This window comes from Schistocerca cancellata, chromosome 5 (genome assembly GCF_023864275.1).
Source record: "Schistocerca cancellata isolate TAMUIC-IGC-003103 chromosome 5, iqSchCanc2.1, whole genome shotgun sequence".
Lineage (NCBI taxonomy): Eukaryota > Metazoa > Arthropoda > Insecta > Orthoptera > Acrididae > Schistocerca > Schistocerca cancellata.
In genome coordinates, this window is record NC_064630.1 from 699,095,116 (window position 1) to 699,163,312 (window position 68,197).

General features: G+C 45.8%; 38 non-coding genes across 38 annotated transcripts; 18 read left to right on the plus strand and 20 right to left on the minus strand.

Annotated features, from left to right (window-relative positions):
* Positions 1-30,862: 30,862 nt before the first annotated feature.
* On the minus strand, positions 30,863-30,937 carry Trnas-cga (transfer RNA serine (anticodon CGA)). The gene has a single exon. It is a non-coding gene; the product is annotated as a tRNA-Ser (tRNA).
* A 226-nt stretch (positions 30,938-31,163) lies between these two features.
* On the minus strand, positions 31,164-31,238 carry Trnas-cga (transfer RNA serine (anticodon CGA)). Its single transcript has one exon. It is a non-coding gene; the product is annotated as a tRNA-Ser (tRNA).
* A 226-nt stretch (positions 31,239-31,464) lies between these two features.
* On the minus strand, positions 31,465-31,539 carry Trnas-cga (transfer RNA serine (anticodon CGA)). The gene has a single exon. It is a non-coding gene; the product is annotated as a tRNA-Ser (tRNA).
* Positions 31,540-31,765: 226 nt separating this feature from the next.
* On the minus strand, positions 31,766-31,840 carry Trnas-cga (transfer RNA serine (anticodon CGA)). Its single transcript has one exon. It is a non-coding gene; the product is annotated as a tRNA-Ser (tRNA).
* A 226-nt stretch (positions 31,841-32,066) lies between these two features.
* Trnas-cga (transfer RNA serine (anticodon CGA)) lies at positions 32,067-32,141 on the minus strand. Its single transcript has one exon. It is a non-coding gene; the product is annotated as a tRNA-Ser (tRNA).
* A 226-nt stretch (positions 32,142-32,367) lies between these two features.
* Positions 32,368-32,442, minus strand: Trnas-cga (transfer RNA serine (anticodon CGA)). The gene has a single exon. It is a non-coding gene; the product is annotated as a tRNA-Ser (tRNA).
* Positions 32,443-32,668: 226 nt separating this feature from the next.
* Positions 32,669-32,743, minus strand: Trnas-cga (transfer RNA serine (anticodon CGA)). The gene has a single exon. It is a non-coding gene; the product is annotated as a tRNA-Ser (tRNA).
* A 226-nt stretch (positions 32,744-32,969) lies between these two features.
* On the minus strand, positions 32,970-33,044 carry Trnas-cga (transfer RNA serine (anticodon CGA)). The gene has a single exon. It is a non-coding gene; the product is annotated as a tRNA-Ser (tRNA).
* Positions 33,045-33,270: 226 nt separating this feature from the next.
* Positions 33,271-33,345, minus strand: Trnas-cga (transfer RNA serine (anticodon CGA)). The gene has a single exon. It is a non-coding gene; the product is annotated as a tRNA-Ser (tRNA).
* A 226-nt stretch (positions 33,346-33,571) lies between these two features.
* Trnas-cga (transfer RNA serine (anticodon CGA)) lies at positions 33,572-33,646 on the minus strand. Its single transcript has one exon. It is a non-coding gene; the product is annotated as a tRNA-Ser (tRNA).
* Positions 33,647-33,872: 226 nt separating this feature from the next.
* Positions 33,873-33,947, minus strand: Trnas-cga (transfer RNA serine (anticodon CGA)). The gene has a single exon. It is a non-coding gene; the product is annotated as a tRNA-Ser (tRNA).
* Positions 33,948-34,173: 226 nt separating this feature from the next.
* Positions 34,174-34,248, minus strand: Trnas-cga (transfer RNA serine (anticodon CGA)). Its single transcript has one exon. It is a non-coding gene; the product is annotated as a tRNA-Ser (tRNA).
* A 226-nt stretch (positions 34,249-34,474) lies between these two features.
* Trnas-cga (transfer RNA serine (anticodon CGA)) lies at positions 34,475-34,549 on the minus strand. Its single transcript has one exon. It is a non-coding gene; the product is annotated as a tRNA-Ser (tRNA).
* A 226-nt stretch (positions 34,550-34,775) lies between these two features.
* On the minus strand, positions 34,776-34,850 carry Trnas-cga (transfer RNA serine (anticodon CGA)). The gene has a single exon. It is a non-coding gene; the product is annotated as a tRNA-Ser (tRNA).
* A 226-nt stretch (positions 34,851-35,076) lies between these two features.
* On the minus strand, positions 35,077-35,151 carry Trnas-cga (transfer RNA serine (anticodon CGA)). Its single transcript has one exon. It is a non-coding gene; the product is annotated as a tRNA-Ser (tRNA).
* Positions 35,152-35,377: 226 nt separating this feature from the next.
* Positions 35,378-35,452, minus strand: Trnas-cga (transfer RNA serine (anticodon CGA)). The gene has a single exon. It is a non-coding gene; the product is annotated as a tRNA-Ser (tRNA).
* Positions 35,453-35,678: 226 nt separating this feature from the next.
* Trnas-cga (transfer RNA serine (anticodon CGA)) lies at positions 35,679-35,753 on the minus strand. Its single transcript has one exon. It is a non-coding gene; the product is annotated as a tRNA-Ser (tRNA).
* Positions 35,754-35,979: 226 nt separating this feature from the next.
* Positions 35,980-36,054, minus strand: Trnas-cga (transfer RNA serine (anticodon CGA)). Its single transcript has one exon. It is a non-coding gene; the product is annotated as a tRNA-Ser (tRNA).
* Positions 36,055-36,280: 226 nt separating this feature from the next.
* Trnas-cga (transfer RNA serine (anticodon CGA)) lies at positions 36,281-36,355 on the minus strand. Its single transcript has one exon. It is a non-coding gene; the product is annotated as a tRNA-Ser (tRNA).
* A 226-nt stretch (positions 36,356-36,581) lies between these two features.
* On the minus strand, positions 36,582-36,656 carry Trnas-cga (transfer RNA serine (anticodon CGA)). Its single transcript has one exon. It is a non-coding gene; the product is annotated as a tRNA-Ser (tRNA).
* A 331-nt stretch (positions 36,657-36,987) lies between these two features.
* Positions 36,988-37,062, plus strand: Trnas-cga (transfer RNA serine (anticodon CGA)). The gene has a single exon. It is a non-coding gene; the product is annotated as a tRNA-Ser (tRNA).
* A 226-nt stretch (positions 37,063-37,288) lies between these two features.
* Trnas-cga (transfer RNA serine (anticodon CGA)) lies at positions 37,289-37,363 on the plus strand. The gene has a single exon. It is a non-coding gene; the product is annotated as a tRNA-Ser (tRNA).
* Positions 37,364-37,590: 227 nt separating this feature from the next.
* Positions 37,591-37,665, plus strand: Trnas-cga (transfer RNA serine (anticodon CGA)). Its single transcript has one exon. It is a non-coding gene; the product is annotated as a tRNA-Ser (tRNA).
* Positions 37,666-37,890: 225 nt separating this feature from the next.
* Trnas-cga (transfer RNA serine (anticodon CGA)) lies at positions 37,891-37,965 on the plus strand. Its single transcript has one exon. It is a non-coding gene; the product is annotated as a tRNA-Ser (tRNA).
* Positions 37,966-38,191: 226 nt separating this feature from the next.
* On the plus strand, positions 38,192-38,266 carry Trnas-cga (transfer RNA serine (anticodon CGA)). Its single transcript has one exon. It is a non-coding gene; the product is annotated as a tRNA-Ser (tRNA).
* Positions 38,267-38,492: 226 nt separating this feature from the next.
* Positions 38,493-38,567, plus strand: Trnas-cga (transfer RNA serine (anticodon CGA)). Its single transcript has one exon. It is a non-coding gene; the product is annotated as a tRNA-Ser (tRNA).
* Positions 38,568-38,793: 226 nt separating this feature from the next.
* On the plus strand, positions 38,794-38,868 carry Trnas-cga (transfer RNA serine (anticodon CGA)). The gene has a single exon. It is a non-coding gene; the product is annotated as a tRNA-Ser (tRNA).
* A 527-nt stretch (positions 38,869-39,395) lies between these two features.
* On the plus strand, positions 39,396-39,470 carry Trnas-cga (transfer RNA serine (anticodon CGA)). The gene has a single exon. It is a non-coding gene; the product is annotated as a tRNA-Ser (tRNA).
* Positions 39,471-39,697: 227 nt separating this feature from the next.
* Trnas-cga (transfer RNA serine (anticodon CGA)) lies at positions 39,698-39,772 on the plus strand. Its single transcript has one exon. It is a non-coding gene; the product is annotated as a tRNA-Ser (tRNA).
* Positions 39,773-39,997: 225 nt separating this feature from the next.
* On the plus strand, positions 39,998-40,072 carry Trnas-cga (transfer RNA serine (anticodon CGA)). Its single transcript has one exon. It is a non-coding gene; the product is annotated as a tRNA-Ser (tRNA).
* Positions 40,073-40,298: 226 nt separating this feature from the next.
* Positions 40,299-40,373, plus strand: Trnas-cga (transfer RNA serine (anticodon CGA)). Its single transcript has one exon. It is a non-coding gene; the product is annotated as a tRNA-Ser (tRNA).
* A 226-nt stretch (positions 40,374-40,599) lies between these two features.
* On the plus strand, positions 40,600-40,674 carry Trnas-cga (transfer RNA serine (anticodon CGA)). Its single transcript has one exon. It is a non-coding gene; the product is annotated as a tRNA-Ser (tRNA).
* Positions 40,675-40,900: 226 nt separating this feature from the next.
* Trnas-cga (transfer RNA serine (anticodon CGA)) lies at positions 40,901-40,975 on the plus strand. The gene has a single exon. It is a non-coding gene; the product is annotated as a tRNA-Ser (tRNA).
* Positions 40,976-41,201: 226 nt separating this feature from the next.
* Positions 41,202-41,276, plus strand: Trnas-cga (transfer RNA serine (anticodon CGA)). The gene has a single exon. It is a non-coding gene; the product is annotated as a tRNA-Ser (tRNA).
* Positions 41,277-41,502: 226 nt separating this feature from the next.
* On the plus strand, positions 41,503-41,577 carry Trnas-cga (transfer RNA serine (anticodon CGA)). Its single transcript has one exon. It is a non-coding gene; the product is annotated as a tRNA-Ser (tRNA).
* A 226-nt stretch (positions 41,578-41,803) lies between these two features.
* Trnas-cga (transfer RNA serine (anticodon CGA)) lies at positions 41,804-41,878 on the plus strand. The gene has a single exon. It is a non-coding gene; the product is annotated as a tRNA-Ser (tRNA).
* A 226-nt stretch (positions 41,879-42,104) lies between these two features.
* Positions 42,105-42,179, plus strand: Trnas-cga (transfer RNA serine (anticodon CGA)). The gene has a single exon. It is a non-coding gene; the product is annotated as a tRNA-Ser (tRNA).
* Positions 42,180-42,405: 226 nt separating this feature from the next.
* Trnas-cga (transfer RNA serine (anticodon CGA)) lies at positions 42,406-42,480 on the plus strand. The gene has a single exon. It is a non-coding gene; the product is annotated as a tRNA-Ser (tRNA).
* Positions 42,481-68,197: the final 25,717 nt, after the last annotated feature.

Below are 68,197 nucleotides of genomic sequence, written 5' to 3' on the forward strand. Positions count from 1 at the left end.
CTGCTGGAATGTATGGTTTCGCAGGGATCGAATGAAGGGTAGAGCCACGGGTCGTAACACATCTGAAATGCAACGTCCACTGCTCAAAGTGCTGTCAGTTCGAACAAGAGATGACCGAGATGTGTGACCAATGGCACCCCATACCATCACGCTGGGTGATACTCTAGTATGGTGATGACGAATACACGCTTCCAATGTACGTTCACCGAGATGTCGCCAAATGCGGATGCGACCATCATGATACTGCAAACAGAACCTGGATTCATCCGAAAAAATAACGTTTTGCCATTCCTGCACCCAGGTTCGTCGTTGAGTACACCATCGCAAGCTCTCCTGTCTGTGATGCAGCGTCAACGGTAACTGCAGCCATGGTCTCCGAGCTGATAGTCCATGCTGCTGCAAAAGTCGTCGAACTGTTCGTGCAGATGGTTGTTGTCTTGCAATCGTCCCCATCTGTTGACACAGGGACCGACGCGTGGCTGCACGGTCCGTTACAGTCATGTGGATAAGATGCGTGTCATCTCGAGTGCTGGTGATACGAGGCCGTTGGGATCCAGCACGGCGTTCCGTATTACCCTCCTGAACCCACCGATTCCATATTTTGCTAACAGTCATTGGATCTCGACCAACGCGAACAGCAATGTCACGATGCGATAAACCGCAATCGCGATAGGCTACAATCCGACCTTTATCAAAGTCGGAAACGTGATGGTACGCATTTCTGCTCCTTACAGGAGGCATCACCACAACGTTTTACCAGGAAACGGCGGTCAACTGCTGTTTGTGTATGAGAAATCGGTTGGAAACTTTTCTCTTGTCAGCACGTTGTAGGTGTCTCAACCGGCGCCAACCTTGTGTGTATGGTCTGAAAAGCTTATCATTTGCATATCATAGCATCTTCTTCCTGTCAGTTAAATTTCGCATCTGTAGCACGTCATCTTCGTGGTGTAGCAATTTTAATGGTCAGTAGCGTAGGTTGAGAAAAGTGGAAAACAGTGAGTTATTTGCCACTCACGTCTGTCTTTATGTTTTCATCGAATGCATTTTCTTGACATAATACCGCTTTAGAACTCAAATGTTTTATTTGTTGATTAGTGTCATCTGTCATGCACTGATAAAAGTCTTACATACAAAAGTTACGTATTCTACCTATAGAAGCCGAATCCATGATTAAAATGACATGTCCTATCTAAGATTCAAATGTCCCCTTCCCTCCTTTGGGGATCGCTGAAGAGCATTTTGAAAAATACTGAACACATATTTTTCAATTTTTTAAAAATCAGATGCATAGGTTTTTTGTTTTGTCGTTGTATCAAGATAAAAAACTAACTCTGTGTAATTGACGTCGATGTACTGTCTCACCGCAATTTCATTTAATTCCCTTTCCCAGAGAATGATACCGACTCTGATATTTATTTGTCCTACCAACTTTAACTATTCTCCCACATATCTCACAGCAAATTAGGGCTCCTCTCTTTTTTTTCTGTCTCTATCTATCCCCAACCCTTTCCTCTTGCAACCACACTACTCCACACCCTCTGTCTTTCCTTCAGACTGTATTGCCCACTATCCATCTCAACTCCTACCTATCATCTCCATAACTTTTCAGGCAAACAGGCCCATATCTCTTAACCCACACCCCTCATCGTTGTTTAAGTTACTCTCTCCTCTGATAATACTACTTATTCTCTGCAGGTCCTTCAGATTTTAAATTAAAGTGCAAACCTTCAGAGTTCTTTTTCCTTTTAACAGAAGAATTTCATTTTCCTGTGTTGTGTTTTTAAAATGTATGTAAATCGTTGCACGATCGAAAGCTTGCGCAACATATCCTGGAACATGTCTTTGGTGTGAAAAGGGCATGGCACGATTGCAGCGAGTGATGTCCTAGTGGTTTTCTTGGTGAGGCAGAGACTGAAGCAGCACGGATAGCACAGGTCTGCGGGGCAGCGAGCTGGCTATTTGTTCTACCACCCATGTAACCTCCAAGTTTCTCTGGTTGAGCATCTTCCATACACGAGGGACGTGCACTAGAAATGGTAGTAGAACCAATTGTTTTTGGCCGACCAGATTTGGAGGCGCGCGGTGGTCATCATCCTCCACGCACCTCCTGGAAGCTCCAAGCTTTCCCACTGTTTGTCACTGCACATTGGCTTTTGATGCTCGGTCAGCTACTTTTACTTCATTGCTTTGGTGCAGACACCACGCGACATTCGTAAAGACTGATCTTGCCATCTACTTGAGCGTGATGAATGTGACTGGTGCAGTTCATGCATGGCTTTGTGTCTTGCTGCTTCTGTATCTAACTCAGTTCAGCCTCCTGTTGTTCTTGTTGTTGTTGTTCCTTGTTCCCGTGTCTGGGCAGGCGATTGCAGAAGCTTGCACTCATATGAAAACATAAGTGGTAACTGTCGTAGAGTTGTGATTTAATTGTGTGTTTTAAATTATAAGGTATCTGGACTGCTTGGGGTCATGTAAATTTTTTTATGTTCGATGTGTCATTACTCGTGACATTTAAAATATATTTTTATTTATTTATTTTTATTTGGCTGGTACTGTGTGCGCTAAATCGTCAAATTGCTTCCTTTAGTTATTTGGAGCCGGCCAGCTTATGCGCCTTGCGGGGGCAAATCTTGTTGCATGTATTCTGGTGGGCTGTACTTCCAAACAAAGCTTGTGTTTAACGTAGGTGAGGTTCACCAGCCAACAATTTGTTGTCCCTTCTACCAATGTTTCCTGTCCAGCGCGTCGGTTAAGTATTTACCGTTTCCGCCTCGTGGCGTGTTTTGAAGCTGAATCTCGGTTGGACGCTGAACTTCTTTACAGTCATGTGTAAGGAGGGGGGTGGTCGCCTTGGTTAGTTACATTATTATCTTTCAGCAACTTATCACAACTGTTTTGTTTACGCTGGCAATGTGTAATCTGATGACTTAAGTTTTTACTCGTTTTCCTTAAAAGTTACTTCTCTGTTCATTAGGCTATCATTGTAAGTTTGTGCCCTTTGGGCGTGGTCCCACTGGCTGCCTAGAAAAGGAGGAGCATGGTGAGTAGTGTATCGGGCGTGCCCTAAGTAATGTCACGGTCGTTCTTCCGGACCACATTGCCTGATGCACGATGATTTCATATCAAGCAGCTATAATTGTATTTCTTTGTTTTTAATGACTCCTTTTAGGTAAACCGGAATTATTTGTTGTATCTTAATCAAATACATTCTAAAGAAATTTATTGCCTATCTGTTTTGAAGACTATCATGTTATACTTTTTATAAAACACTGGTATTTGGCGCAGTCTTGAGTTTTGCACTAAATCGTTTAAGAACCTTTGAAGAGACTGTTTTATCGGTCATCAGTAGTTATTCTTAAATTGTTTTATCTAATTGGATGGTTTTGTCTAAGTATGTCAGGATCCTGGTGAACTAATTGGTAAAGTTACTTTTCCTTAGGTGTGTTAATAAAAGTCTTAATACGAAAGATGTTCAGTACTTTTTTGCCTGGCTCCTCCACTCCCAGGTAACCTTGAACCAATAGTGCGTGCCTTTTTCACCTGTCCATCTCTGATTTTGAATTTAAAGTAGAAAAATAGCTCCATATTTTGATTGTAATAGTCACTATAAATTTTTCAAATCATTTCGCTGAAGAGTGGAATATTGTATTGCTAACAGCCCACAGCCCACCCATATAGAGTGTGTGGATGAAATAACCATGAAGGAAAGAAAAGAGTGTTGGTATGGGTATTTTGTATGTATGGAGGGCGGATGTAGGGCACGGGCGACAGATCGATTACAATTACGCGGCTAAGTGCTTGGATGGAACTTTCAAATCCTGGGAATAATATCATGGGAAGGTAACCGAAAGTACTCTGAAATGCGCATAACGTGTGAAGATAAGTAAGGAATTTGGAATTTGGTTGTGGCTCAGTAATAGAAACACAGCAGCAAGGTAGCATTTTTGAGGATGGGGGTTAGAGTCAGCTGTAGGTATCCGATTCTGAGTGAGTCACGGCCTGGAGAAGGTATTCCAGGTATTTGATATGTATAGGAGAGGACTTAAAGACCGCCATTTAGAAAGAGCGCCTTTCTTATATCGCAGGATCTCTCAATACCCCACGTAACTTGTTTTGATCACTGATGTTTAGTCGCTTGTAACCTCTTTCTGCTAGTACAGGGCGGGGCAAATCAAAGTGGCCTGGAAAACAGAGTTGGCTCTCTGGACATAAATGTACTGCATTATGAGTGGTTTGCATGTCTGTATGCTGTGCAATGCCCTTATTTTTGTCAGTTTACAATTAGCAAATGCATATGTAGAGCATTATACAATACTTATGTAGGAGTAGTTTGCAGATCTGTATACTGCAGACCATGTCAGAGCTTGTATTCTGTATCACTGTGATAAATATACTCCATCCCTAAATAAATTTCTCCAAAATAAATAAAGTACACTCCTTCCTGTTTCCACCAGCTTAGTGCAGGCTGAGTCCTTTTTCCCACAAATCCCTAGGAAAAGGTGGCAGCTGGGTGACTTATCTTTGTTTCACACAATTTTTGTAGGTTGGTAGCGAAAGCCGAAGTGACCTTTCTTTACTGCCAAAATTCAAACTTGACGCCAGTTCCAAGGAAGAGGTGGCAGTCGGGTGACTGAGGTTAGTCCAAGTGTCCTTTCTTTCACGCCATTTTCTTAGATTAGTAGAGATACACGAATTGGCCTTCCTTTACCACCAAAATTCAAACTTGGCGCCAGTTCATAGGAAGAAGTGGGAGTCATGTGACTTAGGTTAGTGCAGCCCAAGTGACCTATATTCCTGTGATTTTCATAGGTTAGTAGAGATAACTGTTGGAATTTGAACTTCCTGCCATTTTTCTGGGGTAGGGGAGTGGGGGGGGGGGGTGAATGATTACATCGCCGCCATCTTGGTTGATGTCATGCGCTGTTGCCTAGTTTAGACGCCGCCATCTTGGATGACGCCATCGCCGCCATATTGGATACATCTGGCAACAATGCAGAGTGTGCCAGAAGAGGCTTTGTTCCAATACTCTCTGAGTATAGGTAAATATAATACAAAGCTCGTAAACAGGTTAAAACAGCCAATAACATATGCTACTATTCTACAGTATCTGTCATAATGCTCAAGTAACGAGGTATAGCTCTAAGGATCGACTTATGAAGTAGCGGTCGTGTATATCTAGCTGTCCTGAGATTTATAGTATAAGTATGAATCCTAGGAAAGTATACCTGGCTCACGAAGGAGGTCTCTGACAAAATCTTCGTTTTAGCACTTACTGGGCGCTGTTCTCCAGTGTTGGCTGGTTTCGAACTTGGATAAACAGTAAGATACAGAATATTATTTTGGACACTATGTACAAGGAACAGCAATGATTAATTATTATAAATGAAGTTAAAACAATCTGACAGATAGTTCCCTTGCTGTTTATGATTGATACCTGCATGCTTCGTTTTCTCAACAGAGCTGACGCTGCCACCTCGCGGTACGAGTATGACTGTATAATTTAAATCGGTAAAATGTCGATATATTTGTAATTTGCTGGTTCATCTCTGATGTGATATCACTCGACCTGAGGCAGGCTGCTCACACCATCCACAGAAGTATATTATCTACAAGGGTTGCCCAGAAAGTAAAGCACAACATTTATTTTTCTCAGCAGAAAACAACACTAAGAATGCGAAACGTTACGTATGTATTTATTTGAGCTCTCCTGAGTGAGCGCTCCAAGTTTCCATCACTTCCGACAGATAGTGTAGCTGCAGGACAGTATAAAAATGGCGTCTGTAGGTGATGTAAGTTACAAGCAACGTGCCAACATTGGAATTCTCGCTGCAGAGAAAGAAACAGCAGGGAATATTTACAAATGCTTGTGCAAAGTTTATGGAGCATCTGCTGTCGAAAGAAGTTCAGTCGCTGGACACGGAGGTGAGGTCATCAGAAGGTAGTTGGCGGAGCTACACTATTTGCAGCGGTTGGGGAGGCCATCCACGGCTGTCACACCTGACATGTTCCAGGGAGCTGATGTGTGGGCCATTAAAGGATGCCATTCGTGGACGACACTTTGAGGATGATGATGAGGTGATTCACTCAGTGAAGCACTGGCTCCTCCACCAGAACAAGGGTTGGCACCGGCGGGGCATACACGCCCTTGTTTCGCGCGAAGGAAGGCCATAAAACGTAATGGAGATTACGTGATATACAAAGCATTGACGCGGCCTGGTCGATACTAGGCAGTTAGTAAACAATGCTACGCTGTAGTCGAAGCTCAGTCTCCTATTCGCCGATTTCCAACAATGGCGAGCAGGAAAGGAAACTTCAATGAAAGACGCCCATTTCCTCCAATGACAACACGCAATGCAAAGAGCAATAAAATGAACTCCTAATACCCTTCCTCCTCACCCTCACATCCAATGACAGCACTCCTCCATAGTATATAATTATTCCAAAGTAGTGCTCATTCAGCAGTTAGCAATACACCCTGAAGAAGGCGCCTTGCAACAGTCGCCGAAACGTCGGAATTTTACAGATGACAATGCGGCCTCAAACCCAGATAATTTTACTGACTGTGACAACGGCCGCGGAAGCCTATGTTAGCATTTAACGAACCTTTATGGGCAGGAGATCTACGCAAACATCAGGCAGCTAGAATTACTGAGACTGAAAAGAGGTAAATTGCTGAATGATCTTGCGCTCCTGAAGAGAGGTAGGGATGCCAATGTAGTACCAACATTTTTACGGCTGAAGTCCCACACGAAATCGTACAAGGTCAGGAATATCTGTGCACAGGCTAGGAAAGCTTTGTTGTGGGGCCGGCCGCGGTGGTCCAGCGGTTCTAGGCGCTCAGTCCCGAACCGCGGAACTGCTACGGTCGCAGGTTCGAATCTTGCCTCGGGCATGGATGTGTGTGATGTCCTTAGGTTAGTTAAGTTTAAGTAGTTCTAAGTTCTAGGGGACTGATGACCTCAGATATTAAGTCCCATAGTGCTCAGAGCCATTTGAACCATTTTTTTATTTTTATTTATTTATTTATTTATTTATTTTTTGTTGTCGGAAAGGATCCGCCACATTCGTGGTAGTGGCTTCGCGAACAACATAAAACTATGTGAATTGCACCTCTTTCTGAGCGGGAAACTGAATGAGGATGACTGGCAGACGGTCGACAGGTTAACCTTCCAGCAAGTCACTAGGTCAAGTGAAAGTACCACTAGTCGTCAGGTGACGAAGTTCGACAAATTGCGACGGAAAACAACAGATGAAGGACCGATTCTGGACACACGACGAACAGTGGTGAACCTCTCCAGCGACACCTTGAGCGGTGCAGCCACAAATATTTTGGCCGTAGGGATGAACTGTGCAATCGCACCAAAACTAGTACCGAAAGAAGATATTATCGAATCAGTGGAGGCCTCGATTCGTCATCTACCACAACCAGAAGCAGAGAAGTTCCGACAAAAAACAGTACGAGTCTTGGCTCACCAAAAGCCTCCGAAGCAAATCATCAGTAAGGAGGAACGCCATGCCATGAAGGCGCTGAAGTACAAGTGTCAGATAGTGGTAATACAGGTGGACAAGGGAAATGCCACCGTAGTGTTGGACATATTAGATTACGACAAGCCGATGGAGGATCTTTTGAATGAACCCATTTACCATAAACTTAAGGGAGATCCGACGGACAAGATAATGAAATCGACGCAAGCGCTGCTAAAGCGAACCAGGATGAATTTTGACACGACCGGAAGACTCATTCCACAAGTGCCACAGGCACCAAGAATATATGGTGTACCAAAGGTCCACAAAGAAGCCTTTCCTTTACGGCCGACCTACAAATTACCGAAAGAATTGGCTCCGAAGCTTAGACGTTTAGTGAGCCATACAGATTTATACGTCAAGGACTCCACCCATTTTACAGCTCTTTTGAAAGAAAAGCGCGTATCGGATACGGATCTGATGGTCAGTTTTGACGTGAAGTCTTTGTTCACGAATGTACCAATGACTGACACCATGAACATCTTAGAGGAGCGCATGGCACCTGATATCTACGAAACCACTGTTTGAAGACCACCTATTTCAGGTGGAAAGTGGATTTTTATGAGCAGACGGACGTTGTAGCTATGGGTTCCCCTCTTTCGCCGGCCGTAGCAGACATTTTTTATGCAAGAATTCGAAGAAACAGCGGCCGGCCGGTGTGACCGAACGGTTCTAGGCGCTTCAGTCTGGAACCGCGCGACCGCTATGGTCGCAGGTTCGAATCCTGCCTCGGGTATGGATGTGTGTGATGTCCTTAGGTTACTTAGGTTTAAGTAGTTCTGAGTTCTAGGGGACTGATGACTTCAGATGTTAAGTCCCATAGTGCTCGGAGCCATTTGAACCATTTTTTTTTAAAGAAACAGCACTCCAGTCCACACCCATTCCGCCCAGAATGCTGGCTACGATATGTTGATGACACATTTGTTACCTGGCCACACGGAGAAGAAGAGCTTCAGAACTTTCACGAACATCTCAACCAGCAGCACAGCAAAACTCACTTTGCCATGGAGGTAGAAAAGAACGGGGTATTGCTTTTTCTTGACGTGGAAGTTTACCGTAAACCAGAGAGGAAGCTTGGACACAGAGTTTATAGGAAGCCCACCAACACCTGCCTGCATCCCCCCACCACCATCCTACGCAAAAGAATTCGGCCCTGCAAGATGAACTACAGAACCCCAGGACCATTTTTGAAACTAATGGCTACGACATGAGGATGCTACACAAAACCATGGCGCCGAAGGAGGGCAATAGGGAAATGCAGAATGAAGCACAGGACACCGTCATGCTTCCATATGTACAAGGAGTCACTGAACGTATGGGCAAAATCCTCCGTCGAGCAGGCATTAAGCCGAGTTTTCGTAGCATCAACAAAATAAAAGACATTCTAGGCTCGACGAAAGATACAATTGACAAGTTTCATGCCGCCGGAGTTTATGAAATCGGCTGCGAATGTGGACTGGTGTATGTACGTGAGACTGGGCGTCCAGTAAGCACAAGGTTAGCTGAACACGATAGATATATCCGCGTCAAACAATACAAATGGTGCTCTGAGCACTGTGGGACTTAACTTCTGAGGTCAGTCCCCTAGAACTTAGAACTACTTCAACCTAACCTATAGCGGTTCTAGGCGCGCAGTCCGGAACCGCGCGGCTGCTACGGTCGCAGGTTCGAATCCTGCCTCGGGCATGGATGTGTGTGATGTCCTTAGGTTAGTTAGGTTTAAGTAGTTCTAAGTTCTAGGGGACTGATGACCACAGCTGTTAAGTCCCATAGTGCTCAGAGCCATTTTGAACCTAACCTAAGGACATCACACACATCCATGCCCGAGGCAGGATTCGAACCTGCGACCGTAGCGGTCGCTAGGTTCCAGACTGTAGCACCTAGATTCACTCGGCCACATCGGCCGGCCAAACAGTACAACAAATCAGCGGTGGCAGAACATCAGGAACAGTGCAGGATGAAGATCGAGTTTAGAGAGGCCCGCGTACTGGAGAAACAGCCGTTTAGTTTGTGGAGAAAGATTAGAGAGGCTATAGAAATAGCCAAGCGACCCGACAATGAGAATAGAGAAGACGGGTACCTACTTCCAGCTGTGACAACTTTGCGGAAGGACAGCTCTCGCAGAGCAACAGGCGCGCGGTAGGCCACAGCGGTGGAGGGTACACAGAGCGCTGAAGCGGCCAAGTCGATACCAGGCAGTTAGTAAACAACACTACACTGTAGTCACCGCTCAGTCTCCTGTTCGCCGATTTCCACCAATGGCAAGTAGTAAAGGGAACTCCAATGGAAAACGCCCATTTCCTCCAATGACAACACGCAATGCAAAGAGCGATAAATTGAACTCCTAATACCCTTCCTCCTCACCCTCACATCCAATGACAGCACTCCTCCATAGTATATAATTATCTAAAATAGTATTCATTCAGCAGTTAGTAATACACCCTGAGGAAGGCGCCTTGCAACAGTCACCGAAACGTCGGGATTTTACAGATGACAATGCGAGCCGGCCGCGGTGGCCGTGCGGTTCTAGGCGCTCCAGTCCGGAGCCGCGCTGCTGCTACGGTCGCAGGTTCGAATCCTGCCTCGGGCATGGGTGTGTGTGATGTCCTTAGGTTAGTTAGGTTTAAGTAGTTCTAAGTTCTAGGGGACTGATGACCACAGCAGTTGAGTCCCATAGTGCTCAGAGCCATCTGACAATGCGACCTCAAACCCAGAGGAATTTTATTGACTGTGACAATGGCCGCGGAAGCCTCCGTTTACATTCAGTGTTTTACTTTATTTTCGTGTAAGATTATCGTATACAATTATATGTTGTGTGACCACATTTACACATTTCTCAGCAGTATTGGGCATTAAACAAAGTAAGTGGTATAATCTTCATTCGAGAGAAATAAGATGAACGGAACTGAAGCCATAGTGATTTTGTGCGTACCTTAAATACTGAAAATGTATTACAGAATTTGTTTCTTGTTTTGCTTGAAGTTTCCCCTACGTTTGTAACTTTTTTCGGCACCGGGTATCTTGACGGAGTTGAACGGGTCGAAATTAGCTAATAGCTACTGTGAAATAAGGTGTTTACTTTTAGAAACAAAAAGTTTCAAGCAAGAAAACGTCGTGCTTCAAATTTAGGAAACCCTATTTATCTCCGTCAGAGTAGGTATTTCTTCTGAAATTAATTCCTAAATGATTCATTCGTCCCTTTAAGTACTGTGGTCCATGGATTCGATCAGTCCAATCCTGTTAAGTACACCCTTTGTCTAGGGCTGATGGATACGGATGACTATCGTCTTGTCTGCGGATCGGCGCAGGATTTCGGCATTTGGTGCAGCAGATGTTAGCTTTCCACACTCGCATGACTCCCTACCGAATACGTGCAGAACCTCTCCGCTTCCTGAACAAGGTACATTTTCCAAGAGCCCTCTTATATCCTATTCCCTTCCTCTACCCTTCTTAGTTCGTAGAAGGAGAATGGGCCTCAAGTTGCTACCCCTGCCCACATTGCCCACGACCCCCCGACCCCTTTTCTTTTGGAAGACTACCGGCGTAAGAAGTCACCCTCATTGTGCCAACCGTCTTGTCAAAGAGGGTGGTTCAAAAATGGTTCAAATGGCTCTGACACTATGGGACTTAACATCTATGGTCATCAGTCCCCTAGAACTTAGAACTACTTAAACCTAACTAACCTAAGGACATCACACAACACCCAGTCATCACGAGGCAGAGAAAATCCCTGACCATGCCGGGAATCGAACCCGGGAACCCGGGCGCGGGAAAAAGAGGGTGGAGTGCGGAAAGAGGTTCAGGGCACCCTCTTGTCCTTGAGGTGGGAAACTGCTACTAAAAGGTGGAACGAAAACCCAGTCCAAGTTGCAAATATTCTATTTTTCATTCGATGACTAGTTTCGGGCCGAGACCCATTTTCAAATCAACCTACAGGGCAGAAGACCAAATTTACACTCACTCATGATACAGTTAATACTAAACGCTTCAGCATATGTCAAAGATACAGAACATATCGTTTTAAAAATACATAAAAAAGTTGAAAATGGCAATTCCGAAGACGTCAAAAAATATTTGATCTACATTTACAGTGCCTACAGGTAACTGGCAGTTTACTCCTTCCTCTGTCGTAAAGAAACCTCGGGATGGGGGCGCCCTATCAGGATATAGGAACCTTTTTTATTTATTAAGATGTTCTCCAACCATCAAGAATACAAAAATTCATACAATAACCGTAAAACTGCAAAACAAAATTAATACTTTTTAAAATATGTACCAAAAAGAGTCAAATATTTTAAATCACTAACCAGCAGTACTCAATGGCGCCACGTACGAGGCCACATACATTACAAAATTGTATGCCTTGTAGGCACATAAGAATCATTAAATGTGAACAGCAACAACAGTATTAAAAAACAAAACAAAAGGAGAACTTTTTAAATCTTACCAAAAAGAGTAAAATACATAAAATCACTAACCAGTTACACACAGCAGCGCCACATATGCCGTATTACAAAACTGTATGTCATGTTGGCACGTAAAAATCACTAAATGTGAAACCGTGCAGAAAACATGAGGAGAACATTTTTAAAATAAAAAATGAACAGCATTATTAGTATGAAAAGAAAACAATAAGACATTAAAAATCCTCATCACTTCCGACCAATTAAAAAGAGAAAAAGTTATTACACCGAACTTTATCTATTCCGTACAGATAAAACAACTTTTTCATAACATGTCCCACGTAAAAAGAAACATTAAAGCACAATTTGTCTTTTCTCAAGGCACCAAAAATGCACTTGCCATCCATAGGAAGTCATAGCTTCACCATACCCATGGGCGTGTAGGGTTGGAATGCGGTTGTAGGGGGAGGGGTGGGGGAGGGGCAGGGGAGAGGGAGCCAGGATTGAGATCTGGGAAATGGAAAGGAGGAGCATGAAGATGGAATAACCAAAAAAGGAGGAGGTTAAGTGGACAGAATGGCATGAATGCAAATATATTATCAGCAGTAATAAGGGAAAATTACTGAAAGTTGGACCAGAAACGACTATACACCATTTCTTCATAATCTAATAAATAACAACTGTCATCTACAACAGAGAAGCCATATGTACTCATGACTAATCGTACTGATAACATATGCTAACAGAAAGGAAGCCATTGAACAATTTAGTGCTGAAGACCGCATACTCAACCAGTAACCGAGCTTCATAATATGCTGCACACATCATACTACAGCGTAAAGGTACAACAAACACAGAAACCTTATCATCGAACCAGCAGCAGCCTATAGGCACCGCAGACAGTAGTGCATACTTAAAACAAGAGATGTACTCCTCCGTGTATCAGCAGTGGAACATAATAACGATGCAAGGACCGAAACACATACTGTAAAGCATGCAGTGTATTTTTATGAAAGGAGAAAGCGGTGGGGGGAGGGGGGGGGATCATGAGTTGCAGATAGTAGCGAGATAGATGAAGAAAAGCTGGAAACTGAACTCAGTACATGACAACGAATCCAGGGACCAAAATGCATCTACGAGAATATTAGAAAACGAGTAGAAGAGGGTGAGGCGGGGGGACGGGGGGGGGGGGGGCGTGGAAATAGAGAAAGGAAATGGGGTCAAGGAAACGATGGCGGTGGGCAATTCCCCGATGTACAGGAGTTTCTGGTCCAAGGGTTGGTGGAAGTAACAACGGGTTAGGTGGCAGGGGGAGAGAGTATAAATTACACATCATTTATAACAGAACAAAGAACCGACTGAACCGAAAATCGACTCAACACTCTATCTGGATTCTTTATTTTGCTATTAAAAATCTCAAGTTCCTCCAAAATATCCAACTGCATACCTTTCGATGCTTGATGCAAAACCTTAAGTGTATTGTCTACAGTACCAACGTACACGTTCTTTAAAACAGGTGACAAAACTTCTATCCGTTTGTTCAACATAAAATGATTCATAGGATCCGCATTGCAACGTATATAAGACGGATGAATTATATTTACCACCCGCTGACCGACTCCCAGCTCGCCGAGCCAATGTTTCAACTTAAACCTTAGTTGCCTCCTCGTACGGAATCATACCCTAAATCTTTTTAGGAAGGGGCGGGCCAGCTTTTCGGAGATCCTCAATATTGCAACATTAGGTACTTGTTTCATATAATCTGTTCGTGGTGATTTCACTTCCATAGAAATGATCAGTGGCATAATGATGCAGAAGACAATGAAAACCACAGCATTACAAAAAAAAAAAAAAATCCTTCGGTGAAATTGAAAGCAAGGGTGGTCACATGACGAGTGCAGCGGAACTTCCATTGTTAAATGCAGAGGAGAGAGCGGATAGGTGGGAAGGCTATATTGAAGGCCTCTGTGACGGGGAGGACTTCGCTGATGACGTGGCAGAAAAGCAAAGAGGAGTCGACAGGGGAGAGACAGGGGACCTAGTATCAAAGTCAGAATTTAAGAGAGCTTTGGACAAGGGGATAGATAACATTCTATCAGAATTTCTAGAACCACTGGGAGAAGCGTCAACAAAAGGACTGTTCGCATTGGTGGTTAGGATGTACGAGACTAGCGGAATAGCATCAGAGTTTAGGAAAAAAATCATTCACACATTTCTGAAGATTGCGAGAATCCACAACTGAAAGAATTATCGCACAGCTAGCCTGACAGGTCATGCATCCAAGTTGCCGACAAGAATAATGTGCAGAAAAATGCAAAAGAAAATTGAGGATGTGTTAGAAGACGATCTTTTTGGATTTAGGAAAAATAAAGACACCAGAGAGGCAGTTGTGAGGTTGCGATTTGTAGTGGAAGCAAGACTGAAGAAAAATCAAGGAACGTTCACAGGATTTGTCGATTCTGACAAAGCATCCTACAATCTCGTAATATGGTGCAAGATGTTCGAAATTCTGAGGAAAATAGGGTTAAGCTATAGGGAAAGACAGGTAAAACACAGTATGCACAAGAACCAAGAGAGAACCACAAGACTGTAAGACTAAGGACTAAGTGCTCCGATTAAAAATGGAGTACGGCAGGGTGCCGTTGGTAGGTTGGCGTCGTGTAATAAGGATAGTGGCGTCTCGTTTTCTCCTTCTGTTTACTGGCGTCACCACGTTTGCTAGTGTTGTCTGTCCGCGAGTGGCAACACCAGCGTTATCGATATCTAGTACCGTGGTACTACCTTTGGAAGGACGTGAAGGTTTTCTGTGTCGTGGTGTGTCTGGGCAGTTCAGTTGGGGACGGAGCAGCAGTGAGGTCCAGACAACCAGTACTCGCCCGACCTCTGGCGACACACTTGCACTGCCCGACGGAAGGATTTGGTCGTGAGAGTGCACGACCACGTCAAGGACCGCATTCAGCGAAATTAAGTTGAATGGATCGTTATACTACAACCTTCACTTGTGTGTGTGTCTCCGTCCGACGACGTGATCTCATGGCAATAAGTTGTCAGTCGACGATTCATACTGGTAACTTTCCATGCCTGACTTGAGCGGGAACGACCGTTGGTTGGTCGTTCTGTCGGTCGTCTCAGCGGACGACGTGTATTTGGTTTTCCGAGCGCTTCTGGCTCCTATGTGTTTGTGTCGACTTGTAATTCGTCTTTTTTGCTCCACAGTGACTGGTTTTAGTATTGTTTGAGTTGTTTGTGGTATTGTTTTCGCTGATCCGTGTGTATCTAGTGTGGTTTTGAATGAGTAGTAATTTTAAAGCTGTATGCGTACTGAATTCGTGGAGGCAACTTGTTGTGATTACCTCGGATTACTTTTGCTTTTGAACATGTTCTCTTGTATAATGTTTGTCGTTTTACGATGTCAAGATTGTAGTCCGCCCGTCTGCCTGGAATGCGTTATTTCATCTTTGTATTGGGCATCGGACGTTGGGTAGACTTTGTGAAATTGTTGGTCTTGCGTTTAAACTGTGGCTGGTTTGAGCTGTCATCCTGTTAAGTGAGTATAATTCTGGGATGCCTGTCTCACCTTACTTACGTTCGAGGGACTTTTCCAGGTCAACCCTTGGAGCACTGTCTGTGGATCACTCCCTTCTTATTTGGTCAGATTCTGTTAATTGTTTAAAAATATTTTATTTAAATTATTCCTATTGTGGCCTTTAGCAGACAAGTGATTTAATTCTTTCTTAATAAGGCATTCAGCCGTTAGCAAAAAATTTTTAATGATTCTTTTAAAATTTATTTTAATATTTTCAACGTGTAATTCTCTTCCTGACTTGTAATTCAGGCCTTCAGCCGTTAATTGTTTGTGGTACTGCTTGTGGCCTTCAGCCGAGACATAATTTTGAATTCTTTTTTAATAAGGCCTTTAGCCGTCAGTGTAGCGTATGTTACAGACAGTAATTTTATGATTGTTTTAAAATTTATTTTAATATTTTCAACGTGTAATTGTCTTCCTGATTTGTAATTCAGGCCTTCAGCCGTTAATCGTACTGTGGTATTGCTTGTGCCCTTCAGCCGACAAATAATTTGAATTCTTTCTTAATAAGGACTTCAGACGTCAATGTAGTTTGTGTTACAGTCAATTCCTTTAAAATGATTGTTGAAAATTATTATCTTAAATAAAGTGTATGTGTTAACTGCGCAACCAACGGTAACTGAGTAGGCCCCTTCCACACTTTTTCCTGCTTTCCCTAAGTTCCACGTCTCAGTAATCTTTCGTCTCTACTCTTCAGTCTATACTTCGAAGCTGTTGCGGAAATAAAAGAAAGATTCAAGAGTTTATTAAAATTCAGGATGGGAAGACATCAGAGATAAAATTTGCTTATGACATTTCTGTTCTCAGTGGAAGTGAAAAATTACAAGATGTGTTGAATGGAATGAAATGCTTAATGAATACAGAATATGGGCTGTGAGTAAATCGTAGGAAGATGAAAGTAATGCGAGGTAGGAGAAAGTAGAACAACGAGGCACTTAACATCACAGCTGTGGATCACGAAGTAGACGTTAAGTTCCGCTAACTAGGTTCAAATGGTTCAAATGGCTCTGAGCACTATGGGACTTAACTGCTGAGGTCATCAGTCCACTAGAACTTAGAACTACTTAAACCTAACTAACCTAAGGACATCACAAACATCCACGCCCGAGGCAGAATTCGAACCTGCGACCGCAGAGGTCGCGCGGCTCCAGACTGAAGCGCCTAGAACCGCTCGGCCACTCCGGCCGGCCACTAACCAGGCAGAAAAATAGCCCATAATGGACGGAGCAAGGAGAACATAAAAAGCAGACTAGCAGCGGTAAGAAGGTTATTCCTGACCAAGAGAAGTCTATTAGTATCAAACATAGGCTTTAATTTGAGGAAGAAATTTCTGAGAATGGAGCGTAGCATTGTATGGTAGTGAAACGTGGACTGTGGGAAAACTGGAACAGAAGATAATCGAAGCATTTGAGATCAGGTGCTACAGAAGAATGTTGAGAATTAGGTTCCGATTCAATTTTTTAATTCTCCAAACTTCTCTCATTCTTTCCCCATGAATTCTCTTTCTTTCCTCTGTCCATTTTGTCCCCTGTCTCTTGCAAACTTCATTCTCGGGTTGTACTTTCCAACTATTGATTTTTTGCCTGTATACATTTCTGTTTATAACTTGTGAAGAATTTATTTGTCCATTTGCTAGATCTGTTTTGGTTTCTTTTATCCAGGGTATGGTTTTCAATTTTTCAATGTATATTAAAATTTTGTGGGAGAGTCTGGGTGTTGGGAGTCTGTGGATATGACCGTAAAATTTTAGTCTTCTTTTCCGGATGTCTGCGGCGAGGTTAGATAATTTTTCTGTAGTTTTCCGAGACTGTAACCTGTATCCATCTTCAGTTCTTTTTGGGCCAAGAATCTTTCTGATAATTTTGCGTTCCTGTTTCAGGATGCCTTCCAGGTCGCCTTTTCTATGGAGTGTGAGTGTTTCGCTGGCATATAGTGCTTCGGGCTTGATTACTGTATTGTAGTGTCGTATTTTTGAGTGAATGGAGAGACATTTTTTATTGTAGATGTTGTGGGTTTTCCAGTATGCTCTTTTCAGTTTTTGCAGTCGAACTTTTTGTGCAGTTTTCTCTCCCCCTGTGGGTTCTAGGACCTCGCCTAAGTATTTAAAGAATGGAACTCTCTCAATTTGTCCATATTTTGTAGTCAGTTTTTGAGTTTCAAATTTTGAGCAGATGAATTTGGTTTTTTGGAAGGAAATTTGTAGCCCAACTTTTTCGGCGCATTCTTTGAGAATGTCTATCTGTTTAATTGCTGTGGTCTCGCTTTCTGCTAGAATGGCCACGTCATCTGCAAATGCCAAGCATGAAATTTTAATACCATCTTTCGATCTTCCTAGCTGTATAGGCTTCCAGTAATTTTGAATCTTCAGTTCTTTTTCCCATTCTCGGATGACTTTGTCTAAGACAAGGTTGAAGAGGAGTGGAGACAAGCCGTCACCTTGTCTGACGCCGGTTTTGATCAGGAAGGGCTCTGATATTTCACCCCGGAATTTTATCTTAGAAGTTGTGTTTGTGAGCGTTTCTTTGATAAGGTTTAGGGTTTTCGGATCGAGTCCTAGCTCCTCAAGGATAATAAAGAGAGATTGCCTATCGATTGAATCATAAGCCTTTGCGAAATCAACAAAGGAACAAATGATCGGACTGTTTCTGACTGCTTTGTATTTTAGTGTTGTCTTCAAATTGAAAATTTGTTCTGCACAGGATCGGTGAGGGCGAAAGCCAGCTTGGTATTCACCAATACTGTGTTCGAGTTGTTCTTGTGTTCGTTGAAGAAGACAAGCTGAGAGGATTTTATAAGTGACTTGGAGAAGGGAGATTCCTCGATAGTTGTTTATATCTGCCATGTCTCCCTTTATATATATATATATATATATATATATATATATATATATATATATATATATATAAAACAGTGACAAGAAGAATGGACAGGATGATAGGACATCTGTTAAGACACCAGGGGATTGCTTCGATGGTACTATAGTCTGATCCATGAACGATGACGGTTCGCACATGTCGTGGCGTGGGCGGGAATGGCATTGTTGACTATCCCAATCAACAGTTGCAGTATGTGTATGAGCGTGCTTTCCACTTGAATGAAGCGTATATCCTGAAAATTACGTATCTCGCTTGCTTATGTTGAATTTGTCACTTACCACCGCCATCAGCGATGACAACTCTCAACAAATGACATAGAAATTCACTAAACAACTTGCCAGATCATGTTTAACGCTCGCAGTAGCTACGGCATTCAGAGCGGAGCTGTCAGAACACTACTGAACACTCATTGGCTGTCAGAGTATGCGTGGCATATTTGCACAGAACAAGCCTAAACTCGATCGCTGTCATTCGTGACTCCAGCTGTAGAGAGAGCTGTAGAGGGTAAAAACTGCTCTGAGATAAAAAGCTTGACATATGAGAGAATTTCGTGGTGGGTCGCATCACGCCAGTCAGAAGACAGACGACACAAAAAAAGCAAAAGTAACTGGAATATTCAGGAAGATGTCTGTGCAGGCAGCGAATGTCGAATGATGTTGAGAGAGGACAAGTTACTCTCCCACCTATTTTTCGCAAGCAGAAAATTATGAAGGATTTCATTACAACCTGATGCACCTTGAGTAAGACGCTAGAAAATTAACAGCCTGAGCAGACGAGTGTGGTAGGGCGTTGAAAACAGGTATTTTTATGATTCTTAGCTCGTAGAAATGGTATGTTGAGAGTTGAAAACAATTGGCAGAGAGCCCATCCCTTAGTAAATCTTGTTGGACAGATCCACAGCCATACAGAGCAGACAGGGCAGCCCTCATCGAGACAGGGCTTCAGCAGAACAACGCTGCGCTATCTGCCTTCTACAAAGTGGAGTTGTAAACCGGGCATTGTATGCAGAGTAGGTGTAATAAAAATTCACAAGTTTTTGTGTTCGCCGATAGTGCAAATAGGCCAGTGAACCACTTCCCCCGGCCACCTCATTGTATAAGATTATTCCAGTGCCGGAGAAACGTTTGGAGATAGAATCTTTATTACACCTCACAGCTAGAACTAACAGGGTCCAAGTCACAGGCGATTTAGATAAAGATCTTTATCCCTTTGTTTCCTGACATAAGAAAAAATTTACTTTTTAACCTTTTCTTTGCAGAATTGATGCTATTGTGGCCTCAAATGACGGTAGGATTTTTTGTAAAATTTTATTTTATTTTTCACAACTTTTTGCTCTCCTGGTACTCAGAAGTACCGTCAGACTCCATGGACAGAATCACAATATGCGCAGTAAAATGCTCCAATTTTTATAGCTTGTACTTTATTCCACATAAATACTAAATATTTTTACAATAGAAGATTAATTAACAGAAATATGATATTTCTGAATTTTTTTAAAAATTTCGCATAAATTTATTCTAGAGCAACTTTACAATACATAGTAACTTAGCTATACATTTTGACAGTATATACATATCACATATTTAGTGTTAGTGATACCTCATGAAATTGTAGGAAACAGTTCTTTTTCTCATTGTAGAACAAATACACTTTACATGTACTACATTGTGAATGTGGTGTCGACTGAATTTTATTTTTCGCACACATTTCGCATCGTCCTCTTTTACAACTGAACACTACAAAATGGTTTTCTCAGTTGCAAAAACGTACATTCTTCGGAACAGAAAAGTTATCCTTCCTTCTCTTTGGGGGAGTTATTTCATCTTTACCAGAGTTTCTCTCTTTGAGATTTGGCACTTGCTGTTCATTCATTACCCTAGTGCCAAAGCACTCCTGAATTCTAGCAGTGGCAGTGCCCCATGTAGATCACTGGAAATGACGTAAGCATTGACAAAAGCAATTTCTATTGCTCCCCAGAAGAGACGGTGCCACTGTTTCTTTGATCGCCTGTCAAGACCATAAGTTGAACGTAATCTGTCTGCATGATCCACACCACCCATGTGTTTATTGTAATCACATACAATAACTGGTCATGGTATAGTCATACTAGTTTCAGCTTTCTGTTTTCTTGTCACTACGCTCTGTTCAGTGCCATGGAAGTTTGACGCAAAATACACTACTTTATTTTCCCTCCATTGAAATACTGTCAGATCTAAAGATGACTCTCTGTGATTTGATTCCCCACAGTTTAGACATTTTTCTTTAGGTAAATTCCCTGGCAAACCTTTCCTGTTTGTTCTAATTGTTCCACAGGCAAATGTATTTACGGATTTCTGTGTGAGAAAAAGTGGACAGAACAACTAGTGAGAGGTAACGTATTGTTGCTACAATAAACTGTTCGCACAACCTGACGGTACTAATAAGTCCGCCTTATATTTTCCACTTTATCTCATTCACTTGTAACGTAATGCTTAAAGCTATTACAAAAAAACAAAGAAGGTAAGTACGTACAATGGAAAACTCAACGGAAGTTTCAATAAACTGGACACAAATTCAAGCAACACCATGGAAACAAGCACATACAATCTTCTGTTTTCACAGCAGCGCGCGAAAAACAATTTCAAGCTCTGACCGCAAGAGAGGTCTATGTATTGCACAATAACAGCACAATAACATCTATGAAACAGTAGAGCAGAGTTACTGTTACGTACCGACAGGCTTTCAGATCACGAAACTGCACCACGAGAAAATAATGAGAGTCGAAACTTACTGGTACTTTTAAGTACCGTCAGGCAACAAAGGGTTAAGATTGTATCTGTTCGCTTGTTGTCGTGGGAAGTAATATGATTCAGAGAAAATCAGCTCTTCCCCCTCTACAAAAACTAAAAAAAAAGCCAGTAATCGGAGGGGTCCTTTTTTCAGAGACGCAGGTTTGTTAACTCTTGCCCTGGTTCAACATGAGTTACTGCTGCCGTGTGGGAGGGGCGAATTAGCGCCTCGAGAGCCCTGTGAGTGGCTCAAGATGGCGTGAAGGCGGTGTTGTTCGTGCATTTTGCGGGAAAAGGGAATTATTTTCTGTAGAGGTGCGAAGCACTCGTGTGCGGGACTTCGGTCTGGTAATACTTCTGGTTGAAGCTCTGACATGTGTGGGGTGGTACCTAGCACCTGTCCTGAGACTGACTTCACCTGCGAGTAGTTTGGACTGGGGAGCCAGTGGTGAAGTTCTTACTGTACCGACAGTGTGACTTCAAACACCTCGGACTACTTGTTTACCGAGTGCACACTTATTCAATTTTGGTTTACCAGTCTTGACGTTTGGTATCCTTGTTCGCTCTGTCGTATAAGTGAGCCAAATTGGTCCTTGGTGCGACCAGCAAAACAGGTGTGTCACACACTGAAATCTAACATGATTTCAGGGCTATAGTAGAGAGTCAATTTCGATCCGTCTGCCTGATCGCTAGACCGTGAGATTTTTGCATTTCTTTCGTGGCCGCGACCGATTCACAGGTGCCGCTTCCACGTCTCAGCTACGCCGTACACATCTCGCCAGCTGCAAGTTACATCGCCGCACAAAGCAAACAGGGTAACGTACTGCCGCTCGAGCTTTGTCGGGGCGTGCAGATCACAATCGCCACTTTCTCTCAGCTGCACCTAAGTAGAGAAACTTCAGTAGATTTGATCAGTGAAAGTCTGCTCTGCGTCAGATCAATTCAGATTGCGTTATCCATATTTTTAGGGCCAGAGTACTTGACTCACTCCACTAGTTAAACTGTCTCTGCCACCCAGGATCATTACCCAGTGGAGTAGTAAATAACCTGTTAGTTGTTTAGGGTATTCAATCGATAACTTGTTTAGTATAATTTATGACTTGTTTTGGGAAAATAAATGTTGTTTGTACACTAACTTTTGCCTACAGTCTCAGTCATTTAAACAGCCCCACTAGGGTTGCCTTTCAACAGCCCAACGCCACTTTTGATAGGGTACAAAAAACTTTTACCCATTTTCAGCTGTCTGTGGAAGTTTACTATACAGGGTGAGTCACCTAACATTACCGCTGGATATATTTCGTAAACCACATCAAATACTGACGAATCGATTCCACAGAGCGAACGTGAGGAGAGGGACTAGTGTAACTGGTTAATACAAACCATAAAAAAATGGACGGAAGTATGTTTTTTTTAACATAAACCTAGGTTTTTTTAAAATGGAACCCCGTTAGGTTTGTTAGCACATCTGAACATATAAACAAATACGTAATCAGTGCCGTTTGTTGCATTGTAAAATGTTAATTACATCCGGAGATATTGTAACCTAAAGTTGACGCTTGAGTACCACTCCTCCGCTGTTCGATCGTGTGTATCGGAGAGCACCGAATTACGTAGGGATCCAAAGGGAACGGTGATGGACCTTAGGTACAGAAGAGACTGAAACAGCACATTACGTCCACATGCCAACACCTTTTTATTGGTCTTTTTCACTGACGCACATGTACATTACCATGAGGGGTGAGGTAAACGTACACACGTGGTTTCCGTTTCCAATTACGGAGTGGAATAGAGTGTGCCCCGACATGTCTGGCCAATAGATGTTCCATGTGGTGGCCATCATTTGCTGCACACAATTGCAATCTCTGGCGTAATGAATGTTATACACGCCGCAGTACATCTGGTGTAATGTCGCCGCAGGCTGCCACAATACGTTGTTTCATATCCTCTGGGGTTGTAAGCACATCACGGTACACATTCTCCTTTAACGTACTCCACAGAAAGAAGTCCAGAGGTGTAAGATCAGGAGAACGGGCTGGCCAATTCAAGCATCCTCCACGTCCTATGAAACGCCCGTCGAACATCCTGTCAAGGGTCAGCCTAGTGTTAATTGCGGAATGTGCAGGTGCACCATCATGCTGATACCACATACGTCGACGCGTTTCCAGTGGCACACACTCTATTCCACTTCGTAATTGAAAACGGAAACGACGTGTGTACGTTTACCTCACCCCTCATGGTAATGTACATGTGCGTCAGTGAGAAAGACCAATAAAAAGGTGTTACCATGTGGACGTAATGTGCTGTTCCAGTCTCTTTTGTACCTAAGGTCCATCACCGTTCCCTTTGGATCCCTACGTAATTCGGTGCTCTCCGATACACACGATCGAACAGCGGAGGAGTGGTACTTAAGCGTCAACTTTAGGTTACAATATCTCCGGATGTAATTAACATTTTACAATGCAACAAACGGCACTGATTACGTATTTGTTTATATGTTCAGATGCGCTAACAAAACTAACAGGGTTCCATTTAAAAAAAGTAGGTTTGTGTTAAAAAACATACTTCCGTGTATTTTTTTGTGGTTTATATTAACCAGTTACACTAGCCCCTCTCCTCACGTTCGGTCTGTGGAATCGATTCGTCAGTATTCGATGTGGTTTACGAAATATATCCAGCGGTAACGTTAGGTGACTCACCTGTATACCACAAAAGAGGTGCTGTAGGCAATTAAAGTTGACTATGATGAAACTAATTACGATTATTTATGTCATAATCTCGGATGCTATAAAGCGTAAAGTTGCTTGTACTGTATGCCTATTATTGTTATCTGTTCAAAATTAGAAGAACACTCCTATATGTTGTGGAACTGATCACTAGATGTCGCGAGAGGCGCACTCACCAGTATGATAAGGAGGCGAGGAGTATTATGTTGTCGGTAGAGAAGCAATAGGGCTACCAGTATAATGGGTCGCTCAGTAGAAATGGTTCAAATGGCTCTGAGCACTATGGGACTTAACATCGGAGGTCATCAGTCCCCTAGAACTTAGAACTACTTAAACCTAACTAACCTAAGGACATCACACACATCCATGTCCGAGGCAGGATCCGAACCTACGACAGTAGCAGTCGCGCGGTTCCAGACTGAATCGCCTAGAGCCGCTCGGCGACCGCGGCCGGTGTAGTGTAACGACGTATAGGTTTTGTTTAGGAATGACTTTCGTTTATCATATGACCATGTGCAGACTTCGTCACCTACGTCAGTTACAACCCACTTCAAAATGATTTATATTCTTTTTAAATTGTCACAGAATGGTTCTTGAACGTAACTGTAAAACATCAGTTGAGTCGTATGCAAAGAATTACATCACTCGGGCCAATTGGTTTGCGTAAACTCTTTCAATTTAAATTTCGTTTGTTTCTCCTCAGAACTTATATTGATACACTTTATCTTGACTTAATCGATATCAGAATCACACATTGACTAAACTTTTTAGATTCAAAGTTGCGATGACCACTGTCAAAATTCAATAATCTTGTCCAATATACTATTAATCAATTCACATAATTCTTCATAAATAATTCCTCAGAACACGTGTTTCAACTTTAGTAGTATCCACTATTTTATTAACTTCCTACATACAGACGTTCTGAACCTGAGGCTTAACAGAATAGGACTGACATTTTCAATAAGATTAAGCTCTCTATGACGTCATTGTTATACAAAAAGAGTATAAAAATTCATTTTTAATTTTTAGAAGCACGACGCAACAACTCGGTTCCAGGATCTTCTGTTGCTCCTCGGCTGTCGACCCGCGACGTATAGCGGCCAGCAATTCCTCTCTGGTCGCGGCAACGAAGATGCTGTCTCCGTTCGTTGCGCCGCCCTCTCCGTACATGAAACACATAAAAAAATACAAAACTTTTAGATAATTCACATCTATTACAAATAATAAGAAAAATATATAAACAAACTAAATTAAACTTATAGTCACCTGCAAACTGGACTGACACTGGTGGATGGGTGACGCTTCAATTTCGCGTCCCACTACACCGGCCGCTCACTAGAGGTCAGTGACTTGGGACATGGACTAGTCGCTGGATGTCACTTGAGTAACAGATCCATCAGGGACATTTCAACCCTTCTAAACGTGTCAAACTCGATCTTTGGTGATGTCGTTGTCAAGCGGAAACCGAAGGAACATACCTCATTTGCTACGAATGGATTAAGATTTGTAACAATAGATAAGAGTAAAAAATGACAGTTGTTACTTTCATGTACAAACTGTAGTTGGCTGCACAGTCATGAAACCAAAACCCGATAAACAAATAATAACCACTGCTAAACCAAGACCAGGTAGACCGGGACCATAGAGCACAACTGAAGGTGGCTGTAAAAAAATCGCATGAAATCGGCGTAAGCAGTTACTCCTTAGTTCCAAGGTGCTACCAGACTTCTGGGTAATGACTGTGCGTAGCAGATTACAAAGCATAGCTTACAATTTTTGAGCCAGCCGCGGTGGCCGTGCGGTTCTGGCGCTGCAGTCCGGAACCGCGGGACTGCTACGGTCGCAGGTTCGAATCCTGCCGCGATCATGGGTGTGTGTGATGTCCTTAGATTAGTTAGGTTTAAGTCGTTCTAAGTTCTAGGGGACTTACGACCTAAGATGTTGAGTCCCATAGTACTCAGAGCAATTTGAACCATTTTTACAATTTTTGAGCAGTGCCACTGTGGTTCGAGATATTTGTGTCAGTTCGCTTCAAATCGCAAGGCAATGTGGTATGAGCCAGAGTAGTGTTCTTTGTGTTCTGCATCACCATAAATATCATCCTTACCATATCAGTCTCCAACAAGAATTAAGTGGTACGGGTTGTATGCGTCGCATTGGATTCTGCCGATGGGCTCAACTTCAGATTGAGAGGGATGAGACATTTATTAATTTGATTTTATTTACTGACGAGGCTACATTCACGAACCATGGAAATGTTAATTTGCACAACATTCATTACTAGGAAACTGAAAATACTTGGTGGCTGCGGCAAATTGCCCACCAAAAACCGTGGTCGGTGAATGTATGGTGTGGGATGCTGAAGGACTGAATTATTGGCCTCTATTTCATCGTAGGAAATCTTAGTGGTAGGAAGTACACCACATTCCTGCGAGAAACATTAGGTCCGTTGTTGGAAGAAATATCTTTAGGAACAAGGGGCAAAATGTAGTATCAACACGATGGGAGTCCGGCACATTTTTAGCCGATAGCTAGAAATGAGTTGAGAGACAATTCTCAAATCGTTGGAATGGACGCGGAGGAGATGTGTCATGGCTGGCCCGTTCGCCAGACTTGGCGACTCTGGATTTTTTCTTGTGGGGATTTGTAAAAGACATTGTTTTTAAAGACGTTAAAACTACATCTGAAGAGAGTGAGAGAATTGTCGGAGTATGTGCTTCCATAAGTGACGATGTGATAAGGAATACCACTCAATCTATAACAAGAAGATTGCTGCACTGCATTGATACCCATGGTCATCACTTTGGGAACTTTGTATGAATAGACGTTCATGCTACCTTTGTGACCTTCGTTGACCTTCAAAGACCTTACTGTTACACATCATTGGTTTCGTCTCGACAGCCGCTATCAGAAAATAAGTTCCAAACTAGAGTCCTGCATGACCGAGTAAGCGAGCACATACGAGATGGGGCGAGCACACCCTAACTGGATAGGCTGCCCGCACTAGTTCTAGTGACCGAGCATAGAAGCCGTGACCGAATACGAAGCACGCAACTTCAAACACATTACACGTGTCATTATCCGTGTGAGACTGCAGCCAGTACGGGCTTCTCATTTGTGGTCTCTCTCTCTCTCTCTCTCTCTTTTTAATCATGCAATGCGAGGAAACCAGTGCAGTAAGACGTAAGATTGAAATCAATGTTTACACGTTGAAGAGACGGGAAGGTCTAAAAAGCCAAGTACGGAACATATTTTTGGTGGTTGTAGAGGAAAACATTGCGTCTACTGGGTACGTATCGTGCATAAACTGCTCCACATTATTGTGTTTCCAATCGCGAACCACTCTTTTAAAGAAACACAGTTGCAAGAAACCTCACAAAGATACAGCTCCTTCAGGTATACCGGCAGTAATAAAAAATAGTATTACAGCACAGAGTGTTGCAATGTGTGCTGAAGATATGAGACCTTTTAATGCTGTTTGCGGTGAAGGTTTCAGAGAACTAGGCCAAGAATTAATACATCTAGGTGCGCATTATGGAAAAGTTAACGTGGCAGATGTCATGCCACATCCCTCTACTATAAGCAGACATGTCAAAGAACAAGCTGATGCGATACGAAACAGTATAATGCCTTCTGTTATTGCGGAAGTTATTAATAAAACATGTGCTGCGACAGTTGATATGTGGACTGATTCGCATAATCAGGTGCTCTATTTGACGCTTACATTTCATTACATTAACACAGATTGGTCTCTTGTGATCAATGTTTTATTTACAACAAAATTCCCGGACGTTAGGAAGACGGGAGTAAATATTATAAAAGAAAGTGCTCTATGAATTTAGCTGTGTAACGTACCCGTTCATGGAAACGTTACTTTTGTATTAAAAGAGAGAGAGAGAGAGAGAGAGAGAGAGGCGTTGGATTTGTACAGTACAGAGCAGCGAGCCGTGGCGAGGCGAGGTGAGGCGTCAGCGGTGACCGGTCATGCTCGGTTATCCGCGTGTCCGGAATTCGGACATCAGACATGGGGCGAGTACGTGACCGAGCCGAGTCGTATGGGACCGGACACGAGCTGCTCGGTCCCCCCGTCAACAGGCGAGCCGTGACCGGTCAAACATGGAGCGTTGCAGCACTCTATTCCAAACTAAAGCATCCCATTAAAAAAAAAAATAACCGAAGTTGACCTTCATATCTCTGACGCGCCCTCACCTAGCAACAAAAAGCCAACGTCGTATTATGGCTCCCGTTGTCCCATGCAACTTTTTCTTATCAAACTTTTCAGCTCCTATCGTATTGTCGGAGTTATTCTAGATGGCAGTAGTTAGTGACTCACCCTGTATACAGGCAACAGTAATCAACGTTTGAAGTAATAAAAAGAGCAACGCTACTGGACAGTGGATGACTGGAGGCGAATGCTTAGGCTTGATGAATCACACTGTGCCCTGTGCCAAACCTATCGAGGAGTTTGGGTTTGGCGAATGTCTTGAGACGGTTACCTGCTATCAGGTTTAGTGCCAACAGTGAAGTTTGGAGGAATTGGTGTTGCGGTATGAACGTATTTTTCGTGGTTGAGGTGTGGTCTCGTTAAAGCGCCTATGATGATGGTGAGGTCCCATACTCCGAAGAGCGTAGGGGACGATGCGGGAGACCCGCACCACCGTACTAGCAAGGTCCTAGCGGAGGTAGTTTGCCGTTGCCTTCCTCCGACCGTAATGAGGATGAATGATGATGATGAACACGACACAACAACACCCAGTCATCTCGAGGCAGAGAAAATCCCTGACCCCGCCAGGAATCGAACCCGGGACCCCGTGCGCTGGAAGCGGGAACGCTACCGCAAGACCACGAGCTGCGGACTAATGGGTTTAAGAAAGCACTAAATGTGGAACGACATGAATATATTTTGCAGCTTAATTTCTTGTCTAGAACGTGAAACGTCTTGGTGATGATTCGGCAACTGTGGTAATGGTCCGCATGAGTTGTATTGTAACGCCGGAAATGCGTATCCTCGTATTTCCATCTATTGTACTATATTTTTTTCCTTATTTTGTTACCTGAAGATATAACATTTCTGTGTCTTTGTATTTTGTAATTGTTTTACTATTTGTATATATATGCATTTATGTCGATTTATAATTGGTTTGTTTTGTGAATATTATTTGTATTTATACGCTGGGTCTGGGCTAGGGAAAACTATGCTATCGAACGAATACATCGATAGGTCGTGTGGAGAACCAAAGTGTTTAGGATCTTTGGTAGTGTTAACTCTGTCGCGTGGAGCACGGGCAGAGGGAGAGTCTGGCTGGGGTAGTGCAGTGGAGCAGGTGTGTTGTGTGACGCTCCCGCGAGTTGCCGCGCTTTCGGGGTTGGGCAGCATGTAATTGCGCTCGACTTGTTATGATAGTTTCTGACACGGTGTCGCGGACGGGAAGCATTAGCTGGCGTACATCAAGAGCCCGTTTCGCCTGGTGACCGTGTCGAGAAGAAGGCGCGCCAACATCCAGCTTCTGCAACAGCGACGGCCAACAATGAGTGACTGTCGCCACCTCCTCGATCGACGGCTTCAAACCTCCAATCAACCAACAAGAAAGACTGGAAGCACGTAAAGTTTTAGAACTGTATGGCAGACCTCAGCTTTTCAAACTGTTCAAATCACAAAATTACAGCAACGTAGCATGACCCTTTGTTTCTCATTGTCCCAATTGCCTTACCAAGCAGGGTCCCTTCCTTTTCCGGAATGAACCCGAGTGTCGTTGAAATTCAAACGCCAGCATCATTCGATTTCACTGCTTTAATTTCAAAATTCAGTTAGGGTATTCATAGCTGGCTACAATATTTAGATTACACAAGCACAAATTAAGAGTGCGAGTTTTGTTACCGTATTTTAGCTTACCTGTGACTGCAGCTCAGCTTGGTACGTACTAAATTTTACTATTGTTAATTGTTCAGAATCATTTAATTCAAGTTCAAAGTTAAATCTCTTACTTCTAAATTGTGTAGATTCAAGTAGCTTTTGAAATGATTGTTGAGGTAGTCCAAGGCTAACCGTATCTTACTGAATTTCAATGCGCTTCAGAAAGAAAGCTCACTATTAAATTTAGTCACTAAATTAACTTTCGATTTTCCAGTTTTATTAATTCCTTTGGTAAATTAAGCCAGAGTGTAGCGAAATTTATTATTTCTGACAAACTTTCAGTTTTCACACTACACGTGTCAACCTTCAGTTGCCACACTTCTAGTGCTAATTATATGTGTAATAACCTTTCTTTTTCAGTTACTATAGTAATTGTCCTTAGGACTGGCGACCGTAATTTCCCCCAAATCTCAAATATCTAATTGGCACCAGTTAATTGTTAACGTAACGGCCGCACATTTACTTTCTTTATTAACTTTACCCCTTTTCAAAATTAATTTCCCCCAGTTTCATTTGCATTTTTCCTTTCATTTAGATGTAACCCTTTCCTCCCTCTTTACCGACAAATTAACTTCGGTGACGATTGCTTTTTCCCAAATTTCCATTAGGTACACACGGTTTAATTTTTCACTGTCAGTAAGGTCGATAAGTGAGGGGGAGGTTACAGTATTTTTCTTTTTATTTAAAGCCACGACCGATTGCGGCCCCATAGGCCATTATCAATCGGCATCTACCAAACAGCAAAGTACAACAGAATTAGTCCAATTGTAGCAATAAGCATAATCAACAATAATTCAAATACGTAATTGTTCCACACTTGATTAAAGCAGTAAGCAAACATAATAAAGCGTGAAATGTCTGTTGTTAAAATTGATATACAGGGTGTTCCCCTAAGAGCGAGGAAAAATTTAACAGGACGTAGAAGATGCTCCACTCAACAATTTGAGTAGGGAACCTTGGGTCGAAGAAGGAGATAATACGAATAAAATCACATTACCAGAATGAGATTTTCACTCTGCAGCGGAGTGTGCGCTGATATGAAACTTCCTGGCAGATTAAAACTGTGTGCCCGACCGAGACTCGAACTCGGGACCTTTGCCTTTCGCGGGCAAGCGCTCTACCAACTGAGCTACCGAAGCACGACTCACGCCCGGTACTCACAGCTTTACTTCTGCCAGTACCTCGCCTCCTACCTTCCAAACTTTACAGAAGCTCTCCTGCGAACCTTGCAGAACTAGCACTCCTGAAAGAAAGGATATTGCGGAGACATGGCTTAGCCACAGCCTGGGGGATGTTTCCAGAATGAGATTTTCACTCTGCAGCGGAGTGTGCGCTGATATGAAACTTCCTGGCAGATTAAAACTGTGTGCCCGACCGAGACTCGAACTCGGGACCTTTGCCTTTCGCGGGCAAGCGCTCTACCAACTGAGCTACCGAAGCACGACTCACGCCCGGTACTCACAGCTTTACTTCTGCCAGTACCTCGCCTCCTACCTTCCAAACTTTACAGAAGCTCTCCTGCGAACCTTGCAGAACTAGCACTCCTGAAAGAAAGGATATTGCGGAGACATGGCTTAGCCACAGCCTGGGGGATGTTTCCAGAATGAGATTTTCACTCTGCAGCGGAGTGTGCGCTGATATGAAACTTCCTGGCAGATTAAAACTGTGTGCCCGACCGAGACTCGAACTCGGGACCTTTGCCTTTCGCGGGCAAGCGCTCTACCAACTGAGCTACCGAAGCACGACTCACGCCCGGTACTCACAGCTTTACTTCTGCCAGTACCTCGCCTCCTACCTTCCAAACTTTACAGAAGCTCTCCTGCGAACCTTGCAGAACTAGCACTCCTGAAAGAAAGGATATTGCGGAGACATGGCTTAGCCACAGCCTGGGGGATGTTTCCAGAATGAGATTTTCACTCTGCAGCGGAGTGTGCGCTGATATGAAACTTCCTGGCAGATTAAAACTGTGTGCCCGACCGAGACTCGAACTCGGGACCTTTGCCTTTCGCGGGCAAGCGCTCTACCAACTGAGCTACCGAAGCACGACTCACGCCCGGTACTCACAGCTTTACTTCTGCCAGTACCTCGCCTCCTACCTTCCAAACTTTACAGAAGCTCTCCTGCGAACCTTGCAGAACTAGCACTCCTGAAAGAAAGGATATTGCGGAGACATGGCTTAGCCACAGCCTGGGGGATGTTTCCAGAATGAGATTTTCACTCTGCAGCGGAGTGTGCGCTGATATGAAACTTCCTGGCAGATTAAAACTGTGTGCCCGACCGAGACTCGAACTCGGGACCTTTGCCTTTCGCGGGCAAGCGCTCTACCAACTGAGCTACCGAAGCACGACTCACGCCCGGTACTCACAGCTTTACTTCTGCCAGTACCTCGCCTCCTACCTTCCAAACTTTACAGAAGCTCTCCTGCGAACCTTGCAGAACTAGCACTCCTGAAAGAAAGGATATTGCGGAGACATGGCTTAGCCACAGCCTGGGGGATGTTTCCAGAATGAGATTTTCACTCTGCAGCGGAGTGTGCGCTGATATGAAACTTCCTGGCAGATTAAAACTGTGTGCCCGACCGAGACTCGAACTCGGGACCTTTGCCTTTCGCGGGCAAGCGCTCTACCAACTGAGCTACCGAAGCACGACTCACGCCCGGTACTCACAGCTTTACTTCTGCCAGTACCTCGCCTCCTACCTTCCAAACTTTACAGAAGCTCTCCTGCGAACCTTGCAGAACTAGCACTCCTGAAAGAAAGGATATTGCGGAGACATGGCTTAGCCACAGCCTGGGGGATGTTTCCAGAATGAGATTTTCACTCTGCAGCGGAGTGTGCGCTGATATGAAACTTCCTGGCAGATTAAAACTGTGTGCCCGACCGAGACTCGAACTCGGGACCTTTGCCTTTCGCGGGCAAGCGCTCTACCAACTGAGCTACCGAAGCACGACTCACGCCCGGTACTCACAGCTTTACTTCTGCCAGTACCTCGCCTCCTACCTTCCAAACTTTACAGAAGCTCTCCTGCGAACCTTGCAGAACTAGCACTCCTGAAAGAAAGGATATTGCGGAGACATGGCTTAGCCACAGCCTGGGGGATGTTTCCAGAATGAGATTTTCACTCTGCAGCGGAGTGTGCGCTGATATGAAACTTCCTGGCAGATTAAAACTGTGTGCCCGACCGAGACTCGAACTCGGGACCTTTGCCTTTCGCGGGCAAGCGCTCTACCAACTGAGCTACCGAAGCACGACTCACGCCCGGTACTCACAGCTTTACTTCTGCCAGTACCTCGCCTCCTACCTTCCAAACTTTACAGAAGCTCTCCTGCGAACCTTGCAGAACTAGCACTCCTGAAAGAAAGGATATTGCGGAGACATGGCTTAGCCACAGCCTGGGGGATGTTTCCAGAATGAGATTTTCACTCTGCAGCGGAGTGTGCGCTGATATGAAACTTCCTGGCAGATTAAAACTGTGTGCCCGACCGAGACTCGAACTCGGGACCTTTGCCTTTCGCGGGCAAGCGCTCTACCAACTGAGCTACCGAAGCACGACTCACGCCCGGTACTCACAGCTTTACTTCTGCCAGTACCTCGCCTCCTACCTTCCAAACTTTACAGAAGCTCTCCTGCGAACCTTGCAGAACTAGCACTCCTGAAAGAAAGGATATTGCGGAGACATGGCTTAGCCACAGCCTGGGGGATGTTTCCAGAATGAGATTTTCACTCTGCAGCGGAGTGTGCGCTGATATGAAACTTCCTGGCAGATTAAAACTGTGTGCCCGACCGAGACTCGAACTCGGGACCTTTGCCTTTCGCGGGCAAGCGCTCTACCAACTGAGCTACCGAAGCACGACTCACGCCCGGTACTCACAGCTTTACTTCTGCCAGTACCTCGCCTCCTACCTTCCAAACTTTACAGAAGCTCTCCTGCGAACCTTGCAGAACTAGCACTCCTGAAAGAAAGGATATTGCGGAGACATGGCTTAGCCACAGCCTGGGGGATGTTTCCAGAATGAGATTTTCACTCTGCAGCGGAGTGTGCGCTGATATGAAACTTCCTGGCAGATTAAAACTGTGTGCCCGACCGAGACTCGAACTCGGGACCTTTGCCTTTCGCGGGCAAGCGCTCTACCAACTGAGCTACCGAAGCACGACTCACGCCCGGTACTCACAGCTTTACTTCTGCCAGTACCTCGCCTCCTACCTTCCAAACTTTACAGAAGCTCTCCTGCGAACCTTGCAGAACTAGCACTCCTGAAAGAAAGGATATTGCGGAGACATGGCTTAGCCACAGCCTGGGGGATGTTTCCAGAATGAGATTTTCACTCTGCAGCGGAGTGTGCGCTGATATGAAACTTCCTGGCAGATTAAAACTGTGTGCCCGACCGAGACTCGAACTCGGGACCTTTGCCTTTCGCGGGCAAGCGCTCTACCAACTGAGCTACCGAAGCACGACTCACGCCCGGTACTCACAGCTTTACTTCTGCCAGTACCTCGCCTCCTACCTTCCAAACTTTACAGAAGCTCTCCTGCGAACCTTGCAGAACTAGCACTCCTGAAAGAAAGGATATTGCGGAGACATGGCTTAGCCACAGCCTGGGGGATGTTTCCAGAATGAGATTTTCACTCTGCAGCGGAGTGTGCGCTGATATGAAACTTCCTGGCAGATTAAAACTGTGTGCCCGACCGAGACTCGAACTCGGGACCTTTGCCTTTCGCGGGCAAGCGCTCTACCAACTGAGCTACCGAAGCACGACTCACGCCCGGTACTCACAGCTTTACTTCTGCCAGTACCTCGCCTCCTACCTTCCAAACTTTACAGAAGCTCTCCTGCGAAACTTGCAGAACTAGCACTCCTGAAAGAAAGGATATTGCGGAGACATGGCTTAGCCACAGCCTGGGGGATGTTTCCAGAATGAGATTTTCACTCTGCAGCGGAGTGTGCGCTGATATGAAACTTCCTGGCAGATTAAAACTGTGTGCCCGACCGAGACTCGAACTCGGGACCTTTGCCTTTCGCGGGCAAGCGCTCTACCAACTGAGCTACCGAAGCACGACTCACGCCCGGTACTCACAGCTTTACTTCTGCCAGTACCTCGCCTCCTACCTTCCAAACTTTACAGAAGCTCTCCTGCGAACCTTGCAGAACTAGCACTCCTGAAAGAAAGGATATTGCGGAGACATGGCTTAGCCACAGCCTGGGGGATGTTTCCAGAATGAGATTTTCACTCTGCAGCGGAGTGTGCGCTGATATGAAACTTCCTGGCAGATTAAAACTGTGTGCCCGACCGAGACTCGAACTCGGGACCTTTGCCTTTCGCGGGCAAGCGCTCTACCAACTGAGCTACCGAAGCACGACTCACGCCCGGTACTCACAGCTTTACTTCTGCCAGTACCTCGCCTCCTACCTTCCAAACTTTACAGAAGCTCTCCTGCGAACCTTGCAGAACTAGCACTCCTGAAAGAAAGGATATTGCGGAGACATGGCTTAGCCACAGCCTGGGGGATGTTTCCAGAATGAGATTTTCACTCTGCAGCGGAGTGTGCGCTGATATGAAACTTCCTGGCAGATTAAAACTGTGTGCCCGACCGAGACTCGAACTCGGGACCTTTGCCTTTCGCGGGCAAGCGCTCTACCAACTGAGCTACCGAAGCACGACTCACGCCCGGTACTCACAGCTTTACTTCTGCCAGTACCTCGCCTCCTACCTTCCAAACTTTACAGAAGCTCTCCTGCGAACCTTGCAGAACTAGCACTCCTGAAAGAAAGGATATTGCGGAGACATGGCTTAGCCACAGCCTGGGGGATGTTTCCAGAATGAGATTTTCACTCTGCAGCGGAGTGTGCGCTGATATGAAACTTCCTGGCAGATTAAAACTGTGTGCCCGACCGAGACTCGAACTCGGGACCTTTGCCTTTCGCGGGCAAGCGCTCTACCAACTGAGCTACCGAAGCACGACTCACGCCCGGTACTCACAGCTTTACTTCTGCCAGTACCTCGCCTCCTACCTTCCAAACTTTACAGAAGCTCTCCTGCGAACCTTGCAGAACTAGCACTCCTGAAAGAAAGGATATTGCGGAGACATGGCTTAGCCACAGCCTGGGGGATGTTTCCAGAATGAGATTTTCACTCTGCAGCGCAGTGTGCGCTGATATGAAACTTCCTGGCAGATTAAAACTGTGTGCCCGACCGAGACTCGAACTCGGGACCTTTGCCTTTCGCGGGCAAGCGCTCTACCAACTGAGCTACCGAAGCACGACTCACGCCCGGTACTCACAGCTTTACTTCTGCCAGTACCTCGCCTCCTACCTTCCAAACTTTACAGAAGCTCTCCTGCGAACCTTGCAGAACTAGCACTCCTGAAAGAAAGGATATTGCGGAGACATGGCTTAGCCACAGCCTGGGGGATGTTTCCAGAATGAGATTTTCACTCTGCAGCGGAGTGTGCGCTGATATGAAACTTCCTGGCAGATTAAAACTGTGTGCCCGACCGAGACTCGAACTCGGGACCTTTGCCTTTCGCGGGCAAGCGCTCTACCAACTGAGCTACCGAAGCACGACTCACGCCCGGTACTCACAGCTTTACTTCTGCCAGTACCTCGCCTCCTACCTTCCAAACTTTACAGAAGCTCTCCTGCGAACCTTGCAGAACTAGCACTCCTGAAAGAAAGGATATTGCGGAGACATGGCTTAGCCACAGCCTGGGGGATGTTTCCAGAATGAGATTTTCACTCTGCAGCGGAGTGTGCGCTGATATGAAACTTCCTGGCAGATTAAAACTGTGTGCCCGACCGAGACTCGAACTCGGGACCTTTGCCTTTCGCGGGCAAGCGCTCTACCAACTGAGCTACCGAAGCACGACTCACGCCCGGTACTCACAGCTTTACTTCTGCCAGTACCTCGCCTCCTACCTTCCAAACTTTACAGAAGCTCTCCTGCGAACCTTGCAGAACTAGCACTCCTGAAAGAAAGGATATTGCGGAGACATGGCTTAGCCACAGCCTGGGGGATGTTTCCAGAATGAGATTTTCACTCTGCAGCGGAGTGTGCGCTGATATGAAACTTCCTGGCAGATTAAAACTGTGTGCCCGACCGAGACTCGAACTCGGGACCTTTGCCTTTCGCGGGCAAGCGCTCTACCAACTGAGGTACTGGCAGAAGTAAAGCTGTGAGTACCGGGCGTGAGTCGTGCTTCGGTAGCTCAGTTGGTAGAGCGCTTGCCCGCGAAAGGCAAAGGTCCCGAGTTCGAGTCTCGGTCGGGCACACAGTTTTAATCTGCCAGGAAGTTTCATATCAGCGCACACTCCGCTGCAGAGTGAAAATCTCATTCTGGAAACATCCCCCAGGCTGTGGCTAAGCCATGTCTCCGCAATATCCTTTCTTTCAGGAGTGCTAGTTCTACAAGGTTCGCAGGAGAGCTTCTGTAAAGTTTGGAAGGTAGGAGGCGAGGTACTGGCAGAAGTAAAGCTGTGAGTACCGGGCGTGAGTCGTGCTTCGGTAGCTCAGTTGGTAGAGCGCTTGCCCGCGAAAGGCAAAGGTCCCGAGTTCGAGTCTCGGTCGGGCACACAGTTTTAATCTGCCAGGAAGTTTCATATCAGCGCACACTCCGCTGCAGAGTGAAAATCTCATTCTGGAAACATCCCCCAGGCTGTGGCTAAGCCATGTCTCCGCAATATCCTTTCTTTCAGGAGTGCTAGTTCTGCAAGGTTCGCAGGAGAGCTTCTGTAAAGTTTGGAAGGTAGGAGGCGAGGTACTGGCAGAAGTAAAGCTGTGAGTACCGGGCGTGAGTCGTGCTTCGGTAGCTCAGTTGGTAGAGCGCTTGCCCGCGAAAGGCAAAGGTCCCGAGTTCGAGTCTCGGTCGGACACACAGTTTTAATCTGCCAGGAAGTTTCATATCAGCGCACACTCCGCTGCAGAGTGAAAATCTCATTCTGGAAACATCCCCCAGGCTGTGGCTAAGCCATGTCTCCGCAATATCCTTTCTTTCAGGAGTGCTAGTTCTGCAAGGTTCGCAGGAGAGCTTCTGTAAAGTTTGGAAGGTAGGAGGCGAGGTACTGGCAGAAGTAAAGCTGTGAGTACCGGGCGTGAGTCGTGCTTCGGTAGCTCAGTTGGTAGAGCGCTTGCCCGCGAAAGGCAAAGGTCCCGAGTTCGAGTCTCGGTCGGGCACACAGTTTTAATCTGCCAGGAAGTTTCATATCAGCGCACACTCCGCTGCAGAGTGAAAATCTCATTCTGGAAACATCCCCCAGGCTGTGGCTAAGCCATGTCTCCGCAATATCCTTTCTTTCAGGAGTGCTAGTTCTGCAAGGTTCGCAGGAGAGCTTCTGTAAAGTTTGGAAGGTAGGAGGCGAGGTACTGGCAGAAGTAAAGCTGTGAGTACCGGGCGTGAGTCGTGCTTCGGTAGCTCAGTTGGTAGAGCGCTTGCCCGCGAAAGGCAAAGGTCCCGAGTTCGAGTCTCGGTCGGGCACACAGTTTTAATCTGCCAGGAAGTTTCATATCAGCGCACACTCCGCTGCAGAGTGAAAATCTCATTCTGGAAACATCCCCCAGGCTGTGGCTAAGCCATGTCTCCGCAATATCCTTTCTTTCAGGAGTGCTAGTTCTGCAAGGTTCGCAGGAGAGCTTCTGTAAAGTTTGGAAGGTAGGAGGCGAGGTACTGGCAGAAGTAAAGCTGTGAGTACCGGGCGTGAGTCGTGCTTCGGTAGCTCAGTTGGTAGAGCGCTTGCCCGCGAAAGGCAAAGGTCCCGAGTTCGAGTCTCGGTCGGGCACACAGTTTTAATCTGCCAGGAAGTTTCATATCAGCGCACACTCCGCTGCAGAGTGAAAATCTCATTCTGGAAACATCCCCCAGGCTGTGGCTAAGCCATGTCTCCGCAATATCCTTTCTTTCAGGAGTGCTAGTTCTGCAAGGTTCGCAGGAGAGCTTCTGTAAAGTTTGGAAGGTAGGAGGCGAGGTACTGGCAGAAGTAAAGCTGTGAGTACCGGGCGTGAGTCGTGCTTCGGTAGCTCAGTTGGTAGAGCGCTTGCCCGCGAAAGGCAAAGGTCCCGAGTTCGAGTCTCGGTCGGGCACACAGTTTTAATCTGCCAGGAAGTTTCATATCAGCGCACACTGCGCTGCAGAGTGAAAATCTCATTCTGGAAACATCCCCCAGGCTGTGGCTAAGCCATGTCTCCGCAATATCCTTTCTTTCAGGAGTGCTAGTTCTGCAAGGTTCGCAGGAGAGCTTCTGTAAAGTTTGGAAGGTAGGAGGCGAGGTACTGGCAGAAGTAAAGCTGTGAGTACCGGGCGTGAGTCGTGATTCGGTAGCTCAGTTGGTAGAGCGCTTGCCCGCGAAAGGCAAAGGTCCCGAGTTCGAGTCTCGGTCGGGCACACAGTTTTAATCTGCCAGGAAGTTTCATATCAGCGCACACTCCGCTGCAGAGTGAAAATCTCATTCTGGAAACATCCCCCAGGCTGTGGCTAAGCCATGTCTCCGCAATATCCTTTCTTTCAGGAGTGCTAGTTCTACAAGGTTCGCAGGAGAGCTTCTGTAAAGTTTGGAAGGTAGGAGGCGAGGTACTGGCAGAAGTAAAGCTGTGAGTACCGGGCGTGAGTCGTGCTTCGGTAGCTCAGTTGGTAGAGCGCTTGCCCGCGAAAGGCAAAGGTCCCGAGTTCGAGTCTCGGTCGGGCACACAGTTTTAATCTGCCAGGAAGTTTCATATCAGCGCACACTCCGCTGCAGAGTGAAAATCTCATTCTGGAAACATCCCCCAGGCTGTGGCTAAGCCATGTCTCCGCAATATCCTTTCTTTCAGGAGTGCTAGTTCTGCAAGGTTCGCAGGAGAGCTTCTGTAAAGTTTGGAAGGTAGGAGGCGAGGTACTGGCAGAAGTAAAGCTGTGAGTACCGGGCGTGAGTCGTGCTTCGGTAGCTCAGTTGGTAGAGCGCTTGCCCGCGAAAGGCAAAGGTCCCGAGTTCGAGTCTCGGTCGGACACACAGTTTTAATCTGCCAGGAAGTTTCATATCAGCGCACACTCCGCTGCAGAGTGAAAATCTCATTCTGGAAACATCCCCCAGGCTGTGGCTAAGCCATGTCTCCGCAATATCCTTTCTTTCAGGAGTGCTAGTTCTGCAAGGTTCGCAGGAGAGCTTCTGTAAAGTTTGGAAGGTAGGAGGCGAGGTACTGGCAGAAGTAAAGCTGTGAGTACCGGGCGTGAGTCGTGCTTCGGTAGCTCAGTTGGTAGAGCGCTTGCCCGCGAAAGGCAAAGGTCCCGAGTTCGAGTCTCGGTCGGGCACACAGTTTTAATCTGCCAGGAAGTTTCATATCAGCGCACACTCCGCTGCAGAGTGAAAATCTCATTCTGGAAACATCCCCCAGGCTGTGGCTAAGCCATGTCTCCGCAATATCCTTTCTTTCAGGAGTGCTAGTTCTGCAAGGTTCGCAGGAGAGCTTCTGTAAAGTTTGGAAGGTAGGAGGCGAGGTACTGGCAGAAGTAAAGCTGTGAGTACCGGGCGTGAGTCGTGCTTCGGTAGCTCAGTTGGTAGAGCGCTTGCCCGCGAAAGGCAAAGGTCCCGAGTTCGAGTCTCGGTCGGGCACACAGTTTTAATCTGCCAGGAAGTTTCATATCAGCGCACACTCCGCTGCAGAGTGAAAATCTCATTCTGGAAACATCCCCCAGGCTGTGGCTAAGCCATGTCTCCGCAATATCCTTTCTTTCAGGAATGCTAGTTCTGCAAGGTTCGCAGGAGAGCTTCTGTAAAGTTTGGAAGGTAGGAGGCGAGGTACTGGCAGAAGTAAAGCTGTGAGTACCGGGCGTGAGTCGTGCTTCGGTAGCTCAGTTGGTAGAGCGCTTGCCCGCGAAAGGCAAAGGTCCCGAGTTCGAGTCTCGGTCGGGCACACAGTTTTAATCTGCCAGGAAGTTTCATATCAGCGCACACTCCGCTGCAGAGTGAAAATCTCATTCTGGAAACATCCCCCAGGCTGTGGCTAAGCCATGTCTCCGCAATATCCTTTCTTTCAGGAATGCTAGTTCTGCAAGGTTCGCAGGAGAGCTTCTGTAAAGTTTGGAAGGTAGGAGGCGAGGTACTGGCAGAAGTAAAGCTGTGAGTACCGGGCGTGAGTCGTGCTTCGGTAGCTCAGTTGGTAGAGCGCTTGCCCGCGAAAGGCAAAGGTCCCGAGTTCGAGTCTCGGTCGGGCACACAGTTTTAATCTGCCAGGAAGTTTCATATCAGCGCACACTCCGCTGCAGAGTGAAAATCTCATTCTGGAAACATCCCCCAGGCTGTGGCTAAGCCATGTCTCCGCAATATCCTTTCTTTCAGGAGTGCTAGTTCTGCAAGGTTCGCAGGAGAGCTTCTGTAAAGTTTGGAAGGTAGGAGGCGAGGTACTGGCAGAAGTAAAGCTGTGAGTACCGGGCGTGAGTCGTGCTTCGGTAGCTCAGTTGGTAGAGCGCTTGCCCGCGAAAGGCAAAGGTCCCGAGTTCGAGTCTCGGTCGGGCACACAGTTTTAATCTGCCAGGAAGTTTCATATCAGCGCACACTCCGCTGCAGAGTGAAAATCTCATTCTGGAAACATCCCCCAGGCTGTGGCTAAGCCATGTCTCCGCAATATCCTTTCTTTCAGGAGTGCTAGTTCTGCAAGGTTCGCAGGAGAGCTTCTGTAAAGTTTGGAAGGTAGGAGGCGAGGTACTGGCAGAAGTAAAGCTGTGAGTACCGGGCGTGAGTCGTGCTTCGGTAGCTCAGTTGGTAGAGCGCTTGCCCGCGAAAGGCAAAGGTCCCGAGTTCGAGTCTCGGTCGGGCACACAGTTTTAATCTGCCAGGAAGTTTCATATCAGCGCACACTCCGCTGCAGAGTGAAAATCTCATTCTGGAAACATCCCCCAGGCTGTGGCTAAGCCATGTCTCCGCAATATCCTTTCTTTCAGGAGTGCTAGTTCTGCAAGGTTCGCAGGAGAGCTTCTGTAAAGTTTGGAAGGTAGGAGGCGAGGTACTGGCAGAAGTAAAGCTGTGAGTACCGGGCGTGAGTCGTGCTTCGGTAGCTCAGTTGGTAGAGCGCTTGCCCGCGAAAGGCAAAGGTCCCGAGTTCGAGTCTCGGTCGGGCACACAGTTTTAATCTGCCAGGAAGTTTCATATCAGCGCACACTCCGCTGCAGAGTGAAAATCTCATTCTGGAAACATCCCCCAGGCTGTGGCTAAGCCATGTCTCCGCAATATCCTTTCTTTCAGGAGTGCTAGTTCTGCAAGGTTCGCAGGAGAGCTTCTGTAAAGTTTGGAAGGTAGGAGGCGAGGTACTGGCAGAAGTAAAGCTGTGAGTACCGGGCGTGAGTCGTGCTTCGGTAGCTCAGTTGGTAGAGCGCTTGCCCGCGAAAGGCAAAGGTCCCGAGTTCGAGTCTCGGTCGGGCACACAGTTTTAATCTGCCAGGAAGTTTCATATCAGCGCACACTCCGCTGCAGAGTGAAAATCTCATTCTGGAAACATCCCCCAGGCTGTGGCTAAGCCATGTCTCCGCAATATCCTTTCTTTCAGGAGTGCTAGTTCTGCAAGGTTCGCAGGAGAGCTTCTGTAAAGTTTGGAAGGTAGGAGGCGAGGTACTGGCAGAAGTAAAGCTGTGAGTACCGGGCGTGAGTCGTGCTTCGGTAGCTCAGTTGGTAGAGCGCTTGCCCGCGAAAGGCAAAGGTCCCGAGTTCGAGTCTCGGTCGGGCACACAGTTTTAATCTGCCAGGAAGTTTCAAAATCACATTAATGTGTACATCTTTTTTCTTTACATTAGTTACAGTTAACTGGTAATACCATCACTGACACATTGAATACACCATTTGTACTGTATTTTACAAAATGTTCTGAAGCTGACTGTCATCGACCTCAATGCAGGCATGACATCGGCGAATAAGATTCTGATGCACGATGACAAATATCCCAGGTGTGTTTCGAGTCACGTCACAAGCAGCTACAATTCTGGCAACTAATTCCATCTCCGTATCCACGGGGGTCTCACGCGAAAGTGGACTTTAGATATCCACATAAGCGACGATCAAGGAGATTCAAGTCAGCTGACCTAGGAGTTAACAGACTTTGAACGCGGAATTGGAGCTAGATGCATGGGACATTGCATTTAGGAAATCGTTAGGAAATTCAGTATTCCGAGATCCACAATGTCAAGAGCGTACCGAAAATACCACATTTCAGGCATTACCTCTCACCACGGCAACGCCGTGGTTGACGGCCTTCACTTAAAGACCGAAAGCAGCAGCGTTTGCGTAGAGTTGTCCTCTGTAACAGACAAGCAGCACTGCGTGAAATAACAGCGGAAATTAACGTGGGACTTACAACGAACGTATCCGTTAGTACAGTGCGGCGAAATCTGACGTCAAAAGGCTGTGGAAGCAGCCGACCGGCGCGAGTATCTTTGCTAACAGCACGACATCTTCTGCAGCGCCTCTCCTGGTCTCTTTACGATATCCGTTGGGCCCTAGACGACTGGAAAACGTTGGCCTGGTCACATGGGTGCCGGTTTCACTTGGTTAAGAGCTGATGATAGGGTTCGAGTGCGGCGCAGACTGAAGCTGTCAACAAGGCACTCTGCAAGCAGGTGGTGGCGTGGGCTGTTTTATTCGGAGCGGATCGTGCCATCTGGTCCAACTGTCCAACTGGACTGATCATTGACTGGAAATGGTTACGTTCGGCTACATGGAGATAGCTTGCAGCATTTGTGGACTTCGTGTTTTTGGATGACCGTAGGCCATGTAACCGCGATGGTATGAAGGACATTCCGGAATATTCGTGCGAATGATTTAGCCCCCCAGACAGCCCGACATGAATTCCACCGAACATCTATACCGAGCGAGGTGGCGCAGTGGTTAGCACACTGGACTCGCATTCGGGAGGACGACGGTTCAATCCCGTCTCCGGCCATCCTGATTTAGGTTTTCCGAGATTTCCCTAAATCGTTTCAGGCAAATGCCGGGATGGTTCCTTTGAAAGGGCACGGCCGATTTTCTTCCCAATCCTTCCCTAACCCGAGCTTGCGCTCCGTCTCTAATGACCTCGTTGTCGACGGGACGTTAAACACTAACCACCACCACCGAACATCTATGCGATATTATCAGAGGTCAGATCGTGCAAAACAATCCTGCACTGGCAAAACTTACACAATTATGGATGTCTGTAGAGGCAGCGTGGCTCAGCACACGTATTTCTGGAGGGAACTTCCAACGACTTGTTGAGTCCATGCCGGGCTAAAGGAGGTCCGACACGATATTTGGAGGTATCCCAATCCTTATACCGTTGCTTCTTATAGACGACGTGATAATGAAGCATTTGTACAGTACTGGCCATTAAAATTGCTACACTAGGAAGAAATGCAGATGATAAACGGGTATTCATTGAACAAAATTACATTTTTACACAATGTCGGTGCATAGATCCTGAGAAATCAGTACCCAGAACAACCAACCCCGGCGGCAATAACGGCCTTGATACGGCTGGGAATTGAGTCACACAGAGCTTGGATGGCGTGTACAGGTACAGCTGCCCATGCAGCTTCAACACGATACCACACTTCATCAAGAGTACTCACTGGCGTATTGTGACGAGCCAGTTGCTCGGCCACCATTGAACAGACGTTTTCAATTGGTGACAGATCTGGAAAATGTGCTGGCCAGGGCAGCAGTCGAACATTTTCTGTATCCAGAAAGGCCCGTACAGGACTTACAACATGCGGTCGTGCATTAGCCTGCTGAAATGTAAGGTTTCGCAGGGATCGAATGAAGGGTAGAGCCACGGGTCGTAACACATCTGAAATGTAACATCCAATCTTCAAAGTTCCGTCAATGCGAACAATAGGTGACTGAGACGTGTAACCAATGGCACCCCATATCATCACGCCGGGTGATACGCCACTATGGCGGTGACGAATATGCGCTTTCAGTGTGCGTTCACCGCGATGTCGTCAAACACGGATGCGACCATCATGATGCTGTAAACAGAACCTGGATTCATCCGAAAAAATGACGTTTTGCCATTCGTGCACGCAGGTTCGTCGTTGAGTACACCATCGCAGGCGCTCCTGTCTGTGATGCAGCGTCAAGGGTAACCGCAGCCATGGTCTCCGAGCTGATAGTCCATGCTGCTGCCAACGTCGTCGAACTTTTCGTGCAGATGGTGGTTGTCTTGCAAACGTCCCCATCTGTTGACTCAGGGATCGAGACGTGGCTGCAAGATCCGTTAAAGCCTTGCGGGTAAGATGCCTGTCATCTCGACCGCTAGTGATACGAGGCCGTTGGAATCTATCACGGTGTTCCGTATTACCCTCCAGAACCCACCGATTCCATATTCTGCTAACAGTCATTGGATCTCGGCCAACGCGAGAAGCAACGTCGCGATACGATAAACCGCAATCGCGATAGGCTACAATCTGATCTTTATCAAAGTCGGAAACGTGATGGTACGCATTTCTACTCTGTACAGGAGGCATCACAACAACGTTTCACCAGGCAACGCCGGTCAACTGCTGTTTGTGTATGAGAAATCGGTTGGAAAATTCCCTCACGTCAGGATGTTGTAGGTGTCGCCACCGGCGCCAACCTTGTGTGAATGCTCTGAAAAGCTAGTCATTCGCATATCACAGCACCTTCTTCCTGTCGGTTAAATTTCGCGTCTGTAGCACGTCTTCTTCGCAGTGTAGCAATTTTAGTGGCCAGTAGTGTATAACGACTGAATTCACGATATTCAGCGACTTATGGGGCTATAAGGCAAGTTCGTTTATTTGGATAGATGCGTAAGGGGGCCTGAAGACGGCATAATGAAACTGGTTGGCTTCACGATAATATAAAATAATATCTTGAAGGAGACGGCTGTTGGCAAATTTTCTGATATTGACGAATATTTTATTAAAGTTGAGGGAGCAGCATTTAAAGAGCTAACTACATCTGCTTACCTTATGAGTACGTCTCCTGGTGTAGGAGATGGTTAGTTACCACGAAGTATGCCTTAGAGCATAGTGTAATCACCAGAAGTGTCTGTACAACGGCCGTGAAACGCTTCGTAGTACGATAAAGGCGGACCATTGACTAAAATCACTCCACCTGTCCTCACTGTGCGACCTTTTCGGCAGACAGAGGCTCTCGTGATCACTTCGCCCCTCTGCCTGGCACTGAAGCTGTTGCAGCAACTTGAGGAATTCATTCCGGTGTTGTTTGTAACCTTTGTTGCTCTCGCCGGGACGACGGCAATTTCATTAGCTCTAAAAGCTGGCTACAGGCTCACCGGCGCGCCGCGCTGTGGCTGGCTCGGGACAAAGAGACAATACCATTACCGCCGCTTTACGGCCGCAGCCGGCAGCGAGCACGGCTAACCACCTGCCGCCGTTCCCGTGTTCCTAGGCGGCTGTCCCGAGGACGCTCAGTCATACGCGCGTGTCTCTAGACACCTCATCTTTCACGATTCGTTGCGCCCTATCTGCTTAAAATGATGGAAGATATTCGAAATTTGAAGAAAAATAAATTGAGGTGCTAGAACGAAATGTCAACAGGGGAAATGTTAAGACAAAGAAAATGGTATGGTAATAGTAAAGACAGTTGCAGCATACAGAGAAATCAAAACAACTATCAGCGAAATATAAACTTAGTCTGTTAATGCTGGTAATTCCACTTTCTTTTTTTTTCTTTTCCTGTAGGCCTTTATCCCGCAGGAACGCAGGGTCGGCCGTGTTATTACGGATTTGGCAATGTTAGTGGCAGAGGGAGGCCAGATGTCCTTCCTGCCGCCACCCCGAACCCCCCAGGACGGAGTAAGTGTACCCCAGCTGTCTGTGTCTAGTGTAAGTCATGAAATACGAGGTGCATTCAAGATATAAGGCCTCCGATTCTAATTAACTACTCACCCGAAATCGATGAAACTGGCGTTACTTCTCTACGTAATCGCCTTGCAGACGTACACGTTTTTCACAACGCTGACGCCATGATTCCATGGCAGCGGCGAAGGCTTCTTTAGGAGTCTGTTTTGACCACTGGAAAATCTCTGAGGCAATAGCAGCACGGCTTGTGAATGTGCGGCCACGAAGAGTGTCTTTCATTGTTGGAAAAAGCCAAAAGTCACTAGGAGCCAGGTCAGGTGAGTAGGGAGCATGAGGAATCACTTCCAAGTTGTTATCACGAAGAAACTGTTGCGTAACGTTAGCTCGATGTGCGGGTGCGTTGTCTTGGTGAAACAGCACACGCGCAGCACTTCCCGGACGTTTTGTTGCAGTGCAGGAAGGAATTTGTTCTTCAAAACATTTTCGTAGGATGCACCTGTTACCGTAGTGCCCTTTGGAACGCAATCGGTAAGGATTACGCCCTCACTGTCCCAGAACATGGACACCATCATTTTTTCAGCACTGGCGGTTACCTGAAATTATTTTGGTGGCGGTAAATATGTGTGCTTCCATTGAGTTGACTGGCGCTTTGTTTCTGGATTGAAAAATGGCATCCACGTCTCATCCATTGTCACAACCGACGAAAAGGATATCCCATTCATGCTGTCGTTGCGCGTCAACATTGCTTGGCAACATGCCACACGGGCAGCCATGTGGTCGTCCGTCAGCATTCGTGGCACCCACCTGGATGACACTTTTCGCATTTTCAGGTCGTTATGCAGGATTGAGTGCACAGAACCCACAGAAATGCCAACTCTGGAGGCGATCTGTTCAACAGTCATTCGGCGATCCCCCAAAACAATTCTCTCCACTTTCTCGATAATCTCGTCAGACCGGTTTGTGCGAGCCCGAGGTTGTTTCGGTTTGTTTTCACACGATGTTCTGCCTTCATTAAACTGTCGCACCCACGAACGCACTTTCGACACATCCATAACTCCATCACCACATGTCTCCTTCAACTGTCGATGAATTTCAATTGGTTTCACACCACGCAAATTCAGAAAACGGATGATTGCACGCTGTTCAAGTAAGGAAAAGTCACCATTTTAAGTATTTAAAACAGTTCTCATTTTCGCAGCTGGCGGTAAAATTGCATCTGCCGTACGGTGCTGCCATCTCTGGGCCGTATTGACAATGAACGCGGCCTCATTTTAAAACAATGTATATGTTTCTATCTCCCTCCAGTCCGGAGAAAAAAAATCGGAGGCCTTAGAACTTGAATGCACCTCGTAGTGCGAACGTTTTCAAATGTCTGTGAGTCGCGTAACTGAGATGGAACGTGGGGACCAGCTCGGTATTCACCTAGCGGAATGTGGAAAACCGCCTAAAAACCACATCCAGGCTGGCCGGCATACTGGCCCTCGTCGTTAATCCGCCGGGTGGATTCGATCTGGGGCCGGCGCGCCTACCCGAGTGCAGGAAGCAGCGCATTATCGCTCTCAAAAGAGAGAGCGCATAGGTGAAAAGCGTGCGTTAACGGCCGCTACGAGGTGGATTAACTATCGGCTGACGTGTTAGAAGAAGAAATGAGAGGCAGTTCGGGAGACATAGGAGTTGCAGAATTAGAATCAGTTAGGCAGAACTGCACAAGTCTGGCGACCGCATAAGGAAGAAGTGATAGGCAACATTCCCTCGAAATTTCTAGAATTGCTAGGGGAAACCACAACCAGAAGACCAAAATGATCTGAAGGTCTATGCGATTGGAAACATGCCATAAAGAGTTCAGGAAATCATCATTTACACAACCCCGAAGATAGAAAGGGCAGATAAATGCAAGAACTATCGAGGAAGCAGCTTAGCAGCTCATGAATCCAAATTGATGGCAAGGGTAATCGACAGATGAATGGAAAAGAAAACTCATTTCCTGCTCAGTACCGATAATTTTGCCCTTAGGTAGATGCCCCAGAATGGTAGTTCTGACGTTTTGCGTGACAATGGAAGTAAGAATACACAAAAATCAAGTTATCTTCAAAGAATGCGATGATCTAGAAAAAACATTCGGCAACTTATTGAAAGTTGCCTTTTCGTTCGGCAAGTGCATTTTCACCCACTACATTTCGCTTGTAGCAGACCACGACAGTTGTTTTTGCATACAGGGCTTATCTCCACAACACTCATCTCCGACTGAATAAATAACCTCTTTGAGCAACCTCTTCTCATTTCCATTCAGACACTTTCGCATCTTTGGAGCTCGTTTTGTCTTTCAGCCAATGAGAAGCTTCCACGATTTGAAGGCCACAAGTGGTCATTTGTTTGAACGTGTTTACGTCACTCTGTATTCTGTTGTTGTAGTGTTGAGAAGAAATTTAGTGACGTTATTTCAGATACTCGCCGTGGTAAGGCTTATGTGAATCAGCTGTGTTATTCCGGAACTGCTTGCTAAATTTCTGCACATTTTACTTGCGATTACTCCGCCGTCAGGGTTGTGGCAGTATTCATCCGCCTGGCGAGATGGGAAGATGTAGTTTGCTCAGTTTTCCCCTCAATGGAAGCTGATAATAGTGACGAATGTTATCTTTTGAGTCCGTCGTGTTGTAAAGTCAAAGTTAACATCCTCTTCTGGAAAAAAAGAGTTGCTGTCTTATTGTGTACTGAGAACTTAGCATTCTTATTGCTTACTGTGAAATTCACGCAAATTCGTCTTGCTTTGGGGACAATAGGGTCTTATAAATCAGGTATATTTTTTTTGGTAAAATATATTTATTTATCAATGAACATTTGGAAATTTGTCGTAATGTTTAATGGGACCAAACTGCTGATGTTATCGGTCGCTAGGCTTACGCACTACTTAATCTAACTTAAGCTAACTTACACTAAGGACAACACACACACCCATGCCCGAGGGAGGACTCGAAACTCCGACGGGGGGACCGTGACAAGACGCCGTAGACCGCGCGGCTACCCTGCGCGGCAATGAACTTTCTCCTGAATTACACTGTCCAGTCACATTCATGTGATCACCTGTCAAAAGCCTCTATAACCACCTTATGCAGTGCGGACCGCTGCGAAACGAGCAGGAAGACAGTGATTGAGGTTCTGGAAGGTATCGGCAGGGATGTAGTCCGGGCCGACTCCGTTGCAGTTGCCAGCTGTGCTAGATTTCTAGGTTGGAGGATCACAGTAGAACTGTCCGATCGAAGTGGCCTCACAGATTCTCGATTAGGGTGAAATCCAGGGAGCTTGGTGGCCAGAGGAGTACTGTAAACACATCCTGATGCTCTTCGAACCACACACAAAAAATGTGAACTGTGTAGCTCGTTGCACTGCCATGCTGGGAGATACCGTCGTTCCGGGAAAGACCAACTGGAATTAGGGATGGACATGGTGAGTAGATGCCTAAGTTTGTTGATCCATTGTGCCTTCCACAATGACGAAATCACCCAGGGAATGCTACGGAGACATTCCCAGAACCCTACGCTCCCTCCTGCGACCCGGACCTATCCAACAATAGGTGCAGGGTGTTGGTTTGAGACGTTTCACGCCAATGGAGTACAATACGTGATTCATCTGAAAAAGCTAACTGTCGCCTCTCAGTTGCGATATTCGCGTGGAAATTCCAGCCTTCGTCACCTTTGAGCAGCGGTCATAAAGGGTATTTGAAGCAGGCGCCTGCGTGGAGTCCCATACGTAGCAACGTTCCCTGAACGGTCGATGAGAAGAGACTGTTGCTGGCCGGCCCATTGTTCATCTAGGCGGCCAGTTGCTCGACAGTTACACTTCTATTCTCCTGTACACACCTCCGCAGCCGTCGTTCGTCTCTATCACCTATGGCCCATGGCGCAACACAGTTGCCTCTACGACTGGTTTGTATAGGGTCATTTGGCCATGCACGGTATACTTTAAGGACGGCGACACGTGAACAGTTTACAAACTTAGCCATTTCGGACATGCTTCCATCCCGGCCCGAAAGCCAATAATCACGTCCCCTTTGGACTTTATATAAATCGCACCATTTTAGAAATACGAGAACAACTGCACTGTTCCCGCGTCCCCTTCCCCCCCCCCCCCCAAATATGCTTTATATACCGTTCACTACTAGTGCTGCTACTTGCCGTCGGTCGGTTGTTATTCCACGTTGAAATCGAAAGCAAGCTGTAGTCATATTAATGTGGATGAGTCGTGGATTTCCCCCTAAACCAAGTTATTCTATATCTACATCGGTAAAGATACTCCGCAAGCCACAGTACGGTGTGTGGCGGACTGTATTCTGTACCACTATTAGTCATTTCATTCCTGTTCCACTTACAAATAGAGCGAGAGAAAAATGACTATCTACACCAGGCTGTTCCAACCGAGCTCCAGGGAGCCGGAGCGCTCCGGAGCGCTCACTGCGGCAGCTCGGAGCCCGCGTGGAGGGGGAAAGCGAACTCACTGCCCCCTGGCCGCATGCAGCCGCAACTGACGCAATAATCCGTGTTCAATGACAGCTATGACTAGCCGCGGGAGCCCTGTACCTCTATTGGAGGATACCTTTCTGTTCATTGAGAGGGGTGGTCGTACGCAGTGTCTTGTATGCCATAAAGTATTTAATTCTGTGAAGAGGTAAAATATACGACGACATTATACACGTCTTCAAGTAGCGCACTACGATCAGGTAGAAGGCGTTTCACGCAGAGAACTGGTAGCCAGGCTTAAGAACGACATACCAGGAGACCTAAGTCTAAAAACGGTTTCGTAATACGGAGGGTATCAAAACGTGCAACATAGTTCGTGTTCTGTAATGCGTTTATAATTTTCAGGCGAATGAGAGTAGAGAAAACACTACTGAATGTGCCATTCGAGTAAGCTACAGGGTCGCTCACATCACTGTGAGGTCGCTACAGGAAAAAGGCGGAGAGCTTTGTTGCATTTTCGCTAGCGCTTGACGAAAGCACCGACATATCGGACTGTGCCTAGCTTGCAGTCTCTGTGCGTGATTTCGACATGGAGCTGCAAGTAAATGATGAACTCTTGGATGTGGTATCATCCGATTACAGCGCGACAGGACGTGACATTTTTAAAGCTGTTTGTGAATCAGTGGACAATATCAATTTGCCGTGGGATAAGCTCCATTCTGTAGCGGGAGACGGTGCACCAAAAATGATCGGGCGTCACCCAGGTTTTGCTTCTCGTTTGAAAAATAAACTCGGGGACGAACTCGGGAAAGACATTTTGACTCTTCATTGTTTTATTCACCAAGAGGCACTGTGTGCTGAAACAGTAGAGCCTGGTGGCGTAATGAAAGATGTCGTGAAGTGTGTGAATTCTGTGCGGCGTCAAAGTATGAATCATCGCCAATTCAAAGAATTCCTGAAAGATATGGAAGCGGAGTATGGGGATATACCTTACCACAGTACAGTTCGTTAGCTGAGTCGGGGAAAAGTTCTTGATGTTTTCTTTGCCATTTGTGAGGAAGTATCCCTTTTTCTCGAAATGAAAGGCAAAGAAATGCGTTGTCTGTAAGGTATAAAATGGATATCAGACCTGGCGTTCCTAGCTGACATAACTATGCATCTCAGTAATTCAAATCTGTCATTGCAGGGCAAAGGGCAGCTAATCGTTGACATGCACAGCCAGATCAAAGCGTTCATGGAAAAGTTACGTTTATTTGAGAGGCAGATGAGTAATGGACATTTAACGTTCTTCAATCGTCTTGCTTCTTTAAAACTACCTGAAGGTACTACTTTCGGCGATTACCAAGCAAAGTTAAAGCAGCTCATCACGTCGTTTGAAACACGATTCCAAGACCTCACTAGTTTGGAAATGGGACTTAAGGTGTTCAGCGCTCCTTTTTCAGTTTCCCCCGATGACCTGTCATCGTCACTTCAATTGGAGATTATTGATTTGCAAAATTCAACTTTGTTGAAAGAGAGGTACTGCAACACGTTGAATTTGTCTCGATGGTATCGTACATTACAGCAAAAACCATTTCCCAAGATTCACAACAATGCCGCTCAGATCATGTGCATGTTTGGATGTATACATTGTTGTGAGCTGCTTTTCTCAGCAATGAAGAGTAAAAAGTGAGGAACAATCGTTTCTTCAGGATGCAACAATGAAGGCCATCCTCAGCATTAACGCTGCCAACACTTTGACGCCTGATATTTCCGATCTTGTAATGAAAAGAAAATGTCAAGCTAGAGAGGCCCAATAAATGTAGTATGCAATTTCTTGTAAAACAGTTGTTTCTTATTTATTTTGTGAACATCGTATATATTCTGGTGTAGCAAGTCACAACGTCTTAGCAGCTAAGAGTATGAGGTTGTCGACCTTGTAAGACGCAGCTAGCACATCAGAACGCTTGCCTTGCCGCCTGCCCCAGCCAGCCGTGCCAGGTGCCGGCCCACTTGAATGGTCACAGCGAGCGACAAGGCTCCCTGGAGCAGGGAGCGCTCCGCGGCTCACGACAGAGCCGACGAGCTGGAACAGCCTGATCTACACTATTGGCCATTAAAATTGCTACACTACGAAGATGACGTGCTACAGACACGAAATTTAACCGACGGGAAGAAGATGCTGTGATATGCAAATGATTAGCTTTTCAGAGGATTCACATAAGATTGGCGCCGGTTGCGACACCTACAACGTGCTGACATGAGGAAAGTTTCCAACCGATTTCTCATAAACAAACAGCAGTTGACCGGCGTTGCCTGGTGAAACGTTGTTGTGATGCTTCGTGTAACGAGGAGAAATGCGTACTATCACGTTTCCGACTTTGATAAAGGCCAGATTGTAGCCTACCGCGATTGAGGTTTATCGTATCGCGACATTGCTGCTCGCGTTGGTCGAGATCCAATGACTGTTAGGAGAATATGGAATCGGTGGGTTCAGGAGGGTAATACGGAACGCCGTGCTGGACCCCAACGGCCTCGTATCACTAGCATTCGAGATGATAGGCATCTTATCCGCATGGCTGTAACGGATCGTCTCGATCCCTGAGTGAAGAGATTTGGACGTTTGCAAGACAACAACCATCTGCACGAACAGTTCGACGACGTTTGCAGCAGCATGGGCTATCAGCTCGGAGACCATGGCTGCAGTTACCATTGACGCTGCATCACAGACAGGAGCGCCTGCGACGGTGTACTCCACGACGAACCTGGGTGCACGAATTGTAAAACGTCATTTTTTCGGATGAATCCAGGTTCTGTTTACAGCATCATGATGGTGGCATCCGTGTTTGGCGACATCGCGTTGAACGCACATTGGAAGCTTGTATTCTTCATCGCCCCACTGGCGTATCACCCGGCGTAATGGTATGGGGTGCCATTGGTTACACGTCTAGGTCACCTCTTGTTCGCATTGACGGCACTTTGAACAGTGGAAGTTACGTTTGAGATGTGTTACGACCCGTGGCTCTACCCTTTATTCGATCCCCGCAAAACCCTACATTTCAGCAGGATAATGCACGACCGCATGTTGCAGGTCCTGGATGGGCCTTTCTGGATACAGAATATGTTCGACTGCTGTCCTGGCCAGCACGTCCTCCAGATCTCTTACCAATTGAAAACGTCTGGTCAATGGTGGCCGAGCAACTGGCTCGTCACAATACGCCAGTCAGTACTCTTGATGAAGTGTGGTATCATGTTGAAGCTGCATGGGCAGCTGTACCTGTACACGGCATCAAAGCTCTGTTTACCTCAATGCCCAGGCGTATCAAGGCCGTTATTACGGCCTGAGGTGGTTGTTCTGGGTACTGATTTCTAAGGATTTATGCACCCAAATTGCGTGAAAATATAATCACATGTCAGTTCTAGTATAATATATTTGTCCAATGAATACCCGTTTATCATCTGCATTTCTTCTTGGTGTAACAATTTTAATAGCTAGTAGTGTATGTGCCTCCAAATGAGCCTTGTTTTCTCGTATTCCTTTGTTACTTATGCGTGATTCAGAGTCATGCTATTTCGCCGTCATGTTAGTTCAACTTTTTGATTCTAATCGTGACTCACCCACATTCCTTTCTGTCATAGGCCCTGACTTAATCTTGCGAGTCCATTGTATCAGAAATAAGGTTTCAGATTCAGAAAGCTAGGTCGATGACAGCGGTTCCGGTAATCGTCGCCTAGTAAACGTTCTGCCGAATAATCTGGGCATCTTACTGTGATGTTGGGTGGAAAAGATATTCGTGAGTTACGAGTTGATTTTGATGTTTAAATTTATTCCTTCGTGCTTAGTCGATGACTAGGCCCTACATGCCTTAGGGAACAGCTTCATGAGCATTGCTGGTGGCTACAAGTAGTATGCAAACACTTGTTTAGTTATGGATCGGCTTACTGGTCACTGTTCAAATGACTGCTATGCAAAACCCAGTTTCAGACACTACTGCATTTTGTACGTATGTGGTATGTGCATGTGTGTGACTGTCCTGTTAATTATTACGGCTCATACTTCACTTCCAGTTTCATTCAGGGGCTTGAAGTTCATACATAACGCACAGCATCATCCTCCACTGCTCATGGGAGTAGTTCACTTTTTATCACAACACATAGCTTATAATGGAATAGTACAAATTTTATGAAAAAAGTTTTACAATGAAATGAATTCTCTTAGCTGCATACAGGCGTTGATATAAGTCAACGGGGGACAGTTGAAAATGTGTGCTACGACCGGAACTCGAACCCGGGATCTCCTTCTTACATGGCATACGCACTATCAATTTTTTCTTTTTTTTTTTGCATTTTGTTCGTTGCGTTTGGTCTGCACGGACGTCACAAGACATCCATTCACGTTGATGTTGATTCCTTTTGTTCAGTTTTTTTATTACAGAGGGAAAATTTTACGGTTTTCCATCTAAGCCACTGAGGACCACTGCAGGGACTTTCTCTGGCACGCGTCCCGCGAGTCCCACATTCGCAACTTATTGTCCCGCACTTTATTCATAGTGCCCCTGCCCATCATACTTATTACTCGCGGCGTTACCGCCGATTCCCGTAAGCGTTCGGGCACTGTTTGTGCATCCGCACAGAAGAAGATGGTCAAATGGCCAGTGAGCCTTAACTATATATATATATATATATACACTCCTGGAAATTGAAATAAGAACACCGTGAATTCATTGTCCCAGGAAGGGGAAACTTTATTGACACATTCCTGGGGTCAGATACATCACATGATCACACTGACAGAACCACAGGCACATAGACACAGGCAACAGAGCATGCACAATGTCGGCACTAGTACAGTGTATATCCACCTTTCGCAGCAATGCAGGCTGCTATTCTCCCATGGAGACGATCGTAGAGATGCTGGATGTAGTCCTGTGGAACGGCTTGCCATGCCATTTCCACCTGGCGCCTCAGTTGGACCAGCGTTCGTGCTGGACGTGCAGACCGCGTGAGACGACGCTTCATCCAGTCCCAAACATGCTCAATGGGGGACAGATCCGGAGATCTTGCTGGCCAGGGTAGTTGACTTACACCTTCTAGAGCACGTTGGGTGGCACGGGATACATGCGGACGTGCATTGTCCTGTTGGAACAGCAAGTTCCCTTGCCAGTCTAGGAATGGTAGAACGATGGGTTCGATGACGGTTTGGATGTACCGTGCACTATTCAGTGGCCCCTGGACGATCACCAGTGGTGTACGGCCAGTGTAGGAGATCGCTCCCCACACCATGATGCCGGGTGTTGGCCCTGTGTGCCTCGGTCGTATGCAGTCCTGATTGTGGCGCTCACCTGCACGGCGCCAAACACGCATACGACCATCATTGGCACCAAGGCAGAAGCGACTCTCATCGCTGAAGACGACACGTCTCCATTCGTCCCTCCATTCACGCCTGTCGCGACACCACTGGAGGCGGGCTGCACGATGTTGGGGCGTGAGCGGAAGACGGCCTAACGGTGTGCGGGACCGTAGCCCAGCTTCATGGAGACGGTTGCGAATGGTCCTCGCCGATACCCCAGGAGCAACAGTGTCCCTAATTTGCTGGGAAGTGGCGGTGCGGTCCCCTACGGCACTGCGTAGGATCCTACGGTCTTGGCGTGCATCCGTGCGTCGCTGCGGTCCGATCCCAGGTCGACGGGCACGTGCACCTTCCGCCGACCACTGGCGATAACATCGATGTACTGTGGAGACCTCACGCCCCACGTGTTGAGCAATTCGGCGGTACGTCCACCCGGCCTCCCGCATGCCCACTATACGCCCTCGCTCAAAGTCCGTCAACTGCACATACGGTTCACGCACACGGTGTCGCGGCATGCTACCAGTGTTAAAGACTGCGATGGAGCTCCGTATGCCACGGCAAACTAGCTGACACTGACGGCGGCGGTGCACAAATGCTGCGCAGCTAGCGCCATTCGACGGCCAACACCGCGGTTCCTGGTGTGTCCGCTGTGCCGTGCGTGTGATCATTGCTTGTACAGCCCTCTCGCAGTGTCCGGAGCAAGTATGGTGGGTCTGACACACCGGTGTCAATGTGTTCTTTTTTCCATTTCCAGGAGTGTATATATATATGTGAAGATGGTGTTTGTTCTACATTACATGTCCAATAATCAACAACAAACAATAAGAATGACAGATGAGGAGAGATGTCCTCGGACAAAGAAAGAGCGTAAGGTAAGGATGCAGCCTTTCTCCACTACCGCCAAATCTGTACTTCGAAGAAGTAAAAGAAAGTTTAAGAGTGGGATTAATATTCAGGATGAGAAGTTATAAACCATAAGATTCGGTTATGTCATTGCTATTCTCAGTTAAAATGAGAAAGAATTACAGGACCTGTTAAATGGAATGAACACAAAGTAAACCAAGGAAACACGACAGCAATGAGGAGTAGCAGAAGCGAGGTTAACGATAAACTTAACATATAAATTGGGGACCACATAGTAGACAAAATGAAGGAATTCTGCTACCAACGAAGTAACAGAAAGCATGGCAGAAGGAGCAAGGAGAACACAAAAAGCAGACTAATACTGGCGGAAAAGGCATTCCTATCCAAGAGAATTCTACAAGTGCCAAACATAGGCCTTAATTTTAGGAAGAAATTTGTAAGAATGTACGTCTGTGGTAGTGAATCGCCGACTGTGTAAAAACGTGAAAAGAAGAGAGTCGATACGTGAGATGTAGTGCTACGGAAGGATTGTGAAATAAGTTTAGATATGGTGAGGTCGTGCCCAGAATCAGTGAAGAAAGGAACTTGAGGAAAACATTTATAGGAAGAAGGGAGAGGATGAAAGGGCACCGAGGGAAAAACTGTAGAAGCAACAATTTGGAATAAAATATCCAAAAAATAACCTATGATATTGGATCAAAGTGCTGCTCTGAGATGAATAGAGAGGAAATCGTGATGGACTGCATCATAGAAGTTAGTAGATGATTTAAAACATAATCTACAGAGAGATGAACAACGGCCCTATTTCTACATCACGAAAAAAAACATTATGTTAAGTCCTGCCATAACTGCTTGTGTTTTATTGTACAACTGCTGTATTCAGGCCTTGCAGTCCATTTTCCAGTAGATTTGAACGTCTAATACTAAAAAAAACAGTCAACCGTTCAACGGGTAGGAGTGGGTATGCACAGGCGAAGAAACTTAAGAACACGGATGTGGAAGGGTGCGAAAAAATACAGTATATCCGTTATAAGATCCCGTGACGAACATGGTTTATCGTCTCTGCTTCAGTTGCGGCTTGAAAGTGCAGTGGGTATTTTTTCGTCTTTCTCTGAGCTATTCAAATAAAATACGCCGTATTCTGTGAATGAATTGGTGTATATAGTTAAAACCTAGTCCAGTATCGTTTCAATTAGTTCTTCCACTCCCAGTGGTATCTGAATCAAACCACTGTTTTATTAATTTACCGATGCCTATCGCGTAAAACCATCGATGCTGTTGGAAGACAGAGACTTCAAGTAGTACATTAAGGTATTTGTATACACGTAGTGCAATGTAGCAGTTGCTTAAAGCGATAGAAGCAACAGTCGGCGCGGAGTTTTTGCTACACGATAGTAGGATATTTGTGTCTACAAATTTTAGTTGCATAATTCACATGGTGTGTGGTTTTTGCATAGTGATCATATTGAGGATATCATTGGCAGTGAAAGTAACTAAATCTAAACTTTGTGCAAGCGCTTTTGTGAGTAGTATCTAAGGGAAATCACTGAGGCTTCTTGTTCTTTTACGATTAATTTTGTAATTGGATGTAAATTTACTATATTGCGCTTTTTGGGACTGCAAGTTGTTTTAGGAATTATGTGATGTGGAAATCTCAAGACGTTATCTATGATCTAAACGTCCGTCTTTTAGAAGAAGAAATTCCGAGTGATTTGAGTTGAGGAACAGCTGAGATAAAAACTGACACTGAGGATGCTTCTGCTGAAGGTTCCGCATCAGGAAAGTTGATCAGGCACTTCAACTCCTTTGCAAGCTCATCAACTTCTCATTAAAATTGCAGCTCAGGATGATGTCGATCACGACAAGGCAGAGGAGCCTGCTGTGGTAAACTCACGAGTAAGATGTTTTACATCGTACAAATTAGGAGCTGCGCGTGGTCTCTCTGAAGGGGCCGGGCTCAGTGTTGATGTAAGCTGTAAATCTCCCGTGGAAACGTTTCTGAACTTGTTTCCACAGGAAATGATGGCAGATTGATAACATGTCCCAATGGTTCCAAAGTGAAACCACATCCATAAAACAATCGGCTGTTTGATTTTCTATAATGTCTTGCTTTCTTCATTATTTAGATGATAATGAAGGTAAGTTTTGTGAAAAAATTTTAAATTATATTTTTTTCGTATTTTTGAGCCCTTCAGCGATAAGGAACTTCTAAAGTTTTTCATAAATTCCAGAATTCCAGTATTCCTCCCGTCCTTATAACGAAGTGGCGATTCCACCGATTCTAGCCTTAAGACTTCAGTTCGAACTTTAGAAATTGTTACATTTAACAGAAAATTATTGCTAACCCGAAAACATTTTCAGTCGACTTTGTTAACAGACAAATGTTAAACGTAAATCTTTTCGTCACGCACCACTTGCTTAAATCTGAAATATTACTACATTTCATGTGCTGACGCCTTACTTCAAGCTCACGATCAAATAAGGCTTAGGTAATGGGAGTGTTTGCTTAAAACGATTGTGGGAGATGAACTTTACCCGAAATGCATTTTCAGACTGATGAAGTTTGGGTTTCACCCTCATGGCCATGTGAATAGCCAGATTGACCACTACTGGTCCACCGAGAAGTTTCACACTGCGCATCAATTTCCTACTCACAATAAATAAAAGTGAAATATGGTGCGCGGTTTCTTTTAGTTGAAATATCGGGCCAATGTTCCTTTAAAGATCGGTGAATGCAATCTTCACCGGCCGTTGTGTCCGACCGGTTCCAGGCGCTTCAGTCTGGAACCGCGCGACCGCTACGGTCGCAGGTTCTAATCCTGCTTCGGGCATGTACGAGGGCTGTCCACAAAGTACATTACGTTTTGGAATTAAAAATAAATAAAGTATCGGAAATTTTTTTTATTATATACAGATGAAAGCCACACTTAAGTACTACTTTTCTACATAGTTGCCATTTAAATTAAGGCACTTATCGTAGCGATGGACGAGCTTGGAAATTCCTTCGTCATAAAATTCGTCCGCCTGCGCCTTCAACCACGTGGTTACCTCTTCTTTTGGGACAGAAAAGGTGTGATTTTTGTGGATTTCCTGGAAAGAGGCACTACAATAAACTCTCATAGGTATTGCACAACCTCAGAAGAGCAATGCAAAACAAGCGCAGGGGAAATTTGGGCTCAAAGATCTTGCTGATTCACGACAACGCCCGGGCCCACACGGCAAATGCCACTCGTGAAGTTCTCGAATCTTTTAAGTGGGAGTTGTTTCCTCATCCACCGTACAGTCCTGACCTGGCACCGAGCGACTTCCACTTATTCCCAGCAATGAAGAAGTGGTTGGCTATGCAGCGTTTTGATGACGACGCACGGCTTCAAGAAGAGGTAACCACGTGGTTGAAGGAGCAGGCGGTCGAATTTTACGACGAAGGAATTTCCAAGCTCGTCCATCGTTACGATAAGTGCCTTAATTTAAATGGCAACTATGTAGAAAAGTAATATTTAAGTGTGGCTTTCATCTGCATATAATAAAAAAATTTCCAATACTTTATTTATTTTTAATTCCAAAATGTAATGTACTTTGTGGATAGCCCTCGTATGTGTGTGATGTCCTTCGGTTAGTTAAGTTTAAGTAGTTCTAAGTCTAGGGGACTGATAACCTCTGATGTTAATTCCCATAGTGCTCAGAGCTATTTGAACCATTTGAACCAATCTTCAAATTTTGGAGTTCTGCTCTCATTTAAAGGAACATGAAAGGCAGTACTGTTTTCTTCAACAGAATGTACCTATGTAACACAAGTGTCCTCTATTGCTGCCTCTTATACGTGAAGTCTTCACAGATGAAAGCAAAATTAAGGTTTGTGGCGTGGCTCCTGCAGCGGACTTGAAGAAATTTCTGAGAATGTATGTTCTGAGCACAGCATTGTACGGTAGTGAAACATGGACTGTAGGAAACTGGAACGGAAGCAAATCGAACCATTTGAGATGTGGCGCTACAGAAGAACGTTGAAAATTAGGTGGCTTGATAAAGTAAGGAACGAGGAGATTCTCTGCAGAATCGGCATGGAAAGGAATGCGTGGAAACCTCTGACATCAAAAAGAGGCAGGATGATAGGATACCCATCAAGAGGTCAGGGAATAATTGCCATGGTACTAGAGCGAGCTGCAGAGGGCAAAATCTACAGATGAAGCCTTTCAGACATACGACTAAAAATGCCCTCAGCAGAGGTGAATCCGCATAAAAGGAAAGGATGGACACAGCTGGTATTGCAATACGAGGTGCATTCTAGTTCTAAGGCCTCCGATTTGTTTCTCCGGACTGGAAAGAGATAGAAACATGCGCATTGTTTTAAAATGAGGCCGCGTTCATTGTCAATACGTCCCAGAGATGGCAGCACCGTACGGCAGATGGAATTTTACCACCAGCGGCGAGAATGAGAACTGTTTTAAATACTTAAAATGGCGACGCTTTTCCTTCCTTGAACAGCGTGCAATCATTCGTTTTCTGAATTTGCGTGGTGTGAAACCAATCGAAATTCATCGACAGTTGAAGGAGACATGTGGTGATGGAGTTATGGATGTGTAGAAAGTGCATTCGTGGGTGCGACAGTTTAATGAAGGCAGAACATCGTGTGACTACAAACCGAAACAACCTCAGGCTTGCACAAGCCGGTCTGACGACATGATCGAGAAAGTGGAGAGAATTGTTTTGGGGGATCGCCGAATGACTGTTGAACAGATCGCCTCCAGAGTTGGCATTTCTGTGGGTTCTGGGCACACAATCCTGCAATGCGAAAAGTGTCATCCAGGTGGGTGCCACGAATGCTGACGAACGACCACATGTCTGCCCGTGTGGCACGTGGCCAAGCAATGTTGATGCGCAACGACAGCATGAATGGGACTTTCTTTTCGGTTGTGACAATGGATGAGACGTGGATGCCATTTTTCAATCCAGAAACAAAGCGCCAGTCAGCTCAATGGAAGCACACAGATTCACCGCCACAAAAAAAATTTCGGGTAACCGACAGTGCTGAAAAAATGATGGTGTCCATGTTCTGGGACAGCGAGGGCGTAGTTCTTACCCATTGCGTTCCCAAGCGCACTACGGTAACATGTGCATCCTACGAAAATGTTTTGAAGAACAAATTCCTTCCTGCACTGCAACAAAAACGTCCAGGAAGGGCTGCGCGTGTGCTGTTTCACCAAGACAGCACACCCGCACATCGAGCTAACGTTACGCAACAGTTTCTTCGTGATAACAGCTTTGAAGTGATTCCTCATGCTCCCTACTCACCTGACCTGGCTCCTAGTGACTTTTGGCTTTTTCCAAGACACTCTCCGTGGCTGCACATTCACCAGCCGTGCTGCTATTGCCTCAGCGATTTTCCAGTGGTCAAAACAGACTCCTAAAGAAGCCTTCGCCGCTGCCATGGAATCATGGCGTCAGCGTTGTGAAAAATGTGTACGTCTGCAGGGCGATTACGTCAAGAATTAAACGCTAGTTTCATCGATTTCTGGTGAGTAGTTTATTAGAAAAAAATCGGAGGCCTTAGAACTTGAATTCACCTCGTACATCTAGCAAATAATTGAGGACGTAAGTTTCAATTGCTACTCTAAGATGAAAAGGCTGGCACAGTAGATGAATTTGTGGCGGGCCACAGAAAACCAGTCACAAGGCCGATGACTCAAAAATAAAATCAGGCTAACCCACGGGGCAATCCGATAGAAGGTTTTGCGTTTGACGGCTGCCTGGAAAAAAATTTCCTGCAATTACCAGTGATGCACGGAGGAAGTTCAATTACGGTATGGGGGTGTTTTTCGTGGTTGTGGTTTGGTCCACTTATTGTGCTGAAGAAAATGCTTAATTCGGAGCAGTAACAACACATTTACAGCAGCATACTGCGGAAAAGTAGAGGAACATTTCGCAGGCGATGATTGTTAATATCACCATGGAAATGCATTCTGTGATAAAACGAGTCTGAGAGCAAATGTTTTTCAGACAATGACATTTCTGAAATGGACTGTCTGGACGAAGTCATGAACCCAGATGAACAGTCTTTGGAGGAATTGGAACGCTTCGGATACCAACGTCTAACGTCACTACTTTCTCTGGTTTCGGCTCTTGAGGAAGAATGGGATACCATTCCTTCACACCCATTCAGACACACTGAAAGTGGCCCCAGCAGAGGTGAATCCTTCATAAAAGCGAAGGGTGCACACGGTCAATATTATTGTCCACTAATAGGTTCTACATTTCTAGCATTTGTAGCCTTAGAGAAAGCTTTTGACAAGGTTGATTGGAATACTCTCTTTCAAATTCTCAAAGTGGCAAGGGTAAAATACAGGGAGCGAAGGGCTATTTACAATTTGTACAGAAACCAGATGGCAGTTATAAGAGTCGAAGGGCATGAAAGGGAAGCAGTGGTTGGGAAGGGAGTGAGACAGGGTTGTAGCCTATCCCCGCTGTTATTCAGTCTGTATATTGAGCAAGCAGCAAAGGAAACAAAAGAAAATTCGGAGCAGGAATTAAAATCCATGGAGGAGAAATAAAAATTTGAGGCTCGCCGGTGACATTGTAATTCTGTCAGAGACAGCACAGGACCTGGGTGAGCAGCTGAACGGAATGGACAGTGTCTTGAAAGGAAGATATGAGATGAACATCAACAAAAGCAAAACGAGGATAATGGAACGTAGTCCAATTAAATCGGGTGATGCTGAGGGAATTAGGTTAGGAAATGAGACTCTTAAAGCAGTAAACGAGTTTTGCTATTTGGGGAGCAGAATAACTATTGATGGTCGAAGTAAAGGGGATATAAAATGTAGACTGGCAACCGCAAGGAAAGCGTTTCTGAAGAAGAGAAATTTGTTAACATCGAGTGTAGATTTAAGTGTCAGGAAGTCGTTTCTGAAAGTATTTGTATGGATTGTAGCCATGTAGGGAAGTGAAACGTGGACGATAAATAATTTAGACAAAAAGAGAATAGAAACTTTCGAAACGTGGTGCTACAGAAGAATGCTGAAGATTAGATGGGTAGCTCACATAACTAATTAGGAGGTATTGAATAGAAATGGGGAGAAGAGAAATTTCTGGCACAACTTGACTACAACAAAGGATCGCTTGGTAGGACATATTCTGAGGTATCAAGGGATCACCGATATAGTATTGGAGGGCAACGTGGAGGGTAAAATTCGTAGAGGGAGACCAAGAGATGAATACACTAAGCAGATTCAGAAGGATGTAGGTTGCAGTAGGTACTGGGAGATAAAGAAGCTTGTACGGGATAGAGTAGCAAGGAGAGCTGCATCAAACCAGTCTCTGGACTGAAGAGCACAACAACAACAATAGGATCTCGAATACTTTTTATCCATATCTACATACGTAATCCGAAAGCGTCAATACGGTGCACCGCTGCACAGTAAACCAGTACTGCTCATTCCCTTTCCTGTTCTCCTCGTAAACAAAGTGAGGGAAACACTCTGTTCGCCTCCGTACGTGTCGTGATGTCACATATCTTGTCTCATGCGTTACTTAGTCGTGCAGTCAGGCGCGAACGCCGGTACTCTAAATTTTACCACTAGTGTTTCGCAGAAAGTACCGCGTCTTCTCTCCATGGATACCCATTTGAGTTCGTGATTCCAGTGACAAATCTAGCAGTATACTTCTGAATTGCTTCCTTTAATCCAACCTGGTGGGTATTCCAGACACAAGGGCAGTACTCAAGAATGGATTGTACTAGTATTCTATACGCTGTCTCCTTTAAAGGTGAGCTGCATCTCGCAGTGGTTAGCACACTGGAATCGCATTCGGGACAGCGACGGTTCAAACCAGCTCCGGCCATACAGGTTTAGGTTTGCCGTGATTTCCCTGAATCGCTTCAGGTAAATGGTGGGATGGCTCCTTGGAAAGGGCACGGCCGATTTCCTTCCCTATCCTTCCATAATCCTAGCTTGTGCTCCTTCTCTGATGACCTCCTCGTCGACCGAACGTTATACACTAATCTCCTGCTCCTCCTCCTCCTCCTCCTATTACTGACCTTAATTGATGGTTGAATTTCATACTGCTTTGCAACATTACAATCTCTTACTCTATTGCGTCAAGCAGTACAGCGACAATATTGTACTCGAATACTACAGGATTGATTCTCCTACTCATCTGCGTTAGGTTCTATTTTTTATATATTTAGAAACACGTTTCATTCATCACACCAAATGGATATACGTCGTCATGTATTCTCATAGTCACTGAACGACGACATTTTCCCATACACTACAGAGTCATCAGCAAACAGTCGCTTATGCTGCTCAAACGTCAGATCGGTTATGTACCAGGTGGTGTTATAATTAAACGTTCCCTATTTAACACATTATAACACAGCATGAATGTCCACAAAATGGGGTGCATGATTCCATGCGTCACGTCGCCACCGTCCAGTTCCAACTACGGCCAACAGGATCTTTGGTCAGCCGTCGTGATTCACAGTCTCACACACCTGACAAATCGCAGTGCACTTGTTGACATGAACTTGGAAAAAATGATCAGGGTATTATTGGTGAAGCTCTATTATCAAAGCAACAGTAATGCTGCAGCTGCACTTCGAGAATATCGCCGGTCGAAAGGATTGCGGAAGAGTTCTGTTTCTCCACCTGCTGTGCGGAGCATGATGAAGAAGTTCGAATCAACTGGAGAACTGAGCGTCGCTCGTTGAAGAGGCCGACGACCGGTTGTACCACAGTTGGTTGTGAAATCGTCCATGGTGGACAAAGCTGCGCGCAATTCCCGATCCTCAGGCAGTGCACATGCTGTGAAACGACAGTTGAACATCTCGTGGTTCACTGTGCGGAAGGTGCTTCGAACCATTCTCAAATGGTATCCGTACAAGATCCATATCATTCAGCAGCTTGCATCGCCGTACGCACAACGACATGTATGAGGTGCATTCAAGTTCTAATGCCTCCGATATTTTTTCTTCGGACTGGAAAGAGATAGAAACATGCGCATTGTTTTAAAATGAGGCTGCGTTCATTGTCAATACGTCCCAGAGATGGCAGCACCGTACGGAGATGGAATTTTACCGCCAGCGGCGAGAATGAGAACTGTTTTAAATACTTAAAATGGCGACGTTTTCCTTACTTGAACAGCGTGCAATCATTCGTTTTCTGAATTTGCGTGGTGTGAAACCAATTGAAATTCATCGACAGTTGAAGGAGACATGTGGTGATGGAGTTATGGATGTGTCGAAAGTGCGTTCGTGGGTGCGACAGTTTAATGAAGGCAGAACATCGTGTGACAACAAACCGAAACAACCTCGGGCTCGCACAAGCCGGTCTGACGACATGATCGAGAAAGTGGAGAGAATTGTTTTGGGGGTTCGCCAAATGACTGTTGAACAGATCGCCTCCAGAGTTGGCATTTAAGTGGGTTCTGTGCACACAATCCTGCATGACGACCTGAAAATGCGAAAAGTGTCATCCAGGTGGGTGCCACGAATGCTGACGGAAGACCACATGGCTGCCTGTGTGGCATGTTGCCTACCAATGTTGACGTGCAACGACAGCACGAATGGGACTTTCTTTTCGTCGGTTGTGACAATGGATGAGACGTGGATGCCGTGCATGCTGACGGAAGACCACATGGCTGCCCGTGTGGCATGTTGCCAACCAATGTTGACGTGCAACGACAGCACAAATGGGACTTTCTTTTCGTCGGTTGTGACAATGGATGAGACGTGGATGCCATTTTTCAATCCAGAAACAAAGCGCCAGTCCGCTCAACGGAAGCACACAGATTCACCGCCACCAAAAAAATTTCGGGTAACCGCCAGTGCTGAAAAAAATGATGGTGTTCATGTTCTGGGACAGCGAGGGCGAAATCCTTACCCATTGCGTTCCAAAGGGTACTACGGTAACAGGTGCATTCTACGAAAATGTTTTGAAGAACAAATTCCTTCCTGCACTGCAACAAAAACGTCCGGGAAGGGCTGCGCATGTGCTGTTTCACCAAGACAACGCACCCGCACATCGAGCTAACGTTACACAACAGTTTCTTCGTGATAACAACTTTGAAGTGATTCCTCATGCTCCCTACTCACCTGACCTGGCTCCTAGTGACTTTTGGCTTTTTCCAACAATGAAAGACACTCTCCGTGGCCGCACATTCACCAGCCGTGCTGCTATTGCCTCAGCGATTTTCCAGTGGTCAAAACAGACTCCTAAAGAAGCCTTCGCCACTGCCATGGAATCATGGCGTCAGTGTTGTGAAAAATGTGTAGGTCTGCAGGGCGATTACGTCGAGAAGTAACGCCAGTTTCTTCGATTTCGGGTGAGTAGTTAATTAGAAGAAAAATCGGAGGCCTTAGAACTTGAATGCACCTCGTACACTGCGCTCTCCACTTTCTCGCGAGGATTGAAGTTGACGAGGGCTGGCCTTGGGCCATCCTACGGACAGATGAAGCTCATTTTTCTGAGACGGGTGAGGTGAACACAGAGAATCGCCGCCTGTGAGGATCTTCACCTCCAGTGACTGTGCATGAAGTTCCTCTGTCGGGTGAACGTGTCACCGAATGATGTGGCTTTACGGCTACATTCGTCATTGGCCCATTCTTTTTTGAACAGGTTGGTGCTCAAGGACCAAAAACGCGATATGCTTCACCAGCATCTCATACACGCCCTACAGCAGAGAGACGCGTTGACTCAACAGTTTTCATGCAAGATGGAGCTGCGCCGCACATCGCTCGTGAAGTTCGCCTGCTTCTCTGAAACTCATTTCAAAACGATCGAATTATCAGCCTATCGTTTCCAAATGCTTGGCCGGCACGATCACCTGATATCAGTCCCTGTGATTTCTGGTTGTGGGGCTACCTTAAGGACACGGTTTACCAGGGGAACATTCACAAACGTGCAGATCTGAAGTGCAGCATGTCAAGAGAGGTAACCAGCATACCTAGGAACGTGGGTCATTCTACTGTGAAGAATGCAGTTCTGCGCTT